The sequence below is a fragment of the Synchiropus splendidus genome, chromosome 10 (genome assembly GCF_027744825.2).
Source record: "Synchiropus splendidus isolate RoL2022-P1 chromosome 10, RoL_Sspl_1.0, whole genome shotgun sequence".
Classification (NCBI taxonomy): Eukaryota; Metazoa; Chordata; class Actinopteri; order Syngnathiformes; family Callionymidae; genus Synchiropus; species Synchiropus splendidus.
In genome coordinates, this window is record NC_071343.1 from 2,842,994 (window position 1) to 2,913,947 (window position 70,954).

Below are 70,954 nucleotides of genomic sequence, written 5' to 3' on the forward strand. Positions count from 1 at the left end.
AGTGAGGACTTATTTCTAACCAAGAACACTCATCTTGGTTAGCCTTTTCTGCTGAGGGTGGAATGGAGCACAGTCATGCTGCTATCCAAATAAACATTGAGTTATAAAGAACAAAATATGGTGAAAAAAATTGCTGTAGAAATATGACTTTGGTAAAAGCTCTCACAAAAACAAGCTAACATTCACTTCTGTGGCCTCGAACTTGATGAACAGCCAAGTGAATACTTCTGGCTCCTTTCTGAGGAGTCAGAGAGAGGAAAAGGAAAGTAGCAAGAAAAGCTGCACAGGGCTCAGTCTTTTCACAAGGCTTAAGAAAGGCACAGCACACAATCAAATCAATAAATCAAGGTCCACAATCCACGAATTATCTTGGCGGAGTTGCCACGACAACAGCAATGCAATCTAGCGTCCCTGAATACCACGTGGGATCAACACATTCCTTGTTGGACTTTGACATTCCCTAAAAATTAAATGACAAAACATGAGGACATTTGCTGACAGATGGAGAGACAGTAATGTAAACTTCTGGACAGCACCAGTTTAATTGAAATAAAATGAAAATTCAAAGTATTTACCCATTTTTCATGTTTTTCTGTGTGTTGAAACCCCCCAAATGTTGGTGCTTTGTTTCAGTATTTACTTAGATTTTTGGCTTGTGCATAATGAAACATGGACTTATAAGAATATGATCCACGTCTGGATGGTCATTTGACACAGATTTAAACAGTGCAGAAAGATCTGACAGCTCTGACAGTTTTTTTTTTTTTTTTTTTTCATAATCTTAGGTTGGGTCGCTAGGGCAGCTGCTGAAGTGAAGAGGCCCAGACAAGTTGCACATCTAAATGAACAGGACTAGTGATGATTCAGAATCAAATCACTGCTTATATTGTGAGGAACTCCTTCTCAATTCTCTTCTGTGTGAAGACATTTTTGTCTCATCCTTGAGTCACTGCAAAGATCCCCAGCGTGAGGGGAAATTCTTCATCGGGTTCCGATCAAACGTCACAGAGAGAGATTTTACATTCACATTTGGAAGAATCCTGCAGCTACGCGACAGCTCCAACTCCAGGATGCTACATTTCTCTCCCAGACACATGCAATGTGCATCCGAATGTGACGGGATCTGCTTCTGTGTTTGTCATTTAACGCACTTTCTCCTGACTGTGGCGAGTGGAAGTGGGGTGTGTTATGCAAATGAGCAGTCGGGGTGATTAATTCATAATGTGCTTGAGAGCAATTGAAGGCAGCAGGAACTGATCAAGGGCAAAGACATTATGGAATGGTACACGCTGCATAGGGGTGGCGCGGCTTGTTCTGCACTGTACCACAGCGTGACAGTATCTCATTACATCGGCACAAAAACACCTCCCCCATTGATAATGAGCGTTTCTGGAGGGAGGGCGGGCGAACGTTCGCTTTGCTTTTCCCGTTCTCAACTCTGCATCCGTGGAAATGGTTGATTGAACCACACACGTGTCAACACATCCAGGGTGCAGGCGATGGTTGGAAGGGGGACACCCTGGACAGCTCTCCAGTCCAACACTAGACTAGAATTTGAATCCTGCAGCAGAACTTGCTGATAGAAATCAATATGGCGGAGAGATATACATCTGAAGAATACAGAGGCTCACCTGTAGGTGGCGCCGCTCAGGTGTTAATAAACAGCCAAAATGTTTGGCTGTTTATTAACAGGATTAAATTAAGTTTGAAATGATAAAATAGATTCTTTATGTTGCAACAGTTAGCATGTTAGCGTCCCCTCTGAACTATACGTATTAACTAAGTATTTTACAAACATGTATTGACCTGAGATGATTTAGGTCCCAGGTTTCTCTTCATGACTGGTGCTCCTCCCTTTTGGGGGAAGGATTCTGGTGCTCAGGTTCAACCTCAGCATCTTGAAAAAGTACATTCTAAACAGTGTTTGTTGGTGTGTGGTGTCCAGCCCTTAGAAGTCCTCATTGAGTCGCCAGCTGGTGACTGTATCCACCACTCCTGGTGGTCTTCACTGCAGCACTAGACTATGTTCCAGGCTTGCTCCTCAGCTCAGAAGTCTTCACAGTGAAAAGGAATGGAGTGAGAACAGAACCCTGGAGTGTACCATTAGGACTCAGATTGATCCTCCTTCCTGTGAGCTAAGCACTGGTCAGTTCCTCCACTAATCTGCTTTTCAGCCAGCTGTGAAGGTCCTGAAGAAGCGGAGAACATGATTCTGTTAGAGCTCCTTCTGTGATGCAGCAGATAACAGTGTCTGTGGAAGAGCTACCCTCACTCTGCACTCAGTTTTGTGTTGGTCTTCTGGTGTGAGTGAAAAGACCTTGCAGCAATGCAATCAAGCTTCCATGAAAAGCATGTGGGATGAACACATTCCTTGTTTCACTTTGACATTTCCTAAAATTACAAAACACGAGGACATTTGCTGACAGATGGAGAGGCAATAATGTAAACATCTGGACAGCACACATTCAATTTAAATAAAATCAAAATCAAGTATTGACCTCATTTTTATGTTTTTCTGTGGGCTGAAATCCCCCAAATGTTGGTGCTTTTGTTTTAGTATTTATTTAGATTTTTGGGCTTGTGCATTTTGAAACATGGACTTAAAAAAATGAAATGAATAAATAAATGAAAATATGATCCACTTCTAGATGACCATTTGACACAGATCTAAACAGTCTCGTCAGAAAGATACAGCAAAGTGACATTTAAATGGTTAAAGAACAATTTAGAGTATACGGTGGTAGGAAAAGAGAACATCTGACATCTCTTACACTTACCGTTTTTTTTTTTAAATCTGAGCTTGGGTCAAGACATGTCACTCCGCTCTCAGTTTTGTGTTGGTCTTCAGGTTTGAGTGAAAAGACCTTGCAAAGTTGTGGACATCTAGGTGGAGATTCCTGGTGAAGATGTCTTCTGCACAGTAAGGATCCAAAGGTGGAGACACTAGAGAAGATGTCGGTAGGAGGTGCAGAGAGACCAGGGAGCATCTGCCAACATGACCTTGAGCTGTGAGTTCTCCGGCCTTTATAGCCCTGGATGACTCCCGTCTCCCTCCCTTGATTCTAAATGTGTGCCTCAGTGAAGCTTAGCAGAGACACAAAGCGGCCGTGGCAGCGCTCGCAGCTTCAGGTGACAGACTGCTGATGATTATAGCAAGGACAATGCCCTGCATGTGTCAAACAATCGGCAAATAATTTATGTCATCTTTTCCACTGTTATTTCCGCGGAGGGCGCTAACTGTGTTGCCAATATCAAACCTCCTGTAGAGGAGAGGCGGGAGAAAGAGGGACGTGCCGCACAAGACTGATGGAGGAAGCCAGAGGAGCGAGAGGAGCGGGCTGGGGGAGGGGGAGAAGTGCCAAGCTCAGCTCTTTCCTGCCTGAAGATGCACAGCCATCTGTGCGCAGACAAACACACGTATGGCCATCATTTGTCCAACATCTTACGTGATGTGAAGGCTTTTCTCTCGCCATGCCAACCTGCATGGCGGATGATGTATGTGTTTCTTCAGTCCCGTGATTACTAGCATGGAGCTGCAGAGCAATGCTCTTCACCTCATCAGTTCCACAGGCTGCGCTCCAAGGTGGGTGAGGGATTCGCTGCACGATGGCTTCTGACACGCAGCACAACCAAGGCGTACCAGCATGAATATTATACAGTGCATTTCACCACAGCCACCCGCTGTGAACAGATCAATCGAGGTGGATGAGGTGAATTAGAATTTTAATGGAGTGCCGGGCTGCAGTAATTAAAAAGAATGATTATATTTTTCCCTAAACGTATGAAAAAGTGAACGTCTACGGGGGCTGGGCCGCCTGTTCCCGGGGCGCCCGCTCTTGTTTCAAACTTTTCGCCGGCGTAATTCCACCCACTGATGCGATGACTTGAGAAGCACTGGTGTTAGAAAGAACACCTTGTGAAGGGGGGGGAGGTGTGAGTGGACACCCTGGACAGGCCCTCGGACACATCCAGACAGACACGCAAACAGACAATCTCATCGGTCATCGGTAAACTCCATGACTGTGGGAGGAGCTAAGCACTAAACCATAATGCTGCATCAACTTTCCACTTGCTTTGTCACCTTCAGTCGTCTTCCACCAAAAATATCCCCATTGTTTGTGTCAGGTGACCAGGGCAGCTCTTCCGCGGTGTCGGGCTACATGTGTGAGACAGCAGCTTGGCCCCAGGGCTGATCTCTGAGCGAAGCTGACTGTGTCCCAAACAACCTCGCAGCAGATAAGGTTGCTTGTCTTCTCCTTGACAAATATTTGTGGTTGAAAGCTCCACGAGGGGCGACTGGGACGTGCTGAGAGGACAGGAAGCGGGTCAGCCAGACGCTCCTCTGTCTGTCAGCTGGTCACGTGTGAGCTGGGGAACCTGTGTGGACGTGAGGGGGAGGGCAGGACGCTGCTGTGGTCATGGACTTCTGGAACCAAACTTCAGTCCCAAGGAATCTGCCCCTCTCCTCCAACGAGTCACAGAAATGTTAACCCTGTTAGCCAGCGAGGATCCTTGGGTGAAGAATTAGAATCAAACTCAAAGGTGATTCCAATCGTTGGCTTCATTTTATTTGTGTAGCTCCTGCACGTTCAACTTCGGGATGGAACATATTTTTGGACAGGATCCCCTCTGTAAACAACCAAGTGTGCAGACAGGACGGTGAGGCTTTGGCTGCGAGAGATTTTGACTTCCAAGTCTGGTGTTTATTCAGGGTGCAGTGAATTGCTGCTGTTTGACAGCAGCTGTCCGCTGAGGTTTCCTCCTGACCAATCACAGCAGAGTGGGCGTGGCTGGGAGAACAAGAGTTCGTTTTCTGGTAAACAAAGCGTATAGGTGCACATTTTTCTAATCATAGCGCGTTTTGTGCAAAGATAAACATACTTGTGTTGAATAGGAGGCCAATATCATTTTATAAGACACCAGATTAGTTCCTCTTGTCTGTTTGTAAGAGGAGAATATTACGCAAACAGTTTCTATTTTTGAGACGAGTCTGTCGCTGCAGGCCAGAAGAGGCTGAACCTCAGCTGCATAGTTGTGTCACTGAAGCTTCTTTGTTCCTTGACAAAGTGGCCGCTGCTCAAAGTCCTCACACAAACCCTTAATCTTTCAACTACAGAATATCATTCATTCCAGTGATATTGGATTGACATTGAGTTGTTTTCCATCCGGCACAACAATCAGGTAATTGTTCAACTTTATCTCAAAAGTCCCGCAAACCAATTATTGGGGTTATTTTTTTTTTGCCTTTCGGATACGAACCATCCAGTCGAGTGGTTCTCCAAATGGGACGCACAAAAACCCATTAGGTTTCTTCTCACCTCCCTCTGCTGTGGTTGAGCAGCAGCAGGTTAAGTGTCACGCAGAAATTAGCGTTCTGCTGGTAGAGCAGTGGTCGCCACATCGGCGGATGCCATTTTTGTAACTACATTAAACAAACCCTCTGAAGGCCCCAATGATGCGTGCGATCTTAATTTTTATTATGGCAATTTATTATGCACTCCCCGAGCTTATGACAGCTCCGACTGTCATTAACAGATTAATTATAATTTCCCCCTGTGCTCAGACTTGAAAGGAAACGTGAACCCACACTGGCGCTTCCAAAAAAACAGTTAGTCAGCTAGCGGTGTTTCATCGTTCCACTGGTTTTATCCTTCATCCTTCTTGAAAGTAAATGGAATTAAGGAACCGGGGGGGTCTGCTCCCGAGGTCCCGCCTGCAGCCGCTGTGCGCAACAGAGTGACACAATGATGCTGTTGAAGGACACTGCATCCTTCCGCCTCTCTGTAAACTTCATTTGTCTTGCAGTCAGGAGCTTCACAGGCAAACGCTTAATATAAAACATGTTGAGTTACTATGGCACTTCTCTTGTGGCTGTCCATGAAGCGGCCAGGCAGAGTTTTCTGCCTTGGTTCTACTGACTTTCATTCATTCCTCAGACTCCTCCTTACTCTGACTTCTTATCACAACATCATCTGCAAACAGGTTTCTCTTATATTTCAAAACACAAACCCAAGGTTCAGGGGCCAAATCCGGCACTTCAAGTCAGTTTATGTGGCTGCATGAGCCCTCACAAGCTTCACTTTAGCAGACTTTTGCCAGACAAACTCAGAGCATAAATCTCAACAATGGATATGGAAACCTGCAAAAAACAGACAGAAGGAAAGTCATCTATATGGGAGAGCAGATTTAAGGTGAAGAGAAGAACCCAGAGTCTGCCATAGTTAAAATGAAACGAATATTCTGTTTGTTTTGAAGTAGAGTTTGACACCCATGCACCAACACGTAAACACTATTGATTTGATCTTGTTTTCATCTAGAAGCCAAGAAAAATTGACATTTTTTTCTTTAAGAGCTGGTCTGGTGGTCATAATCGTCTTTCTCTCTGCATTCCAGAAAGAAGTGCATCATTCGGAGTTAATATCTGCTCATTTAGAGAAGGTGGAAGCGGTACATCCACTGAAGGTCCGGCACCTTCAGATTAAAGCCGGAGCAGAGACATTGAGGTCAGGGTTAGTTTAGCTAATTTCTGCTAAAGGCTGTGAGGCTAGAACATTATAAAGCTACTTGGGAGGAAAGTAATAGCCTGATATTAGACAAAGATGGCGATTAAACTCATTAGATCACCCTTAATCATGTGTAATGACCCTCACCTCTGATTTGTAAAAGTTCCTCCGTCGCAGAATTCATCTTCTGGGGTTGTGTCAATGAGGATGAGGTTATTTTAATGTCATGTGGAAGAGTCGTTTCGGTCATTTAAAATCAGTTAAGGTCCCGTTTACGCTCGGTCGGTGTTCTGAAGAGGGAAGAGAGGAGATATGCTCGGCATATTGTCGGAGTGAAGACCTGCCTCGATAATCCAGTCATGGTTGAAACACGTAGCTCTGTGTTTACATCTAACAGGTTCTGTTGAACTCAGCGATTCAGTTTTGGGAATCCATCTTTTGATATATAGATGTTTAAAACTGTTTATAGCGAAAAACACATTAGCAAAGTGACGACTGGGATGAGCAGGAACCGAAGACAGGAAGTTCCACTGAACATCAACCACAGGTGAAACGCTGCAACAAAAGGCCTGAGACTCAATATAAGATTATCTTCAGGGAGGCTGGTGAGGTGAAAGTTGAAGCTCCATGTGAGGCAAGAGAGGTCAGCAATGAGGCAGGATGGAGGAGCAGGTCAGATTTTAGGGGCTGAAGATGAAGAAAAGACTGACTCTGTGGTACTAACTGTAAGTGGTGGTGAGATGATGCAGGACATGAAGAATCTCCTGGGATGGATCATTAAAGTACTATCTTCAAGAATGAACAGTCGAGCAATGAAAACCAGGGTCACGAACATCAGGCCAAGGAAGGTTTTCAACTCAAATATTTCAAACACTTCCTTTCCCCAGAATCAGTTTGGTATCGAAACATTCAACTGTGATTTATAGTGTTTCTTCACTCTTATAAACATCAGTCAAATGGCGCAACATTTGTTTCCTCAAATATTTGAATCGACAATGGTAAATCATGGTCATGTCACTTTCCCTCACGCCGGTCATCTTTCTTCAAGCACAGAGAGCCAAAAGGTCTTACAGTTTGAAAGCACCGTCAAATTGAATTCTGACGTATTCATCGCCACACAACTTTGGCATAACTTCTCAGTTCACTCATTTGTCTTTCACCAGTTGGCAAGCAAGGGTCACGGTCACATGGTCCCAGGCAGAGAAGGACATTCATGCTCTTCAAGATCAGAAATAGTAGCTATGATGGGTGGAAGGGAGGTAGACCAAAGCAGGACAATGAAATCTTTAAAAATATATTCCTTCTTTTATTGGAAAAGCACTGAGAGAGTGTAAACATCCGCCAGGCAGCTTCAGTCCAACCCCAACACAATCTTCCAATGTTCAAGAATCCTTTAAAAAAAATTCCTGGGTCCAGACCCTGATCCGGTTCTCTCCCAAAATGGTGTCAGTGGCTCCTTGTCCCATGTCACACATTTCCTGAAAAGTTCGTCTATAACTTTTGAAGTTATTTTGAACACGGGCGAATCAATGGGGTCGAAAACATAATGGTGGAGGTGATAATGAAGCACAGCAAAAGGAAGCAGCTTGGAGCTCCACTGCGATCATTAGGAAAGTTGTGGCGCTGGTCATTTGTACTTGGAGGAAGTTGTTGTCTTCTGCATGCAAATAAAGTGTTTGTGTTGCGAAAGGTTGATGCAATGGTGGAGCTCGTTAATCTCGCCCAGGTACCTTCGTTATTTATGAGTGCAGATAAAGAAATAGGTCCATTAATTTCTTGAAATAAACAAGACGCTGTTGTTTGCATGTCCAGGTCTTATCAGGGCAAATAATGGAATGGAAATATGAAGATCCTGGTACGCTCCAGGCGACCACTAAAAATCAAATGAAGCCTTTCCATCTTTAGCAAGAAGACGCCGCCAGGCTGAGGGTCAGCGCCATGGTCGTGTCTCAGCAAGGGTTGAAGTATCTTGGATGGAGATGGACAGACCGGTGAAAGAGCTGAGCCAAAAGGCAGCGCAGAGCCTGTGTCCCTGAGCCCTATGTCCAAAAACCTCCTCCTCAAACATCGGAGTTGTCCCCAGGCATGGACACACAATCTCTCCCTCATGTCCTACATCTGCCCTGGAGCCTCCTCCCAGTAGCTCAGATCACCACATTAGGGAGGCGTCCAGGAGACACCAAGACAAGGATAACCTGAGGCACCTTATCTTGATGGAGAAGAGTTCCACTTTGAGACTTGTAACAGCAGTTGAAAGTGGATCGACCTTGGATCGAGCCTTGTCTCTTAGCACAGCTCATTCTTCACCTCGAAGGATTGAGTGCTCACGACTCAAGAGACGGCACAGATCCAGCCGTCGCCTCCACCTCACTTGTGAAGCTGAGAGAACATGTCATAGCTTAATCCCTGACTGCACAAAATAAACGTTAACAAACGTGTAATTACAATCCAGTGACACTATTTTCAAAGCCGCTTCGCTCTCCATGATCAAAGACAAAATCCCGGAGGCGGTCATCTGCCTCTCCTCAGGCTTCAACTCTTTTAACACTTTGTAATAACTCCAGCCGAAGCGTGTTATTTTAGCCAGGAAATCAACTGAGGAGTAAGCAGTTGTTATGATAAGGACCAAGTGATATCTGATATCATAAGGGGTCCCATTTGAAGAGACGGAACTGTGAGGCGGGGTTCAACATGGTTCTGATCTTGATTGACGCGGTTTAAAAAAAAAACATTCCTCCAGCACTTCAGAATCGTGTCAGCACGTCCTTAAAACAGAGAATCGCGTGCGTGTCGTTTACTGTCACTCAAACGTGACTCCACTGCCGTCACTCACCGAAAACAAAAGCGCCCTTAACACCACATACCATCAGGAAGAGCTTCTGCAGCCCAGGTTGTCAGCAACACATTAGTCATCGCCCACATTTGGACATAATCCAGCTTTCAGCGCGCTGCTTCAGGACAGGAGCCGGACGGCGAATACAGAGACGTTTTCTTTCAGTGGAGTTATGTACAGTGGAGCTGTTTAGTGGGATTGGAGCTATTAACGCTGTGTAATGAAGAGTGTGCGGACGCCGCTGTCGCACCGGTGCAAGCGTCCTGTATTGCTCCCCCCAGGGCCAGCCGGCGCTGCGGCCCAAGTTCACACCTAACTTCATTTTCTATGTGGATGAAATGCACCTCAAGGGCAGAGACAGCGGGAAGTAGACAGGAAGGGGTTGGGCCCAACTGTTTCCAGCTCACACTGGTGCCGCTGAGGAGGCAGACGCTGGAGCAGAAAAGAAATCCATTGTGGCTGCGGAGAGCTGACAGAAAATTGAATTGTGCCCACTGACTTTTCATATCGCAACCCAAGGTCTGTGTCAATAGCACTGGAGCCTGGTGCCATTACCGAGCTGGCAAAAAAAAAAGCCATTTTCTTCTCTCTCCCGGCTTTCCTGCTTCCTCTGTCTGTTCAGGGCAACACAACTCTGATTGAAACTACAAAAAACTGAACACAAGAGTAACAACAAACGGTGAATCTATATTCATTTCCAGAGTCAGAGGTTGAATTAGCTGGCTTTAAATAATGGAGGTTCATCCACCAAAGATCATTCTATTAGGATGCACGCTGGACTGTTAGTAGACCAGAAGGCGAGCACTGGAGACGGCAGGGACACTTTTGAACATCCAAATCATGGGGTGTCGGTGACTAGAACCCTGCCAATGTTACATGGCATCAATCTACACAATCGGCTTGTTGCAGCTGTCACTTTGTCGTCGAGCGCTGAGGTCCTTCACAGCGACCAGAGAGTTGTCTTTTACAGTAAAGAAAAGCAGCTTGATACTGTGTGAACGTCCACGCAGAGAAACTGAGAACATCGTTTGCGTATCATCGGCATAGCAGTGAAAAGAGAAGTCCAGGGAGTCAAAAACAGGACTAAAACCATGCTACCTGACACAGTTTGGGAGCGCTTTGGTTTCCAGTGATGTCCACCTCCTCTCAAAAGCAGGGGGCGGGGCTAAAGTTAGGGAAAGTCAACATGGCGTCTCAGAGAGGCAGAATTGTAGCCCTACATCTAGCGTAGAAGAAAAGATTTGGATGCCGATGCTGAGTCCATTAGATCCTCCAGAGGAGCAACAGCTTGGTGAGTCGTGAACATTAGCAACCGCGACAATCTGCTTTTCTTCCAATTCACTTCTTCTCGTTGATGGATTTTCTCTCTCCACATTCATCTCCGTAGAATAGGTGTTGTGATTGGCCAATGCATCACGACTTGTTCAGACTCAATTCAGATTCATGCTCACATATTGTAGCACAACAGTTTCAGTCAGAAATGTTCCACCAGCTCGACACAGTGGCGTCACTAGGAAAAGCTTGTTTAAATTCCCTCATATCTCTGCACTTGATGGACAGTTGGTGTGTTGCAGCAGACTGCCAGGTGATGATGGAGGAGTGTGCCAACATCCGGGCGCTAAGAAGGAGAAGAAACGAAGGTTCTCAAAGACAATTTATCAAATTCAACGCTTGCAGTGTGTTACGGGACATAGGTGTGGCGGGAGTGGTTTTGTTGTTCACTGTCCCTGCATGATGCATGAAGTTTGACTAAACATCTGCATCTTGAAGGCCGGGTCTAAATCCATGGAGGTGATCTGTAAATGTTGAGCGTTCCTGTGATGCACATTTGGTTAACATCCTTCCAGTTGACACAAGACTCCTGTTTGTTTCGCTACTGTTCTCTGATATCCAGGAGAATGAGAGGATTATTCACTGGCTTTGATTGACACTCCAAAGTCTGTTCTGCAGGTCAGCTGCTTCTCTGTCGATAATGAAAGGAATTAAATCCACGAGAACGTGGGCCTCTGTGAGCGTCACCAGTGGCTGTGATCATCAGCAAGCATTCACAGTCAGGCGCACTTCGAGGACAGTCCTCAGAAATCCTCCACCCAAAGTCAGTCAGAGACGTGATATTCCTGTCATCAGCACAGTTTGAGTTTCTCTCCAGTCGTGGATGATGATGATCATTTGGGATTTGATCTCAGTTGTTCGCTGACATATTTGTTCATATAAATCTTAAATGTCCATTATTTGTTTTCCTATTTGCATGTTTAGCCATTGATTTATTGGAAAATTGTGTTTTTATTTTCCATTTACTGACCTTATTTAACTCCTTTTTACATGTTTGTCTATTTCTGTCACATTAAACATTCCCCTAATTATTTTAGACTTAAAAAAACCCCTCTTATTTACATATTTAATTTTCCCCACACCTCTGTAATTTCCACTATTCCTTTTATTTATTATTCCTCGCATGTTGGGTCGACGATTCCCATCCATTTTATCTGTTTGGCTCAAGGTAGATCACAGGGGCAGCAACCCGAGTAAAGAGACCCAGACTTCTTTCTAGCAACCTCCTCCAGTTCTTCTGGAAGAGATTTCTCTGGTTCTCCCCTGGGACCTCCAGCTGGCAGAACATCTCACTAAACAGAGACGTTCTCATTCTATGTGAAGTGGCAGAGGTTCTTCTCTGAGTCTCCCAAACACGACTGAGCTTACTGGCACATGAAGTTGGTGACCAAGACTGAGAGTCAACAGTGAGCTTTGTCTTTTGGCTTTCTCCTCTCCGTCTTGCCCTCACTCGTGAACAAGACTCCAGCTTATCTTCTCTATCTTCTGTTTGACGTCAGAGATACAAGTCCTGTTTCCCTGAGGCAGCACATCGTTGTGGATTCTGAACTCCTCCTGAAAGCTGCTCCACATGTGAGCAGATGATGACAGCTCAGCAGTTTATCTGCGCTCCGGGACATCTCTCAGACAAGAGAGGTTTCCGAGCTCCAGCTCAGTTGGAATGAATCCTCCAAACAAATATCAGATTGACGGACTGATGCGCGAGAACGAGTGACGTGCTGATCCTATCATCTGTAGGAAACACAGGCCAGAGCAGCCAGAGGAATTACTGCTTTTTTGATGCATGGATCCCGCTCTGGAGCCTAGTTCATGGAGAGTTCAGCGCCGCAGCAGGCTCTGTCATGGTCCTTTTGAATGGATCCCCCTCTTGCTATCTCGCTGGCAGGCTGCGGTAATGGATGAGGTGCGAGCTTCCAACAAAAAGCACATCTGCATCCACACGATAAAACGGTTCACGTGGGCAACGCTTTGAACACGGATCCTCGTGGAGTTTTGCCACACATGGTCCTCATAAACAGAAGAAGCTCTTGCTAAAACCAACTTGCAACACAGAAGAGACTCAAAGCACAAAAATGTTGTGATATAGCATGTAAAAATACACCCAAAAATAATCCAAAACAGAAGAGAGTTTAAGCTTACAGTCACGCTCAAGCGCAGGTTCATTGGAAACAATCGGACCTCTAACAAAAGAAAAACGGTGATCGGAACACTGCGAGGTGTTTAGCCTGCTGCTAACCTTAAAAATATCAGGCCCACCTCTGCTCCTGCAAATGAGAGGAAATGGCGGGGGATTGTATTGTCTGGGAAGTCCGGAGAGAGAACAGATGGGGATGTGCTGCCGCTGACAAGCCAGCGAGACGAGCAGATTGCACATTTACGTTCCAGACTCACAACGAAACACACAACCTTTAGAAGAGCGTGTCCACTCTGTCCCAGCGACACAGGGTTAGAGGCGGAGACGGGTATCCACTCCAGACCGTCAGTCACACAGGCGGACCAGTTAGATGCATCAATTAACGTTCTGGGAGGAAACCAGAGTGCCCCGCACAAGTTCACAATGCAGTGGAATTCCAATTATTCAGTGTCGTTTCTGGGGACACAAATGTAGGAGGAGCCTGCCAGGTGGTCAGAGAGCATCCCCAAAAATCCATCCGCTAGTTTGATTCTCCCATCTATCATTATTCTGTTTGGCAAACACAATGCCATTTGTTCCCAGAAGAATTATAGAGCAGCGCAGCAGAAGACAAACAATTTACTGGCACTTTGCCTCACTGAACAGCTCTGTCAGCCTGCCAGGGACCATCCATCCTGCACAATGCATGGACGCAACAGAAACACTTTCTGGAGGTTTGATAACGCCTTTCCCAACATCGCGTTGTGTGACCAATAACTTTCACTCGCAGAGAGAGAGAGAGAGACGTTTCTGGTGGACGAATATCAGATATAGATTTCAAATACTGTTGCATTTGAGGCACCACAGTTACACTAATGTGTCCAAATGTCTGGTCTGGTCTCAGTTTTTGCCTTCAAATGTCTTTGTCTTGTCTTAGTTATTGGTCTCCAAATGTCTTGGTCTAGTCTTGCTTAACAAATGTATTGGTCTGGTCTCAGTCTCCAAATTCCTTGGTCAGGTCTCAGTTTTTGCCTTCAAATGTCTTGATCTGGTTTCAGTTTTTTTCTTCAAATGTCTTGGTTATGTCTTAGTTATTGATCTCCAAATGTCTTGGTCTTGTCTCTGTGTCAACCTCCAAATCTTTTGTTCTGGCAGAGTTTATGTCTCCAAATGTCTTGGACTTTTCTCAGTCTCGGTCTCCAACTGTCTTGGTCTTGTCTCAGTCTCGGTCTCCAAATGTCTTGGTCATGTCAGAGTTTTTGTCTCCAAATGTCTTGGTCTCGTCTCAGTCTCAGTCTCCAACTGTCTTGGTCTTGTCTCAGTCTCGGTCTCCAAATGTCTTGGTCTTGTCTCGGACTCCAACTGTCTTGGTCTTGTCTCTGTCTGTCTCCAAATGTCTTGGTCTTGCCTCAGTTTTTACCTTTTAATGTCTTTGTTTTGTTTGAGTTATTGATCTCCAAATGTATTGGTCTTGTCTCAGTCTCAGTCTCCAAATTTCTTGGTCTTGTCTCGGCCTCCAGCTGTCTTGGTCTTGTCTCAGTCTCTGTCTCCAAATGTCTTGGTGTTGTCTCGGCCTCCAACTGTCTTGGTCTTGTCTCAGTCTCGTTCTCCAAATGTCTTGGTCTTGTCTCTGTTTTTCTCTTCATGTCCCTTGGTCATGTCTCAGTTTTTGTCTCCAAATGTCTTGGTCATGTCTCAGTTTTTGTCTCCAAATGTCTTGATCCGGTCTCAGTCTCGATACTCTGCAGTGTTGATGATGTCTTGGTCTCCGTTCGCGTGGTCTTGAACACTACGGAACAGTATCCAGAATCCAGAAGCATTTGAGTCACATAGACACACACATTTATTTTGTACAGAGAGAAAATGCATTCATTGGAGCAACCTTGGCCTAGGCCTCTTCGATGGTCTTTGTCTCTGTATAGCTAGGGTACATCCTAGGCACTCGGGTCAACTGAGGCCAAAACAAAACAAGTCTTGGTGCCCGATTAAAGAGTCCAGTGACTACTTGAATCGATCCTGTGCTGATCCAGCAGTGACTCAAATCCACAACTGTTTATTTGATGGATTCTCTCAGGTTAGCTGAGAGCAGAAGGAGCAGCAGCAACACTCTCCCTGGCAGCCATTCTACATCAACTGAGTGAAAATGAAGTGGAGCCCGAGCGGCGCCGCGGGCCCCAGGCAGAGCTGAAGCTCCAGAGGATCCGCCGGCCACATTAGGCCGCAGCAGGTCCGGAGAGCTGGGAGTGTGACAGCCCCGCGCCCTCGGTGGAGGCGCCAGGACCGCTGCCACCATATTCTCAGGACATTTACATTATTCAAAGATAAATGCGTTGTCAATTTGGTGTCTCCCAACACTAGATACGTGCGGCGCTTCGCTCCTCCTGCAGCCAAAGGTGGGCTCACCTCCGCCCGCGCTGAGACACGCTACAAATGAAATCAAATGTCTTTCTCAGTGCTGCAGAATTACTTAACCCTCAGTGCTGCAAGGTTGCTGCTGCAGAGCAGAACAATGGAGAAGTGACTTCAGATCAAGGCTTGGCGTGGAATGGAAAATCAAGAACAGGTTCTATTGAACTGGACCGGAGTAGGGGACATGATTCTGGTCAAACATTTGGAGCCATCGTGCATCATAAATAATGTAGGAGGCAGACTGGAACACAGATACATCAACCAACTGTGTTGGTCAAATCAGCAGGTCCTCACCAAAAAAAAGGACGGGACGTGGGAGGAATTCAGGGCAGTTGAGGAGAAGGTGGGAGGTATGTGTGAAGGGGGAGCAGGAGGGAGAAGGAGCTACTTTCATCCACGGCAGGATGTGACCACTGGTGAGGCTGATTCAAGTCCGGATGGGAGGAAATCCTGGAGCAGAGTGAGACATCGCTGGTCACGGCCTCAGACTTGTTGGAAAGTTGCTGTACCTCAGTGTAGTTGGGATTCCTTTTAACATGTCGAAGAAAAAAAAAAGACTTTTATAAAGGGTGATTATCTGGGATAACTTATCAGAAACATGTTTTTTTTTTCAACTTATGAACATTAACTTTTTTTAAGTGAAAAGGTTTACATTCCGATAAATACTGTATCTGAGCATATTTAACATAAATAAATAAAGTTATGTACTCAAATAAAACAACATAAAACTATAATAAATCTAAAATATCTCAAATAAATAATATAAAAGGCACCTAAAGTAATTTATTATTACAATAAAATCAATCTACATATGAATAGAAAAAATGTAAATATATTTTTGAACTTCATAATATTTAATTCAATAAGAATATTTTCTGTCAGTAATATCTGACTGGCTCATTTTCAGGGAACATTAGCATTGAAATGAGTTTTGAGCCAACCATCCCGCCGGGCCGGAATTGGCCCCCGGACCTTGAGTTTGACTCGTGTGCTGGTCGACAGTTTGTGTTTCTCTAGTGATCTAACACCCAGTGAACCACCTCATCATCTCCAGCTCAGTTCCCAGCCTCCTCCTCGAGCCGCCAAATCGACGTTCCAACTTCTTTCCTGGGATGAATTGCTCAACTTTAACGCAGAGATGAAGAACATTGCGACTCACTCAACGATCCATCTCTCATATCTAAGAGTCACAGAGTATTTTATGTGTCCGGGATACAAATGGAAAGCACTGCGAATCATTCTTTATCCAGCGGACAGATGAAATTCCAAACCCTGTTACTGTAATAGGCACACTTGTAGCTGCCCATGAATTAGAGTTCTAATTACATTCAGTACTATTTTAAACAAAATAACAGGTTTCTTATGATCCATAGGTGTAATTTATAGCAAAGCCAGGTTCATTTTCCCGGGCAATCAATTTCTAGGTAGCAGAAGACTAATATAATTATGGGAAGCGCTGAGAGCCGAGTATCTCTGTGAACACAGAGGGGTTTTTAGAAGATAAATGAAGATGCAATTTATTCACTCATAACAGACAGAAAATAGCGTGAAAGAAATCCATATGAGCTGCAGACGGAGGTGGAAGTCCTCATGCTTCCTGATCTAGACGAGCGGAGCGGCGCGGTTAAAGCTGAGGTAATGTATGAGTTACTTCACACCACTGAGTTATCTCTCACACGAGGAAGGAGGAGAGGAGCCGTCCTGGCCGGGCCCTCTAAATCATACCTGCGGCGCTGACTCATTTATTACACTTACAATTATATCAATATCACTAACACATAAGAGCTGCCATAAATCCAGCGCCATCAGCTGCGCTGACAACCAGCATGATCAATGTCACTGCTGAGTTTGTTTACACGACTTATCTCACTCCAGAAACTCACAGCGCTTCTGATCCGGCTCCGCTCCTGCGTCCGCACTCCAGGAGGCCACTCACTCACTCACTCACTCACGCAGATTTGGTTGAAGCCCAGAGGCTTAACAGCTAATTTCCTCCATCCATTTTCTCTGTCTCAGCCAAGGTTGGGTTGCAGGGGCAGCACCTGAAGTAAAGAGACCCAGGCCTCCGTCGGCACAGGAGCCATCATTACAGTGGAGGAGCAGAGGCTCGACCTCTCTCTGATCGACAGTTGAATCGAGGGCTTTGTCTTCTGGCTCAGCTCACCTCAGTTGGAGACAGAGACCATGTGACTGAAGACACCGCACATCAGGCTCATCCACCTGGGGAAGGTCCTCATCTCCTCCTCAGAGAACTAGAGAACCTTCATGCTTAAATTAGCTGTCACTGAAACTCTCTGACAAAGATCACATTGTCCAGTCGGTGACTTGGACTGTGTTTGACATTTTGCCTGGGTAAGAAGCAGGGGAGAATCACTTGAAATAAAATATGTATTTGCTTCTTCAGTACATTCTTCAGCAGGTGATAATTGTTTTGAAATAGTGAGGCTGAGGCGCACACAGGTGGAGAGAGGTGGAGCAGAGGATCTATGCGTGTTGAGTTGTATAGTGTGTGTGTGACGTAGGGCAGACTGTTTTTGGGTAGTATTCGCAGGAGTAGTACCCGTACATGGACAAAGGAGGGGAATAGATGGTTGTCTTCAGAAAAACGCCTGTGCAGTGACAAGATTATTTTATCGCCTTACAGATACTGATGGTCTGTCTGGTCCTGCAGCTGATAACAGAGGCTTCCTGAATATGGCTTACCACAGGGTGCACACATGTAAACAAAGGAGAGGCGGGGAGGAAACTCTTTTATTGCATCAAGTTTCACCAAAGCTTGCCAGTGCAGCAGCACCAACACATCTGTGAATCTAGAAGCTCTTCCATCTCTGATCTGTTCACTCCAAATGTCCAGGTCCTCGGAGAATGAAATCCACTCGCTCGCCTTGTTTTGAAAGGGAAAGTCGCTCCGGCTCCGTCAAGTTACAAACACGCTTCAGATCTAGATGAAAGTGAAGAGAGCTGTGATGAATGAGACCGATTGGAAGGTGGAGTCCTCAGTCGTTCCCCCTCGCCGGCTGCTTCTCCTCTCTGGAGTCCCACCATCCCATCAAAATAAAGACGAGCCCACGCGGGAGCGAGCCGCGCCAGAGGCATCGCGAGATTTCCGCAGAGGCTGCGGCGCGCCTGCGCGCCGGCAGTGCGCGCGCGCCTCTCGCCAGCTCCGCAGCAGATGGATCATGGAGCACTTCATCTCAGCTCAAGTTCCAAACGAGCGTCTAATGTTTGCGTTCGTGTGTGTTGACGACCGTTATGAAACAATTTAACTACGCTTTTCATGACTTACTGCCGCATGCGTCAACGACCGCTGCTTGGAGTGGATTTTAATTACGCAACTAAATCTTAAATAACAAAAGATGTGGGATTTGATGATTTATGTGCAATAACAAGTATATTGTGTATTTTTAAATACCACCCGTATAGTTATTAATTGTATTTTTTTAATATCTGCAAATAAAAATAATTAAAACGAGATTAATTATAGCCATTTTTGTGAATTTTAAATTGAGTCATGTTTCCGTTTGAGAAATTCAGATCTAAATCTCAGACCAAAGGCAGTCAGGAGGAACTGAACTGCAAAACAAATGTTGCCTTTTCTTCTCCTGATTACAGTTACAGCTGAGCCATGAATCCTGGAGCCAAATGCTGAAACAAAACATTTGACTGTGCACCAGCAGCCAGCTGTCTTCTTTTGTGAGAACAGTTCGGCTCATGAGAGTGTTTGTGCGTTCCGTGTAAACTGAATTTCCAACGCTCGCAGTCACGAACGGAAGCGGAGCTACCTGAAGTATAGTCGTTTTTTCCCCTTCACAATACTGAAAGAGAAGTAATGTAGAAAAGTAATATCGATGTCTGTATGAGGAGATGGAATAAGAGCTAGGCATTAATCTGTAATTTGCTTTCATACATTTCACTGGAATACATTGTTTTTTTTAAGAGTCACTGTGATAATATTTAATCTGGCAACCAAGACTTTTTTTTACTGACAACATTGTGCTTTTGGAATTAAATATTGCCGATTAATGGCGTTTTTTAGAGTTAAAATGTTCCAACGCAGTATTTTTCTCCGCAATTTTATTTAGCAATTTTAAACAACGTATAAATAAATTGGAGGATAACATTAGCATATTACTGTGTAAACCGTCAGTGAGGCCATAAATTGAATAAAATGTGTAATTAAATGGACACTTCGGAAGGTTGGATAGCGCGTCAATTTAGAAATGACTTCAAGTTATTTATATTGATATTGAAAATGCAGGAATAATTGTGCGTCCACTGAAACGAGGACGAACCGCAGCTGTTCTCCTCTCAGTTCCAGCACAACCTGGATGTGAGGCAGCAGATATTTCGGAGCTGGCTGCTGCAGCTCGCCTCTCCAGTTAGATGTGGAATGCAAATGCTTTGTTCACTCGGAGGAGGAATCAGCGAGGAGTCTGAAAGCGACGAGTTTTTGATTAATGAGCTTTGAAATGGCTCTCCAGGAGCAATAAAGGATGGACACACACACACACACACGCACACACCACACATACACACGCGCATTCTTTTTCCACATCGCGCCCTTCTTCTATCGGAATAATTCCGCTCTTGATCGATAATTTAATGTTCATAATGATCAATCTTGGCTATATGAGGCTTATAAAGGAAGACAGGTGAGGTGGAGGCGCGGCAACAATAACCGACTCCAACAAAAGTTTGAGCACTTTATTTACAAAATGTTGAACACAATAAAATATAACATTTCAATATATTTATGAAGTGAAGAAAGAAACGGACAGAAATGACATGCTGGTGTGTAATATACTCGGATAGTCTACGATTTAAGGTTCGACATTAATCATGGACACACGTAGTGCTGTTGCTCACTATCAAATGCCCCAGTTGTCCCAGATTTACAATTACAAAATCATTTTTATTTTTTTTCTCCACTCAACATTGCATTTTTTCCAAAAACCCTGTTTGACCATTTGAACACTTTCAAGTGCATTGATCTGTCCAATCTTACAAACATTTATAAATACTGGCGTGTAAACGATAAATAATGTGCAATACATTTAAACAATAAATATATATATATGACGATACAAAAGATTAGAAATAAGGCGCCGAATAAATTAAGTCTCGCTACGGATGATCTAAATCTACTGACTTACCTTCAAGTGTCTCGTCCGGAACAGAAAAAGCAACGGTTCAAGTGAGATGGACGAAAGCTGTGTCGTTGACAAAGTAACCACATCGATATCGAGAATAATACTGTCGTAATAGTACACACGAGTGAGGTAATCAAAGCGCCACGCACGCACGCACACACACACGCACACACGCGCGCACAAAGACTTGTTACAAATGCGTGAGTTTGGGCGCTTCCTGAATCCTTCCCTGAGACGCTTGGTGAGAGGTGAGGTCTGTGTAGGTGGGGTGCGGGTCACAGGGTCCGTGGTGGTGGTTCCCTGGGATCTGGGCCGCGCAGCTGTAGTCCACGCTGGTGGATGAAGGATGAGGGAGATGGCCAAGGTTGAACATGGGCCCCGAGGCTGGCATGGAATCCACAAAATTCCCGCCCACGTAAACCGGGCTGCCTTGCAAGTTGGCGCTCGGGAAGCCGCCGTTGCTCTGCATGCCGTGGTGCTCGTACTCGGACCCCGGGTAGCGCTTCTGCTGCGGCAGGCAGCCGCCGAGCGGCGCGGTGTAGGCGGCCAGGCCGTACATGTTCTGCTGCGGCTTGGAGAAGGGAGGAGGCGACGGCGCGTCGTAGCCCAGGCTGTTCTGGAGCTGACCCGAGTAGCCCAGGTGGCCCGAGCCGCTCAGGGGTGGGCTTCTGTCCGGGGAGTGTCCCATGGGCGAGTGCGCGATCCCTTTGGACTTCTGGTCCTTCTTGTATTTCATCCGGCGGTTCTGGAACCAGATCTTGATCTGGCGCTCGGTGAGGTTCAGCAGGTTGGCCATCTCCACCCGCCGCGGGCGGCACAGGTAGCGGTTGAAGTGGAACTCCTTCTCCAGCTCCACCAGCTGGGCGCTGGTGTATGCGGTTCGGACCCGTTTGGACGCGGGTCCGGACGGGCTCTTCTCGTCGGCCACCTCACCTGCGACGACACAGACCGCGATTGTGATACGGTTCGGTTCGAAAACATTCTTCATTTCGTATTTTCTGTTAAACGTGTACATATTTTATATATATATATAAAAAATACCCTCATTAATATTGCTAAAAGAAAAACACTTAAAAATATAGTTAATAATTTTGGTGAATTTGGTGGAATAAAACTAGAGTAAATACAAGAACATGTTTCTAAAATGGCAGGTGCTTCAGTGCGGGGGCATTTGGGGTCATATCAGCTACTGGTGGCTTTATAAACATGTAACTACATGAATCAGTGAGATTCTAGAAGCAAATAAAATAGATTTTACTGATAAAGAATCCAACATTATATAATAAGTATAGAAAAGACAAACCCTGTTGCCATGGCAACTTTGCACATTCAATCCCACAACCAAAAATGTAATCGATTTTTATAAAGATGACAACTTCCCTACTCAATATTTCATATTTCACTTGTATACTGATTCTAAATAAGCTAGTGCTAATGGTGCTAGCCCTCACATGCTATTTCACCTCATGCAGGCCAACAATGACGTCATGGAGACGCACCTGCTGGGGCGCTACAGTTGTTGCTCTTCTGCTTGGAGTTCTGCCGGGTCTCCTTCATCCAGGGAAAGATCTGCTTGGTCAGGCCCGGCGTGGCAGCTCCAGACCCACTACCGGATGGAGACTTCTTTTTCTGGGACCCGGGGCTGTTGGCGCTGGGGGAGGATGCTGAGAGGGGAGGGGGCTGCTGCTCCACCGTCGCCTGGCTGTTGCCCTGCCCGCCGCTCTGTCTCATACAATCTCCATTCATCTCCCCATCTTTGAGGCTCGGGGGTCGGACCGTGGAGGTCTGGATGGGGCACACCGAGTTCTGGTACTCAGCGTCTATAGAGGGGGCGGGGTAGGTCTGATGGGCTGCGGGGCCGTAGTTGTAGGAGTCAGGTTTGGGGTAGGTGTAGCCTCCAAAGAGTCCGGTGTTGTCGTAATACGTTGCTTTCTGCATGGTGCTGATTCAAATATCCAAAAGCATGGGTGGCGTGTCCTCACGTGACTGGTCTCCCCCACCTTCCCTCCAGGCTGTCACCTGCACAGAAGCTGTCATGAGCCCACAGCATCCATTATGCTGCCCTGAGTCTACCTCTGCATTCAGTCCACCCAGGAGAGGCCTTCTGAGCATGAGCAGTGAAACAAGACGTCACCTCAAGTTGAGGTTGCAACTGTGTTAGTTTGTCATTTAAATCCAACTGTTCCCATAAACCCACGTTTCCAACAAGATGAGCTGCTTAAACAACGCTATACGGACTGAAGGGAAGGATTTTCCATCTTGAGGTTAGATGATATTTGCTTCATGACAATTCCAAGAAATTACAGGAACATATTGGGCAAAACCATAGCACCCATGTTTTGCACTCACTTTTGAATATTTAATATTTAAAAATCTGTCCATATATATATATATATATATATATATATATATATATATACGTTTAAAACACCTATATATTGTCACTTTAACTTAAAAAAAACTAACAAATATATAAATAATAATCACTAAATTAATATATTATTGTAGCAATATTTTTTTTAATAATAAAAATCAAAATTGTGGTCATTTCTTTCTCCACATATTTGATTTTTTTCACAGCATAAAGTAAAATGGTAGGGTACTTGCATAATCTATCTAAAAATATGTTTCATCCTACTGGATTAACTTATGTGATTTCTGTTATTTATTTTGAATATTGTTCCTGCTGAATTTATTATTGAATCGATATATTATTGAATAAATGGGATGAACCATGGACTGACTGTATATTAATTTAAAATGAAAATCCACCCCGGTTTTTTCATCATCACAAGCCCATAATACATAGTGTTCATCATGAATTCATCTTCCTGCTGAAGAGTTTGTCCGTTAAAGTGATGTATTTGGAGCGTCGATGCGCCACGTTGCCATCCCTCCCTCCCTTCCTTCCTCCCATCACGGCCGGTGAAAACATGACAAACCTTCTCGAGACCACTTCTCCTCATGTGAAAGCAGAGTTGCCCTTCTGCGCTTGGAATCCTCATCAAAGCACGAGCTCCGATCTTGTGAGCCACAAAACAGTTAAAGTTTAACCGGCGCTAAAAAGACCCTCTGGGAGTCTCAGAAATGAGCTGAATCAGAAGCTGACACACCGACACACAATGGGCTTTTCACTCGTCACAAAGAGCCTCACTCATTGTTCCCTGCTGCAGCCCACCGAGGCCGCGCTGCGGACTCAGATATGAGCAGAGATTCAAACGAGCGCGACTCTGCTCGGTCCGGATGATGTGTTGTGTGTGTTTTGGAGTCACAAACAGACTCGTCAAATGGCCAGTGCACTGTATGTTGGTGGCGTTTTAAGGAGTCGCAGTGTGCGCCGCGCATGACAATTGCACCTGTCAGTGTGGACCGCGGCAGAATTTATGACCGCAAATGTTATGCTTGTAAACGGCCCGAGAGAGGAATGAGAAGCCAAAACAGTGGCCGAGGCTCTCAGAGGTGTAAAGCGTAGGAGGAAGCCAAGCGAAAGAATGTCGCGCTGCCGTATATAAATCCAGTCTGGACGCTGCGCCGCGGCACAAGGCGAAGCCTCCGGACTGGACTCGGACGGTGGACGGTTAAATCTTATTTCTCTGTGGAAGGTTGGTGTTGTCATGCGTTTGTCTGCGGCTGGTGACAACAAAGGGGCGCCATTTTGAGCGTTTCCTCATGTTACTCACCGAAATCTGTGCAAAGATCTTGTGTGTCTCTCACGCATTCATCACTGCTGCGACCTCGACCTGGAAAAAAGAGACGCATTTAAATTCCAGCTTCAACGTCTCAATAGCAGCTTTGACATTTTAGCACCGTAAATGGAACATTTCGAAACAAAATTGCGTCATTTTCTGCTGCGTAAAATCAAATCAGAAACGCAGAACCTTTAATATGTAACAACCACCAGCGCCTTTCACGCAAGTTTCCCATTATTTAAAAGCATAGAGGCCTGGTTTTTGCCTTCTGTTTTGAAACGACACACATTCAGGTCGAAGTGAACAGAAGAACCTGTGCGCTCTGGCTGCGGGTGAGCAGCAGAAGAAAAAGCCCTGAATGTGCACTTTTGCACAAAAGAGTCCCAATATTTAGCAGTCATAAGCTTTTTTGGTGACCCCTGGGTCATCCTGCATCAAGTCAAAGTTTAACAAACTACGAGCTTTAAAAGTCAGAACGCACTCTCGCAGACGCAGATGCGACGAGCGCAGAGACAAGGAGTCTAAAACCAGTCCAAATGGCGGGTCAAATTCGGATTTTTAATTTTATTTCTTGTTTTTCGTTTGTGTTTTTCCGCACACAACATGGAGGATTTTTATTTCTTTCAGATTTAACGTGTTCACACTCGTCTCCTGGAGTGTTTGCGCACACACAACTAGTCGCAGACATGATCCTCTTTTCATTGCGCAGTGTTTTTCGCCTACGCGCTGTTACGGTAAGTTTGGTGCACACAATGGCCCGCAGTCAATTTGGAGACTTGTTATCCCACGTATTCTTGTACTATTGAAGAGACGAGACGAAATAAATATTCCACAAAACGACAGCAGCTCATTATTCGCAGGTCGTTTCGACTGAGAGCTGCATTTGTTATTAATGTTCAGTCTAACGTCTTTCACAAAGAATCGCACAGTTAATTTATTTTTAAATGCTATTAAACGTTTTGCTAATGTCTCAATATAATAAAAACTGAAAACTATTGTGCTATTGTTTTTTAAATGTCGAGATCTCTCATTTATTGGAATTACAACTCGAATGGTTATTACTTTTTTTAAGTACATTAAGCGTTCCAATGAATTTAAATATAAATATAACTGCACTCCACAAATTCCCTTTATGTCTACATTTTAGAATGAAAACAGAGCAAAAACCGTATTTCTAAAATCTAAAAATATGATAATAAGTGGGGGTATAATAAAAAAATAACTAGGTTTGATTCAGAAATCTGGCTCAATAATGGAATGGCGATGTAATATTCAGCTGTGGATACAGTTATAGTCATAATATTTGAACTAGATCGTTTATTTTATAGCGACCATCACCTGTTTTAAACGTTAATTATTTAGTTATGCAAAAGCTAAGCGAATAAAAATCAATTATTCAAGGTAAAGTAACAATAGAAAGCGCTTTTTAAAGTCAAGAAATACATGGATCTGCATGAAAAGGTGGAAGAAAAGCAGATATAATAGCGTGATATTTATGTAAAGTGTCGTTGAATCATGAGAGAAAATCCACATAAATGGCAACAAAAGGCTCCTGAAGCGATCCAGAAAACAAAAGGAATCAGCTGCAAACGTGAGAACTGGGTCCAGCTCCTCCAGAAGCTCCAGCTAACAAAGCCGTTCTCCTCCAACACATAAATCACCGCGAACGCCACCGCGACGATAAGACAACAAATTAATGTGATTTACGATCCAACAGTCAAAAAAAGAGAAAACTTCCATCTACTTTTCCCCTCAGAATCAGCTGGACGGTGTCGATTCTCTAGCACCTCTCACCTTCTTGAAAAAAATACCCGGTCCGGTCCAGAATAAATCCTCCACCTTTGTCTGCACCGTCCTACACCTGAACTCGCTCTTTTCCAGACATTTCCATTCACCACAATTCCAGACAGAATGGACGGACTCACATTCAGCTTCCAATAAAAAGCGTGAGGTGGAAAAAAAAGGGACGGCAATCAATCATGGATGTGAAATGTACAGGAAGTGTGTATATATAGGCCTGGAGGTAGCATCGGGATTATTTTGGGGGGAAGGATGACAAATACAAGGAGAGAGAGGAACTCACTTTGACGTTTCCAACACTGCAGGCTTTTATTTTGGTAAATTCAGCGGCGAAAAATGAATCAGGAGGTTTTATCAATCATTGTATCTGCATGTCTTTCCACCTCCACAAAAACGTTGCAGTGATTCAAGAAGCTTTTATTTTGGTGATTCCATTCAGCCAACAAGCTTTTAGGATGATGAATCGAGCTGCGATGTTATTTCCTCATTTATGTTCCTGCTGTTTTTGCTCTGCAGCTGCTGAATCTGAGCCAGAAATGTATCTAGAAGTCAAGTCACCGGGTTAAACTGAACCACAATCCAACTCAAACCTGCAAATTAAAAGCATTTTTCAAGACATTCTTCCTGAAGGCAGGATTTTTGAATGAGGATTTTGCCTCAAACAGAGGTGGTAATTATATATAATAACTAAGAAATATATAGGGATACTTTTTTCGACTATAGACATGATACATTTTCAATTGTCTTGAAGATTTTAAATAAACTGAAATGATGACATCTCAGTCGTGACACTGTAAATATTAAGAGCCAGGATTTCCAAATACACGCCAGCTATTGAGGAATAAATTCAGGGTTTAAGGTCGATAAATGACGTAATGTCTCATATAAAAAGTGGACAATGTATGGTGCGAATTTGAAACGATATCACGCTTAAAATTCGTCCCGATTTTTGGGCATTATTCTCATTTTTTCCAGCAAATTTAATCCCAACGTCGCAATGATTTAAAAAAATATATTTCCATGCATTAGCGCCAGGTCTTTTGTGAACATTCTGATGAATAATGCGCTTCCTGTGTGCAATAAAATGATCTCTGTTGTGTCGCCTCTTAATCTACCGAGTTATGAGTCTGGGGATGACGGTGAAGAAGATTTGGGGTTGTGCCGCAGCATATGTTCGGAGGGCAATAAAAGTGAAAGATTTACGTCCGCACCCCCACACTCGCCGCCTTCCAGGGATGATTTACAAGCCCCCCTCCCCAAAAAAACTTCCAAAATAAAGACAACAAATTCGACATTTAAAGACGAGTGAGGCATCCGCGCAGAGATCATTGATGCCTCCGCTGTTTTGAGGAAGCGGCTCTATCCGTCACGCGCATGCACCCCGAAACACAGTGAAATATTGACCTACCCAAACATCCATCGGTTCGGTTCTGGTGCTGCAGAGTGCGCGGCTCGCTCGCTCGGATATTATTTTCTTGGAGGATCTCTTCAAGTCTGATAGAGTCCTTGCGATTAATGACGACGCCGTGTTTCTGGGGGGACGTGCTGCATTAATTATTGAGACAATCACGTGGTCCGGCCGACTGGCGCACTTTCATATGTCTGAATCCGAGAGAGGAAGAGGAGAATCAAATATGGCCGGATGGAGAGAGACGAGGTGGTGGAGCTGCGGTGTCTGCAGTGTCATTGAGAATGGAGCTGCTCCTGGAGCCCCACTTATTGCCGCTCACACATGTAGGTCAGTGCGCGCAGGAGGCTGGAGCTGCCGTCACATACATGACCGTGGAGGCAAGCAGCGAGCAGGATGATAAAGGAAGAGCCCGAAAGCCCCGTTACTACCAGGCTCGGCTCACTATTTGGCAAACGACAGGCGTCTGAAAATCACCACGAGAGTAGTTTTACAGCGGGCAGCAGCTTCTTAAATCATGATTGTAGCCCACTAGTGACGACTAGAAACGCCTATGGAAAAAGGAGGCATCACTCCGCCAGAATATACAGTATATTTGTGCGTAGATGACGGATCACTATTTGGCAGGCGGTGCTGCTGTACGTTTAACCGAGAACGTGTCATTTCCATCTTTTACAACGAACGATGTGGGCTTTGGCGAGCGATGGCAGCAGAGTGACAAACAATAGGAGACGAGTTGCTTTCTGGGGGGATCCAGCGCGATGATGAAGCTTCAGAATCATGACAATAAGCTATTACTCGTTTGAATATGGAAGGGACTTTACATGAATATATTTCAGGAGCAGAATATTTTCGACCCTAGCTGATCTGGGGTCACTATTAGGCAGCAAATAATGGATAGTTCAAACCTTTAATGTGCTGAAACATTCATATTAATGTGAAACATTAAAAGAATAAGACAATTTAAATTGTATTTGCATTCATACAACTGTGATATGAGGTCATAACAGAGAGTTCTGTATTGGTTTTAAGTAGACGTGAGTCACTATCTGGGCAAAAGTGATGCATACTTAGCGACTGTAATAAACAGGTAGCGCAAGAAATGAAGTGTAATATGAATAATAATAGTGAATTATTACATGTATTTATGACTACAGCGCTATCACTACATTTGACTATTGTGTCGATGTGTTTCACAATCCAGCACAAAGTGATGTATAATTACAAGCTGTGATAGAGAATATGAACAACACCATTGATAATAAGCAGATATAGAGCAAGACAGGACTCACAATACACGCTATGATCTCTCCATGTGTGATTCTTTAACACTGCAGATGAAGAAAGAACAGTGTTGTGGAGATGTAGCTCCCTTTTTGGCAAAGTGAGGACACAAGTGGGGCGAGTTACGATACATAATAGCACTGGTGATGAGGACGCAGTAGAGAGGCGATGATTTAAAGCATATTCATGACACAAAGGAACATAAAAAAAATAACACTATTAAATAGCCTGTGGAGACTGGCTCACTATTTGGCAGATGACAGCAGTGATGCAGGATGTCATGAACAAAGGAGGTTTGTACAGGAAGTGGAGGGTCAAATATCATCTGATGAATTGGTTCATATTCCACTGGTAAATGTCATTAGTATTATGACAAATGCAACATATAAGAAGACAAGTTCAGCTCCAGCAGGATGATATTTTCACTCTATTCATGAGGTTTTGAAGATTATGGTGAAGTGGGCTCACTATTTGGCAGATAAGTACACTTGTATATTCTGGAACTATAAGTGACAAAAAAGTCTGATAATAAACATGTGGTGGTGGAGTGAGGCGTCTTGTGTGATGATTTGAATCATAAGGCAACAACAATGAATGGGTAGAGAGTGAGTAGGTTCACCATTAGACAAACACTGATGTGTAATTACAACCCGTAATAGACAATAAGTGACGACTGACATCGATAATAATGTAGTAGTTATTGTAGTAAAGGATTTACAGTCTGATATTGTTTAATTAAATCATATAATCTTGATGGAATCATGAAAATAAGGCATTCCATGTATGAAAACTGATGCTTCACTCAGCCAAGTGTAGATGTGGGCTCACTTTATGGCACCAATGAAAGTGATAGAAACCTGTTCAGACTAAAATGAAAATATCACTGAAAATAGTAAAAATAAGGCTTGTTTTTAGACGTTAGGCTCATTATTAAGCAGACAATAACAAAAATCAAAGTGTATTTAAAAACTAACCTGAAAGTCATGACAAAAGTGAGATATTTTAAGACTCTATACAGGACTAATGTGCAGGAGGAAGGTTGTGTGTTTGTGGGTTCACTATTCTGCAGGGACCAATGACTGAGTACACGTTTGATTCCAATCTTTAGAGTGCAATAACAACAAGAATTGCAGTCCTGGCGTTAAGAAAAACACCTGATATTTGTATAATTTGAAAAATATCGCGTTTCATGTGTGGTGGGTCACTATTTGGCAAGTGATCCGTCACGTCTGCAGTGATGTGGGGCTGATTTATAACCACTTAACATCCACGCTCATGTGTGTAAGAGCAATAATGAAGATGGTTGACGTGACGGTTTCACTTTGAAAACACGGTGATGGAGAGGTTTTGATCAGAAAATGTTCAATTACAATTGAATGTGTTCAAAAGTTGTCTCGTGAGAGATGCCACACAACAAGGTTCATATGAAATCTGGGTTCACTGTATGGCTTGTGGCTTTAAACCCAGCTCACCTTAATTATGACCAACGGTTGTAGTTAAACGATATATATCCAACCAGCACAAACGGGTTTGTTGAATTGTTTGGCAACACATTTAACCAACTGGAGGTTGTAATCACAAATTTCCTCTTATATTATCACGTAAATGTATTTGCTAAATAATTTGATGATTTATTAGGAAGACAATTATCTAAATACACAAATATATGGATTCATTTCGCCCTAAGCAGTAAATAGCATGGCTATGTGTCGAAATTGTGTTCATAAATCGTGTTTAATGGCGTTTGAATTCTGCTCTTAACCTCAAATCGCGAACAGAAAAAATATTTTGTGCGTAAGTAACGAACAAATGGGACTGTTGCCTCATAATTCATGAAGAAAACTCATTATTAATTGTAATTATTATTGTTATTATTCAAGCGCTCTCATTTCATTCGTATAATATATAATAGAATAATATTTCCTCAAAAACTCACCGGGACGAATGACTTTTGCCTCACAGAAATGATGAACACTTGAGTCTTGGAAGTGTGCGTCTAACATGTCTAATGGAGGCCCCTCTCCCACCCTGCCCCCCACGATCTCACACACCGATCACTTATGACGGGACGGTGTATTGTGACATCACATGACACACGCTCCGAGGATGATATTTCTTCTCGTCTGCTGCGTGTTTGGATGGGAGCTGAAGTCGACGGTCATCCTCAATCAAATCATCGCAGCAGCTTCAATATCAAAGAAGACCACCACACAGCTGACCCGGGGGGAGGGAGGGTGGGAGAGGCGGAGAGGTCTGGGAGCTAATAAATAACGTCGGTCCGCAAAACTTTATTTGAATCAGCCCACGCGTGTCTTTTTTTCGCAACAAAATGTGACATCTGAGTTTGACGCGCTGGACGATTCGTCTTCAGTATTTATGTCGCTCAAAGCATCGTTCCTTTGGTTTCACGCTTCCCCATTAGTATATTTCTCCCAATCCACACGCGATAAATTCTCTCAATATGAAAATAAGTGGCTTTTAACGCCGAAACACCCATTTGCTGCACTAATAACAGACGAGATTTACAAGCTGGGGTTGTAAACATGGCAGGAGCAGAGCGCGCAAACGGCGCACATTTGATACAATTTGGGGATGATCGGTCGCTCCATGTGGCTCCACATGCTCAAAACCACTTAACTTGGTCTTCTGCCGTCTCCGTGACCCGAAAATCGACGTCAGATTTTGTTGTTTATATCAGATTTTTTTTATATAATGCGCGTGGAGACATTTTCGCGTCTCAGCCAAAAAAGAGTCACAGTCTGAAACGAATAAAAACGACCATAAAAATATTAAAAACAAGACTAGAACTGAAACGGAAAATTTACTTATTTATTTTCAATTGTGCTTGACAAATCAAACACACGCAATTGTTGCCTTAAAATGTCACACGAGCGCCACATTAGATCCAATGTACCAATATAAATCCAGAAATAAATGTGCACATGAGATTAACCATTAAATATGTTTTTAGAGAGCGACTTCGCGTTCATTTATAAAGAAAAAAACGAGTGCGCTCGAAACCACGCGCAACGCAGTGACGCAATGTGGGATTATGAAATATATGTTTGTTAAAATACATGATTTTCCTGTATTTATGGGAGATAATACGGAATTATTTTTAGGAATTACGGAGGCATTTTTTTGGAAACGACGTCAACAAAATCGGCAAAATTCAGACAAACGTGACTAGTTTTATAAAAACGAATGGCGACAAATAAAGACAGTATTTTTGAGCAAACATTCAAATGCATCATCAGTAGAAATCTTTATTTTCTGCCAATATACTTCTCACATCTCAAATGCACAATACAATGTAAAAAGCATACAAAAATAAAAACACAAACTGTTTCGTTGCATATTGAGGTGAAGATCGGAGCCGCTCTGGATATATAATATTTCATATATTTAGGTATAAATACTGTTGTCAAAACTACATTCAGAGCTTAAAAACTCCAGCCCGGGAGAGGGAATGCTGCTTGTCCGGCGGGTCAGGGGTGTCGGGGTCAGTCCTTGCGGCTGAAATGTGTCCCCTGGATGAACCTGGGGCTGCTTTTGTCGAAGTTCGGCTCAAATAGCTTGAAAACCTCCAGCAACTGTGAGCGCTTCTTTTTTTTGTTTTCCGAACACAAAGACGATTTAAAACAAAAAGTAAAATAAATCTGTCTTCAACCTGCCACCTCCTCCTCGGAAATATTTAATCTCACATTAACTAATACTAAACATCGCATTCGATCATGCTAACAATAATAATAACGCACACCATCTCCAACGTAAAAACGTGTTTGAAATAAATAATACAAAAATGAAGGGATGCCATGCAGAAGCAGGGGTGAATTATAAAGGGCACTCGGTCGCGCAGGAATGTTTTTGGGAGTAAGAAACTCGAAAGCTTTTGTTTTCATCGTACAAAAATAAGTTAAAGAAGGAGCGAGTGAAAATACTGTTCAAGTAAACAGAGGCCTATGAGAAATCAGAACAAAGAGTTCCACTGTTGCAGAGGGAGCAAACTGAAATCCTCAAAATGGAGCTGTTGGGAGTGAAATAAAAACGGCTTAAACATGCAGAAGTCAAACTGGAGGTTGTTTTTTTTTTTTTTTTTTTATAAGGCGGTGATGTCAGTCTGGTTGTCCTTCTGCATGTGGCCGGGCGCTGATCTGCCCTTGGTGTTGGGCAGCTTGTGATCCTTCTTCCATTTCATCCGCCTGTTCTGGAACCAAATCTTAATCTGCCTCTCCGAGAGACAAAGCGTGTGCGCGATTTCAATCCGCCGCCGCCTCGTCAGATACCTGTTAAAATGGAACTCCTTCTCCAGCTCCAGGACCTGCTGGCGGGTGTACGCCGTCCTGGACCGCTTGGGTTCGGATCCCGTGTAGTCCGGGTTCACTTGGAGGAGAAACAAGCAGAAACACGCGGGGTTCAGTTGGAACTTGGAGGCGCGAGTCGAGATGTAAATATGAGCGTCACAAGCTCTACCTAGCGGCCTATTTCCTCTGCTATAAAAATTTATGGCTTGTGTAATTGGCGAGGCCTTTCAAAGACTCCCATAAATATCACACTGAGTGATTACCAGAAGAGCGAGAACAAATCTTACCAGTAGTTACATGCACTTTCTTCATCCACGGGTAAACGACTGCGGGCTGTTTGCTCTGTATCCCGTTTTGGCTCTTCGTGTGCTGCTGCTGCTGCTGCTGCTGGTTGCGAGCTCCGGGCACTTGCACGGGACTCTCCGGCTCGGGGTGTCCGCTGAACGTGGTCCGGTGACCGCCTCTGTCTTGGACGTGACCCCGGGGCTCGTGCACCGCCGGCTCAGGGGTGCAGCCGAACGCCTGCTCCGCGTAAGTTGAGCGTGGAAAGATCCCTGGATGGTGAAAGTCTGAAGTGTCCTGCGATGGACTGTAGTACTCCGAGTTCTGCTCAGGTATGTAGTTATTCTGAGAGTATTCCTCGCACGGAGGAAATTTGGGATCCACATATTTGGAGTTCACAATATACGAACTCATGGCCATTAATTTCTGAAGGGAGAAAATACTAATTTTTCTCGAGTTGTCTTTTTTCCTCCCTCCATAAAGCCCTCCTACTTGGTGTCAACTGAATAAAGTTGGCGAACCATGTGACCAGATCGGCCAATGGAGGTGACGCTGCTGCACACACCAGTAAACACAAGCAAGTCAAGCTCCGTCAGCGAGCGTCTCCCCAAATGTGGTGGGAAAATTAACCTGATTCAACACGAGGCGTGATGGCGAGTTGATGTGCGCAGAAACAAACTAAATATAGCGGAGGATTAATCTCTGGGCGAAACAGACGCGCCAAAGAGCGGCACAAAGCGCCCCAGGCATAAAGGCAGGGCATAATGACTGAGGACAATTGAGTGCCACTGTCTTTGTCACCGAGGGGTCACGGAAAAGTTACAAGAATCTCATCCCTTCATCGGCTCCTCATTGAGCAGCAGCAGCAGCTCCGCGATCAATGAGACACACATGGCGCTGCAACACTTCTGGATTCCAGATGTGTATTTGTGTACAGGAGCCACTGGATCAATCGACTGAAGTGTTTTCATCGACCATATACTCCCCTAGAATCGAATCTGTGACTGCGGTTCCATCACACAAATTCGGTTCTACAGGGTATATATAGACGACGGAAGCCTCACCAGCACACGGAGCGCTGTTATTGTTTCCCAACGTCACAAATAACCACCACACAGTCCGACATTCTGATGCCAATAACACCAAAGATGCTTTTGTTTTCAGGATTTTTGGAGCTGCACTGAATCACAGGGCTCTTGACCCAAGCCAATCTGGGGGGGTGGGGGGAATGGTCACGTGGTTCCCTTTCTATTTCAGTCACATTTTCATTTTGGTCGTTATTTGCGCTTCCTGCCATTTTCCAATCACTAAAACAGATGCTGAACAGGGCGACTCTCTCCAGAACAAACCTCACTTTCACCCGGTCCTGCGGCCACAGAGGTCAAACTCAATCATTTAGCAAACTTATCAGAAAGTTTCATTATTCAGTCACACGACAGCTCAAAGGGGCCACAAGTTTACCAAATCCTCATTTGCTATCACCACCGAAGCAGCTGCTACCACCCCAAAACTCGCCCCCAACCCCCAAGGATGACTTCATCCCTTCAAATTTAGTTTTATTATTTTCTTCTTCAAAATGGCTATGTATTTCAGATATTTCACAAGGAAAGGAAAAAAGCAATTTCTATTGATTAAAAAATGTTAAAACGTTGAGAATTAAATTTCTATACAATTTCTCTATATTTTAAAATTATGGCCATGGACATTATATAGCGTCCAAAAACAGACAATTCAACCAAAAAGAAAAAGGATAACTACTAATGTAATACCACTATAAGCAAAGAGGACTACAACGTTTTTATGAAATTATGAAAAAAATATATATTTTTATAAAATATTTTATAATTCTTAACAATGGTCATGGTGCTTATATGATAATTCAATGCATATACACTGTTAAATAACTGTAAAAGTAATTACTTATTATTTTAATTCAATGTGTATTTTTTTTAATTACTCAAAACATACATATTTATATTTATTATATATTTTTCATATTAACTAAATACAATTCTACTTTTTTTATTTATTTATACTGATCCATTTGGACATACTGTCTTTTGATCGAAACACATTATTATTATTGTTATTATTGTAAATAAACTATGAAGAAAACACATTTCATTATCAAACAGTGTGTTTCTGTTTAATTAAAATGTGTCATTTGAATTGGAGAACGAGGAACCTAGAACAAGAGAATCTTTTAATCCGTAATAACAACTAAATATTCGTCTTAAAAGAGACGTAAACATGATCAGCGTCCTGAAAACAATTTTTAATATCTATCACTCGGAATAGTTGTGAGACAGCCTGACCTGTCTTTCACCTCGACCCGGCGAGTCCTTGAGACAGGTCAACGCCGGAAAGGTCAACAAAAGAACGATAACGTCAGCGTTTAATCCAGAGAGCCTGTTTTTGACTCGAGAGCAGCGAGAGCAGCAGGAATTTCGGCTTTTTTCGATCAATTATTTGAACTAAAAATACGCGTTGGATTAAAAAGGCCTCTGTGTGTCGCTCGTGCGTCAGAGTTAATTTTAACCACATTTAAAAGGAAACAAAGATATACAAAAAAAAAATAAAATAAACAACGATAGAGAGACTATAATTCAACCAAATAAATACGATTCTTTTGAGAACTTTTCATCTTTAATTCGTATGGACGTTCCCTTCCGGCCTGTAGGCCACAACAACGTGTAAAGAATTGTGGGCCACCAACGACACATCGCAGCTGGTTCATTGTAAATGAAGGACAGAATATTAAAATGGGAAACGTCTAACATCCAATCAGGCCTCGCGGTACCAACATCAACGCGACATTCTACAACCATAAATCACGACGGGATTTTCAGAGCGGCCAGAGGTGTTTCTCTCCCAAACATGTGACATCACGCAACTCGAGCAAACTCACCCCAGAGCCGAGCCCACGGGACCACAAACACATCCATGCGGGCGGAAGGGAAGTTCTGCCGAGCTCCCAGCTCCGTCCAAAACCATCTGGACCGCTTTACTAATACACAATGAGAATTTTATTTTGGCTTGTCAAGTCCCGGGTCATAAAACAAAGTTTAATGGCGTCACGTGCTTCCTGGCAGCCACTCACAGGAGCGCTCAGGTCCATAAATAACCCTCCAAGTTGCACTTACTCAATAACAGCGATTACTCTGCTGGGCTTTTAGGAAACCGACACACATGTGCCCGCCTGAATCCTGAAACACTGCAACACTTCAGCCACAATAGCGTCTTTATAGAACGCGTTATTAGTTCGCACCTTGAGATAAACACAAAGATGAATGTGAGGTTTGAATTTTAGAGCCCGCTCCAGGTTCGCGCCTCCTCTTCCTCTCTGATGCCGGGAGTGGACGTATAAATAGAAACGAGGGGAGGAACTAAGACTCCAGATTTGAACAGAAGCCTTTTTGTAATCAGAGAATAATCTTTATTGAATACCAGTTCACATTTCAGCTGCAACACACAGCCACAAGAAAAGCGACAGATGCTTCAAACAGAAACTATTCACACCGCAACCTCGCACAAATAAATGACCTTCATAATGATCCCGAGCCTAGATGATCACCCTTGACTCACATCCAAGGAAATATTGGTGTTTAGGTGAGCCACGTGAGCTAGTGGGAAGGGAGAAGAGTATGACATGAACACACACAGTTTGTCTCAATCCAACTCTACACTTCTGATAATGAGTTCAGCTTTGGTCATATACGCCCAGTGAGCTCAACAATACCAGATCTGAACCCTTTACAAACATTTCAATAGAGATACATTGATGTTTCATAACTAGACATCGGTGCTGGAGCAAGAATGCAGTAATTTCAAAAACATTCTACCCCAAACTAGACCGCACTAGACCTCAAGATTATTAATGTTCAAAAACAGATAGACAGAATAGACATGAACCAGTTGATATGGTCACTGTGCAAAACATTAAAATGTTTTTAAGCCTTTTTTGAAAGTTGAACTAAAGCATGATGCTAAAGCAAGTTTACATAATATACCGTCCTATATGCTGTATAACGATCCATAAATGAGGTAAAATGAACGACAAGTAGCAGAACATAAAGGAGAATGAGGAACGTTGAATACATAAAAATAATCATAGGATGGTCAACGGAAAGAGGAGGCTAAAGCTAACAGCTAGCATCAACAAAACGTATGTGAGGATTTCTAACAGCAGAGTAAAGCTTTCAAACGAGGTGGTCTGACAATTATAAATAATAATTACCACAACGTCACGATGTCTGCCATATTTTTGGGACGAGAGGTTAGATTTAAGCTTCATCTTCACTTGAAACGTCAGCGGAAATCATGTTTAGACATCACAACTGCGCTGGCAGGGCGATCAGGTGACGCCGTCACGCGGTCAAGCCTCGGCCAATCAGGGTGATCGAAAATCTGCCGGGTATTGTCAGCGGCTGGGTTGAGCGTTGGCCAACAGTGACCCCTGCTGGAGTAAACAGGTCATGACTCGAGCTCCTTGAAATTATTGTCTTTAATAATATCAGAAAATACATACAAGTATCGGATGGATGATTCAACAGTTTGTGGTTATTCACCATCGCTCCTTGATGATTTTATTTTTCTGGATTAACTAACGAGGGTCAGTGAGATCAGTGCTGAGTCAGCAAGAGGAACTGGACAGGTCAGTGGCCCTGTACAAGTTCCAGGAAACCACGGAGGTTAAAAAAAGAGGAACTCGGCTACATCCCGCAGCTGGAGTACCCAAAGGAAACAACATGGAGAGCTTATAAGGCTGAACCATTTCCAACACGAAATGCCTGAATATGATTCATGGGTTTATAACACCATGAGTACACAGAGCAAGATCCAGAGTCTCATCTCATGGTACTCAAACGAAGCGTTTATTTTATGGCAAATATTTTTATTAATACTGCAATTTTAACATACATAAAGGGCATACAAATTGTCATTTGCAAGAAACAAATCTATCAGTATCAGAGAATTACTAGTAACATTGCAGATTATTTTAGTTTTTATGTCGTCTTTTCAAATGTAGTTTAAGGTAGAAAATGGATGGTTTTAAAATAAATAAATATTAGGCTGGAAAAAAGACGAATCCATGGTTTAATGTACGATCAAAATGTAATTTCTTATTATTAAAACTGTAACTGGGTACATTGCGTTACGTCACATCCTTAAACTGTAAACTAACCCTGAGAAATACGATTCATTTGTGAGCATCATGACGAATATCGTGGTTTGCGTTGTCATTTGTAGCCGCACAATTCAATCCCCCCAGCAAAACACCATGAGTAAACCAAAGTTTGCTTCCTCCCGAAGTTCATCCTCATATTTTCAAACCAGCCATACTCTAAAATTGTCATTCCCACACCGTGAAGTGACACACCAACACGAATGTGCACCCTCGTCTGTCCTCTGGCTGAATAATGGACCCCACGTCTTTACATTCACGCAGGCCCTCTCGCTGCGCGCGCTCAAGTGCACCTCTCCCCTCTGTCTCAGGGTCCATTTTGTCGCATTGCAGTGAGGCTGTAAATAGTTTCGCAGCTGCCTGTCAGGCTACAGTGAAATACTGTCTTTGTTCACTCTCAAAACAGCCTCCAACACACAACATCAGCGCAAAGCGAGCGTCCACGAGCACATCCACGAGAAGAAGACCTTCTGATCACACGGATATCTGATGGAGTGTTTAATTTGAATTGATATCATGGTTTGACTCTGAATAACCAGTTGCTATAAAAGGACCGGTAATCTCATTTGACGCAGAGGTGAGCGCCACAAGCGCACATTCTACGAACACATCTGCAAACAAGAGACGAGCTGCTCATTTGCATGGCTAATGAAACAGGAAGCTGTCAAAGTTCAAAACTCCCAGCATCGCGCTCTTACCTGCATTAAGATAATCCATGTTTGCCCCGCGGCTGGTGACGAGCGTCGAGTCTGCCGCAGTCCTCCTCCACCTCAGGCACCCGAGTGCGGCGAACATCGGATGCGAGTGAAACGGATTTGGGGAGGAAACGCGGAGCGCGGCGCACTGGGTTGAAGACCAAAAAATGCAGTGGAGAAAAAAGCCGCCAGGGAAATCAGGAAAAGAGCCATGAAGACGTTTGCGCTCACACATGACCAGGGCCGTCCAATAGCAGGCCGCAGCGGCGCATAAAAAAGGTCGATTGCCAGGTTGTAAATTTTCCCTCTCACAAAAAGGAATTCAGACTGCAGCAATTCTCCGCCACTCTTTTGGCGCATTGTCGCAGAAGCAACCAGAAAACACTCTTTTATCCCATTGACCCCTCAGTCTTTATGCATTTTAAATATTCCAAATAAATGTGAAGCACTGTCCAGGGGAACTTCTTCAAACCGTTTTGCTTTACAAATTTAACAGGTAATTTTGAGTTTTTACTTTATTTTTCACTCAACCTATTTTGTGGACTTCATTTTTACGAAGCTTTTTTAATCAATTGGTAAACTAAAATTCGACCAGGATGCATTTTCCATCCTATTTGTGTTTTCCTCTCTGAGAATGAGGACTGCAGCCTCTTGTTTCACGTATTCACTGAAGAAAACAATGTGAATGTATTCAGATTTACCCAAATAACCATCAAGTTCTTTAAAATTTCATACTAGAGATGAACGCTTTGAAACAAGAAGTTCAATACAACAGATAAATGAACAAATAAAAATCTGCTCTTTTTGCAGAAACAATTCTAAAAAATATTAGTAAATGTTTAAAAAAAAAAAACGTTTATGCACTTCATTGAGAAAGGAGATCCACTTATGTTTGAGACAGAGACCCGCATTTCCATGAGTGGGTTTAGTGCTGACGACTCTGGTCACGAGAATACACAAAAACAAACAATATTTATTTTACAATTGCCGGCACTCACGGATTCTTCCGTTCGTTATCATGTATTATAGCCTTCGAATAAAACAAACAATAATCTAAAATAACGACGAACACAAGGGTATTCAAAACTTCCCGTCTCTATAGTTCCACAGGATTATTTACAGTTTTTGACCATCTCAACAAACAGCTAGAAAAATTAAAAATGAAAAAAAGTAAACAAAACTGTTAAAAAGAAAATGTGAACGATTTTTCTTAATTGTTTCGTTTATTAAGCAATATGATACGCTTGTTTTAATGTACGTCACACCCAAACTATTTTATATTTTCAGTCTTTAAACGGTGCGAAGCAGGTCAACCTCTAATGACTGCGCATGTGCTGCAACTCCTACAAGAATCCAAGAGTCAGATGAAGAAAAGAGCTTAAAAATCCCAAAATTTAGGATGCCAGTTCATGCTATTGTTTTCTTTGGATAAGGCATTCAAGAACGTGACAAGACAACTGTGACATGATCACTTGTTTTCAGTAGTTATAGAGTGAATCTGCATGCTAATTTGAAGTGGTTTACACTTTTCCATATGGAGTCAAAGGTACCTGCTGACTAGCAATTACAACAAATCAGTTGTGTCGCATAGCAGTGAAACCTTCAGAGGCTTCAGTGACTCAAAATGAGTAAAGGCAAATCAATATTGGAATGGTATGCTGGAAGATTTTGCCATCTAAAGGGGAGGGCTGAAGCATTTGCTTGCTTGGACCTGGACGTTACAAAAATTGGCTTTTGAAACTTTTGTTTCTGGTTTATTGTTTTGTTTTGCCAGAAGTAAAATCTACACATCTGGAATATTGCGTTTTCTAACCTGATTGCACTGATCACATGAGCTATGTCATCGGCGACTCAGAGTAGAGCCAGAGCTTTCTCTGTCAGTTAGGTGAAAATACGAATGTCCAAATGGTGAGGCCCATGATCGGATATGACATCGCTCTGGTTATGGAAGCACTTGCAGAATACAAATATCTTTTGCTGCTACTGCTTTTGAACAATTAATATTGTAGAAGAGAATTTCTAATTGCGTGAGCATTATGACCACCCAACAGTTACCATTGTGATTGAGTTGTTGCAGTCCTTTTTAGCCAAAAGTGAATTGCTCTTATCTCATGAAACGGTTGCAACATTTAAAGTAACTCATCTTCTCCTTCAACACATGTGGGTGTAGTGGAGAGGTAGCTTCTCATTTGCCTCTAATGTTGACCAGGAAAACCTTGACTCTAAGAGCGTTTTACTGCCTGGCTCAGAGGCATCTGCCGGCCAAGGAATTCAGTCCTCTGCAGGCGATGGAAAGGTCACTCCTCTGGTGATGCGGCCGTCCTTGAGCAGAAGTCCAGAACTGCTAATTCCTCTGCCGCGGTCATGTGGCAGCCTTGATTGAATTCCCTCATTAGTGGATTAATTAAAGGTCACCAGACCTTTCCACATAAAAGTGTGGCCGTAAAGAAAAAGACACGATGCAGAAGGATGAGGCGGCCCTTCTCCCCCTCCCCCCAGCGTGGAGGAACATTCCGCCTTACGTGTCGAGGATCCTGAAACAAACAGAGTCGCTGAAGATGGAGGAGCCATTTGATGAAAATGGAGAGATGAGCTTTAAGAGTCAGGCGTCTTCTGTTTTTATTTGACTTGAACTTAACTGTACATACATGAACAGACCACCAATGACCTCCATTCTAACGGCTGCTTCTTCTTTATTAGTCTCAAGTGGCGTCCAGTTGAATGATCAGACCAGGATGTAGATGGTCAAAAATGCTCACAGTGGAAGGTTCAATTCCAGTTGTCCACCCCACATTTGTTCTCCCACTGTGGACCAGCAAGGCAGCATGAACTCTGGAGCCGCCATCTTCACATCACATTAGACTCCTGCAGCGCTGACTTCTGCCTGCAGGTCAGATTTACTGGAGAATGGAAACCAGCTGTCTGAAGTTGTGATTTTGCTTCTACTGTGCATTATAAAAATGAGCTGTTTGTTTTGCCATGATGAAGCAAAGCGCCTCAAACCCTTGAGTAAATATGTCTGCGCAGTTCAAACATAGGACTTGTATAATGGACTCCGCTTGTCTCAGCAAGAATCATCTGGCATTGAGGCCAATAACACCTGTACGATCTTTAAAATCTGATATCCACGCTACAGTCAACTAAATGTCTACAGTAATAATTCAAGTTGTGGTAGGACATAGTAGTGTGAAACATCAGTGGTAGTTGAATAGGATGTTTATGGGAAACAGTAATGTAGTCCTGGTGGAATGGAGTTGCAGTTAAAAGGCAGTAGTACAACTAGTGGCAGGAGTACTAGTAGATGTTCTGTTGGTAGCATCACTAGGTAGACTTTAAATAAAAGGTAAATATATCCTGATAAAATTGATATGGTAGTATAGTAGTAGAACTACTTGTTCTAGAAGTAGTACAATGTATTAGTAGTAGGAGGTAGGACGCAGTTGTAAGTAGTAGTACAGTGTTAGTCGTAATTGTTGTATAATTTAATGTTATATTTAGTATAGTAATAGCAGTAGTAGAAATTGGTAGTAGTAATGACATGTAGTAATTAAAGGTAATATGGAATCAAAGTAAAGGTGACGTTGTACTTGTAGAATTAGTAATAATAGTAGACATAGAAAAGAACTACATGCCTTTGGAGTGGTATCAACTAGTGTTAGAAGTAGTTTTGTAGTGGGAGCAGTCGGAGCACAATTGGAAGTTGTAGTCATTTCCTTGTGAAGTAGAATTGGTGGTACCGGTGGAGCACAAATTTCAAATCAGTGGTTTTAAAATATTGCCGTTCCCACAGTTGTGTTTGACTGTTATAGTAGCAATAACAAGTATAATAGCGGTGGCAGCAGTCGTTATTTACAAAGTTGTTAAATCATTGTAGCTTCAGAGCCCAGATTTAGAATTCCGATAAAATTCCATAAAAATAATAGCTGATGGGCGTCAAATTAGCTGGAATGAGGAATAAAAGTAAAAAGAAATAAAAGATAAAGCTAAAAAGCGCTCGTCGTCTAACGCAGTGTGAACCAGTCGCACGGGACAACAGCGCCCTCCAGCGCCGCTCCTGACCCCTTTGTGTCAGTCGAGTCAACGTGTCTAAAACACTTAAAATTCAAGTCAGGTGACGAATAATTCAACATTTCTATCACGTATTAGTCGATGGCGTTATTTTGAAAGATAAAACGGATCCTTTCGACGGAATCGGGGTTGAAGGCACATCAGACCAGTCAATGTTAAGTTTCTTTGTCCTGGTCGGTGGGAAGTGGAGTTGAGGAATAAACGTGACCATAAAGGTGGTGGGGTGGGGGTTATTTCCTCCAAGACAATCGGTGGAGCAGACACCCTGTGGAAGACATTCTCTCGCAGCAGAGAAAAGGGTTTCAAAGAAGAGTGTAATTACTGGTCAGTGTCATAAACTCATTTAGGCCAGACGTCTGGTCACTTCTATGGTTTTATGGCGCTCTTCCTGCTCTAAATTCTTCGTACAATAAATTTGGAAATGCGTGCAACACCTCTCGGGACCGTTAAGACTTGAGGAGGAATGCTATCGCACGTAAACGTTTAAATATTTTATTTTTACACTGAAAATTGTGACGTGAGCACATGATAAAAGCGTGTTACGATCTGTAAATGAAATGATTACAGCAAAAAGGTGCAAGTTCAAAACCTCTAATGAAACGATATAATTTTACAAATTGAATATAATGGAATAAGGAAAACAAAGCGATATTTAATTTAAATATACTCTTTAAGATGTCAGACTTAGTACTCGCAAAAATGTAATTTTAGATGTGTGTGTGTGTCTGTGTGTGTGTGTGTGTCTGTGACTGTGTGTGTGTGTGTGTGTGTGTGTGTGTGTGTGTGTGTGTCTGTGTGTGTGTGTGTGTCTGTGACTGTGTGTGTGTGTGAGCAATATAACACCGATGAAACTAAAATTTAAATAAGTTGTAAAGAAAAAACGTAAAATTAAAGCATACGATTTTTATTTGTACTATATCTAAAATAAATATTTCGTTTATGTAAATTCCGGAAATTGTGTGTTTTGTTTTTTTTTACTTATATCGTCATCTGATAAATACTTGTTATTGTTGACGTCATAGAAAATACGAACACAACAGCTGAAAGTTCTCCTCTTTATATTCTAACTGCAGCATAAGAAATAAACAAATATTCAGTCAAATTAGTTCACAAAATCCTGGCCTCGTTCTTTTGCGACGTCTAAAAAGAATCACTCAAAATGTCCGTCCAAAACTACATCATCTCCTTCCCTCCTCTCTCTCTGTTCATCTTCTTCATCTTCATCCTCCGGTTCTGGAACCAGATCTTCACTTGTCGTTCGGTCAGGCTGAGTATCCGAGCGACCTCGTAGCGCCGGTCCCGGGTCAGATACATGTTGTAGAGAAACTCTTTCTCCAGCTCCAGAGTCTGATACTTGGTGTACGGACATCTCTTCTTCCTGGTGGAGCGAGCGTGGATCCAGTTGGCCGCCGGGTTGTCTGAAGCAAAGAAAAGAACCTGAAAATGTGTTTGAGGAGAGTGAGTGTGTGTGTGAGTGTGTGAGCCAGTGCTGCATCATTACAACCACACAATAATTACTGCGTCATTATCAGACGACAATAAAATTATTTTTGGTGTTGGCTGTTATGTTTGTGTTGGAGCTTCCTGACAGTAAATGTGGAGTCCAGGAAGTCGTCGCAACCACTTGCAACATTCGCTTTGAAACGACTGTCCCTCCACGCCTGAGCGCAAAATGTGTGTGTGTAAACATATAGTGAGCAATAACGGCGCTCCAGTGTGTCTCACAGCACAGTAGCTGTGGATGTTGTGCGGTTGTTGCTCATCACAAATCATCGTTCTCCGGGTCTTGTTTCAACGTGTGCGCATCTATTTCCAGCCTCATAAGTGGTGGAGTAGCGGTGCTCGCATGTGGCGATTAAAAGGGAAATACGAGAGTCGAATTAAGTTTGGAGTCAAGTGTGTGTCCTCGTAGAGTAGTAACAAAGGTAATGACGCGATATAAATACCCCCAAACTGGTGTGAATGTGGCTCACTTGCAGTAGCGTTGATGGGAAACGAATGGCGTGGTTGCGTCATTTCATGTCTTTGTCTAGTGTGAGTGCGTGTTCTAATCTTAGAATAAGATAGAATTAATGAAATTCAAAGTAGATGCAGCAGTGTTTATGTCAACACGTGTGTATTGTTGGTGTGTGTATTTGTTACATATATTACATTGTTTTTTGGAGGGCAAAACTCCCCAGCAGCAGAATTGTGTAGATTAAATGTAAAAAAAAAACAGCGTTAAGATAAACGAGAAACAAAAACGTTTAATTTCATGGCAGAAATAACGGTAATAATGACGTCAGATTAAGGTGAAATGATAGCGAGAATGACATGAAGGTAGAATCTAGGAAGAAAGTGCGTTGGTGGATTCACATGGAAACTGAGTCCTTGTGAGAAATCCGGTGTAATAGGGCAGGCAGGGCGGGTTCTCGCTCCTTCCCCAGCCTCGGTATCGCACCAGACACTTTTATAGGTTAGTAAAAGCTCCAGTTTGTTGTTGGGGGTTGTAAATCAGTCTTTTACTTACTTGGGTCAAGTTGTTGTTTCTCGTCCTTTGCCTCGCTGTGGTCACTTCCACTCTGCTCTTTGTGCGCCTTTTCTGGACACTCCGAGTGGGAGAAGTCGGCGAGGCTCGGCCGCGACTCTGCCTCGTCCACGGGGTCGCACTCCGGTGACTTTGCGGGAAGAACCTCCGGCTTTGTCCCGTACGACGGTCGAGCGCTGGAGTGGAATCCGGAGAAGGAGACGTGGTTCGGCATGGGATCCACCCAGGAGCGGACGTATCTGGCGTCCGAGGCGGGGTGGTGGTTCTGGTGGTGGTGGTGCATGTACGGATGATAGATCCCCTGCGGATGGACCGGCGACCACGACGCGGAGAAGACGCCAGATTTGGGTGCAAAATTACACGAGGAGAAGTCCGCGTTCTCCGCGGCACCTGGCGGCCTGGAGGTCACCGAGTGCGGCGGCTGCAGGAACCGAGTCCCGAACACGTCCTCCGGTTCCTGACCCATGATCGAGTCCACATAGCAGTTGGTGAGCGTGCCACTGGAAGACATTTTTGATCTCTCCCCTTATAATAAAGGCTGGCACTGTTTCGGGAAGCTGCCCTCTATGAACAATCATAGTATTTTTGCTGCTGGCCTGCATCTGCCGGGATTGGTTTACATGGATCACGTGGTCATATTTACCAATATACGTCAAGTAAATCAATCCTGCCCTTGCTCTCTCTCGTCAGCATCAATTTAGCCCTTACATTTTCTTGATCATAAACAGAATCAGATGTATATGATAAGCTCCAAGTTGCCCTTATAAGCTTTCTTAATGTTTGGTTAAAAAAAAAAAAAAAAAAAACTAATAAGCTCAACCGGTTACACCCCCACTGCTAGTAAAACTCTTTATAGACTTACAGAATCCTCGTAAAAAGAGATGTAATAACATGCTGTAAAAAAATAAAATACATGTCCAGAAAACTCAACTATTGTTAATATTCCAGCATAAATAATCATCATTTCATTCTGTGGAAGGAAGTGGAAACCGCAGCTGTGAAATGATGGTTGAAAAAGAGAGAGTAATAATGACTATATATGTATCAATAAAAGCTTTTATGAGGTGCGTGTGATTATACCTGCCACCAATAAAATAAAAGCTAAATCCATCTGTAGATTACGCTCTGAACGTTGCAATTGATGGAAATGGAGGTGATTTATTTCGCAGTTGTGACCTTATTTTGGGTTTAAAATAAACGTGTGTTTTTGATTGAAACCTTCTGGATTTAATAGCTCGAATATCCATACATGCTGATGATCATCTTTAAATCACATTACTGCATTTAAATGGGATTTTGTCTCAAAGCATTGTGACATCGGAGGACGTATTTGGAAAACTCTCTTTAGCTTTGTCACTTCAATTATCATTAATATGTCTCCTGACCGCAAACATAGATAAAGTTGGTCCAAGTTTAGTGAAACCTGTTTTATTTTGAGGAGCGTTAGTGTAAAACGAAAGGACTTTGAGCAAGTTTTCTCACACAAACACGGATCAAGCGATGAATCGACGCAGGCACAGGAAGGGAAATGTGTTTCCTCGCATTTCGGTTCGGAACCTCATCAAAACAACGCGTACTTAGCACGCAACGTGCTTTAATATCAGTAGTGCGGAACGTTTTAGGACAACAATGCCAACGCCCTTGCAACGTCTTATGTTTACAAGCCACTTGTCTTATTTCATTCCTTACGCATCAAAAATAAGATTCACTTTGTTTAAATGTGAACTTTGCTAACTATATGCACATACATAGCGCAACTCGACGGAGCGCTTCTTAATTTCCGTTCAGTTTAGCGCCAAAGCTCTTCGTTAAAAAAACGTTTTCCAATCGTATGCAACAAATAAGTGTTAGTATTACTCAGATTTTGTGATATGATTGATTATTGATTCCATAGCCTGCCTATTTTTATGCGTAAAGACGGCGCAACTTTCAACCGCCACAAGTCATTTTAATATCCAATGGCATGAAACACAAACCAAAAAATGAATGGATGGATCGTCTATTTATTGCAGATTATATACATGCACACACATGCATTAAATTCACAGTTTAAACATGTTTTCAGCCACTTTTGAGGCTTTGAAACATCTTACATGGAGTGACGTCAACCAGCACCGTGACAAAAACACCGACACACAATGGACGGTTTCATGACTGAAGTAGATCCACCGTTTCCCACAAGATCTGCTGTCAAAGGTGAGAATCTACTGAGCCCAGCGCCAAGACTCGATCACGCTCAGCTGCGTGTGTTCACCGGCTCCACAGGTTTAACTGTCAACTCGGACAAAACTAGTGTTTAAACCCAGTTTTAATGTGGAATCTAAAGCATCCAGGTGAAGTCATAATTATAGATATTGTCGTGTTCGTCTGATGGAGCCTTGCTGTTTCTCTAACGACATGTAGTTAGCGAAAAGTACAACCTTTTCTTTATTAGCATCATTAGCACATTAGCTAGTGCACGGCTCTGATTGTTTATTTAGCAAATTAGCATGTTAGCTGCTAGCTGACAACACTAGATTTAAGAGAGTTTAAAGCTTATAGGAGCCTCGTACAAGAAGATAGTGGTTTTTAATGTATTTAAACATATTATTTTGATGTAGTGGGCTGTTTGTTTAGCTGAACAGCAGTCGTGTTGTATCTTCTTGTGTCATCTGCTTCAGTCAGTGAAAACCAACAAGTGTCACCCTGCGATGAAATAAACACGACCACAACACGCCACATGAAGAACGAAAAACGGCACATGAAGTCACAGTTTCTTTGAAATCCAAGATGGACGTCCACCGAAGCTGGGAATGAACTCGAGGGAGGAAACAGGAGCTTCAAGAGAAGGTGAGGTTTGAGGTGAGTTCTCGGATGCGGTTTTCTCGGTTCATTTTCTTCAGTTTCATCCTGCGGTTCTGGAACCAGATCTTGACCTGCCGGTCGGTGAGGTTGACGCTCCTGCTGATCTCTAGGCGGCGCTCTCGGGTCAGATACATGTTGAAGAGGAACTCCTTCTCCAGCTCCAGGGTCTGGTGCTTGGTGTAGGGGCATCTCTTCTTCCGGCCGCTTTTGGCTGTTAACCAGTTACTGGTGGGAGTTTCACTCTTGCAATCTGCAATGAAAGTTCATAATTATCACACTGGATCGTTGAACACGTTGAAATTGGATCGTTACAACTTTATCTAGCGTTGATTCACGACTTCCTGCACAATTATAACACGTTGTTTACATAATATATTATAAACTTGCTGTGTGGTCTGTTTTTATAGATTTAATATTGCTTTATTTTCTTTAATTTTGCGACAAAACAAGAACACAAAAATGTTATTTTCATTATTTCGACTGATTATTAGTTTTTATTTTATTTTACAGCTGTAATTTGTTAACAAAGACCCCCCTAATCACGGATCTTAATTTCTTTAACGGTGTGCCATGACGCGTGTATAACTTTAAAACTAGCATATATGTATTTGCTTATAAATCTCTGTTTTATTTGCAGGCAAAGATGTGTTTTAATATGCTTCTGTTTTCATTTAAAGACACTTTTCTGAGTGTCATTCTGTATAATTAGTATCTGACATGGGAGTATTGGGGCGCTTGGACTGACCCCAGTTCTCGCGTCAGCGTCTTGTGTTGCGATTCAAAAAGCTAAATTCAAAGTTTCTAATAAACAAGTGTTCAATTAAGTTTTCCGAAATGAGGTGAATGTGTATGCTTAATTATGAATTCGTTTAGTTTTGTCGATTTGTTTGAGGCCGACAACGCAAATGGCGATGACGATTTGGATAATAAGAAATATTTATTGGTTAATAATATTTCAATTAAGTTGTATTTAAATGTAAAAAATATTGAGGTAATTATTAATATCTTGTAGCAACTTGCGATGAATTTCGCATAGTTTTCAAGTTTTATTTGAAAATCTATTTTCTCGCGCTTTGAGCCTTCATATCTGAGAAGCTTCTTCCGCATGTGACTCTTTAGGTTTGTAATTAAATGAAAACATTCACATAATTTCGACGCGAAACGAGACTCCTCCGCGCACTGAAGCGTCTCTGAGGTAGCAGAGAGAAGGGGTGACTCAGGTGAGCCGCGGGACCGTCGGTGTCGTGTGCAGCAGTAACCTGAGCAGCTTCTCATTAAACATTACGACTTTAGTTGTTTGTCTCGGTGCTGGACTCGAAAGCAGACCCACCTCCGCCCTCCTCCTTCAGCTCCGGGCTGGACACGGGGGCGTCCAGCAGGCAGTTCTTGTCCTCCGATCCGGACCCCGCATCTGGACTCCCCGCTGACACCGGCGTCCTCGTGATCTCCGGAACGTCCTCGCTGGGCTTTTCTTGATAATTCGTCGCGCCTGGTGGTTTCGGGGTGACCCGGTTCAGCTGCAGGAGGTTCGGGCTCGCCTGCTCGTGCCGGTACTCCTGATGCCTTCCGTTCGCGTAAGTTTGGCTCAGTCTGAAATAGCCCGGCACCGGAATCTCGGGTCCATCGATCGGACCGGGATCCGGGATGAGGTTCGAATATGTGGGCGCGTCTGGACTGACTTTCTTCTCCGAGTACATGCAGCAGTTGCTCTCTTCCTTGATGCCCTGGGAGAAGTTTGACATTGGCGGCTCCAGTCTGCAGGTTCGGTTCGGGTCCGTCCAGTTGTCAATCTGGGGGATGTAGGAGTGGACGTTCATGGGCAGATTTGGGGGGTTGACCTCTCCTCGTTTGAAGGACGGCATGAGTCCACAGGTTCCGTAAGTTCCCATGTCAGAACCGGGCTGCATGTACATGCCGTTGGAGTAGAAAGTGTCCGACCTGCAGCTTCCGATCAGGGAGTCCACCAGGAAGGTGCTGGTCGCCGGCGAGCTGCCGTGGAAGGACATTTTTGGGGGTAAAGATGGTCAGATGTCCTGAGGACGCTGACATGTCTGGGAAAACATCATCCCTGTGGAAGTCTGGATCCGTCCCGACCACATGACGAGTCCACCAATGAGATTTGAAAATGGCCTTGAGACGCAGCCTCCTCCACGGGAACCCACGCACCGCGAATCCAAACGCGGTCAACGGCGCCCCCTAGGAAGCGGACTTGAAATTGATTTTCCTCAAGAACAAAAAAGTGGAACAATGCGACTAAAATATTGATCGTGACCGGAAATCATCTGGAAAAAGATTATCTTGCGACTGGGACGATGTTTTATTATCATCCAGTTCTCAGAGCGCACAAACCAGACAATTAAAAACACCTTTTTTAGACGAACGGTAGTTAAAAATAAAAGTTTCCTGCAGCACTTGATTGTGGTAGACAAAGAAATGCTGTTGTTGTAACACCAGAACACGTGTACTCACTGGTGATGAGAACCACAACACAAACATTTTTACTGAGTTTGATTGGCCATAAAACAATGGCAAAGATGCTAAAATGAAACCAACATATGCGTCTTTTAATTTGATTTGTGAGATTAAAAAGTGCTTTGGTGCCTAGAGAGCATCGTCACCTGCTTTTAATAAAAGAATCACGAAGGTATTAGATGTAATAAGCGCTTTATTTGTTTAGCAGTGATGTTTGGATTAATTTGAGATTAATTCTAATTTTAGTAGTAAAACAGACGTTCCAAATTATATATTTGTAAAGTAAGACACGTACTAGTGAAGTGAATCCAACGCGTATAAAAGTTTTTATAATTGTGTTAGATTGCAGTCTTAATATCGTGGTCGTCACGTTTAAAATCCTACAGGAATCATATTTACACTATCAACGTTGTATATTTTTACAGTACATGAAGGTGTTTTTTTTTTTTACCCAAAACATCTCGGGCATATTTCTTTATCTCACTATTTTGTATGTGTTTTAGTTTACGCAAAGTCCTTGAGAAACGACCAAACGCGTGTTTTCGTGCCTGAAGCGGTGTTTCGGAACACATTTCTAGTTGTTTTCGTAATTGTTGTGCCCTTGAGTAAGCATCCAGTGGCTGAAACAAACTCGTCAACAGATGTTAGATCAATGCCCTCATTCAGCGACGAGAATATTAAAGAGAATAAACTATATTCTGAAAAACATTGGTCTTTAAAAAAATAATAACAAATAAACCTGGAGATTGGACCGACGTTAATTCGAACTCTGTAAACACCTCAGTTTTTGTCATTTAAAAAATGTAATTTAAATAAACATTCTACACTGACTTTCTTAAATTATTTTTTAGATCATAATTTGGTTTGACCACTGACTAATACTGTGTTAACAACTTTAGACCAAACAAAAAAGTTAATAGTTGTTTGTGTGCTGCCTAAAACACCATTGTGAATAATTATTTTTTATCTCTCAGTTGCGTCATTTTTACCAAATTAGCTGGAGAAAACACCCTGAAAAATCTGTATGCGTTTGGCATGCAACTACATATTTTTTGTAATTAAATTATCATCACTTGAGCTCAGTGAAGGCCGCAATGAATTAAAACACCAGTGTGTATGTGTGTGAATAAATGTGATTTGAGTGTCGAAAAATAGCCACACAATTCATAATCTGTGACAAGAAGACCTGGGTATTTACACGTCTTGTTTTTGAAAAACACTATCAAGTTTGCGTTAGATTGTTTTTTTTTTTTTTATATGCGTGTAAAACGACCAACCAGAATGGTAGTCATATTTCAATAAAGTCGTTTGAATTCAAATAAAGGGGAAAAGTGATACAATTAACTTAACTTTTCACGAATTGCAATGAATCGACTTTATTCTTGAAAACAACACACACATATGCTGTATATATATGTACACACACACACACGCACGATCTTTACACAAACTCGACGTAGGATTATTCTAAATGATATTTACAAATGAGCAACGAAGGGTGTATTTTACACAGCTGGTGTTAAACGTGACAGTCAAAGGAGTTTCTCTAACAAACGAGGGTAGTGTTTTTCGTTTCTCAACAGCCAATTTCCCATTTCTGCTCTAAATCTCCGATTCATCTCGCATTTGTCACAGTTGAAATAAAAACTTGCCGGAAATGTGAGCTAAATCGTCTTTGTCTTCCTTATGAGCAATATAACCTTCATTGGAATTATAATCATTTTTTTTACTTTCGATTCAACATGACATAAATAACTCAACAAATCGTCACGAGAATACCTTTGATTATTGGTTGAGATTTCGCAATCACACACAAACGCAGCGTGTGTTTCGCCAATAAAAGCAGCAGTGTCGGAGTTTATTTTCGGCTCCGCTGCAGCTGCAAGCGCGCCCCCGTGTGGTCAGAGGCAGCGCTGCAGCGCGCACAGTTGGTCGCCCTGATGACAACAAGCTAATTAAACGCCCAATGAAACTTCACCATTTCCTGCAATTTGGGGTAAATAACAGTTCTAATCGAGATTAAAGCACAAGCGCAACATTCATCAGCTCATAACGAGTCCAGCGGATGATGCGGGTTTTTCTACAGCACTAGAATATTCGGGAAAACACGTAAAGAGACGTAGCATTTGCGTTTCAATACATTTCAAAAACATCACTGAAGAGAGTTCGAAAGATCCTGTGTCGTCAAACTCACGGTGGCGGTGTCCGGCCTGCGCGTCCATCGTAGGTCCAAAAAAGAGCCCAGAATGCCGAGTCCTCTCTTTCCTCCTCGCGCCCTGGTGTGGCCCGCCTGGACTTCACAGTGGGTCCTGTTGTGGTCTGGGGGCTGGGACAGCAAAGTCCAATAGCCCCCTCATTTAGACGGTTTACAGCTACTTTTATTGTTGTGTCTAGACGGTTCAAGGTTTAGTAAACAATCCTGCTTGAAAGAGGAGGAAGTAACAGAACCATCCGGGCCTGGGAGCGACACATTGCTTTACTCCACTGATCAATAAACCCCCCAGAACATCCCCCCAGGATTCCTGTCTCATTTCTGTCTTTGAGTTCATGTGGCAAGTTTCGTGAGTGTTTGGACTCGCGTACACGTCTTTATTCAGGCTAAATAAATTAGTGTGTGTGTTTGTATGTGTGTGTGTGTGTGTGTGTGTGCGTGTGTGTTCGCGCGCGCGCGCGCGTGTGTGTGTGTGTGAAAGAGAGGGAGATCAGAACAATGGGTTCCCAGTGAAGTACTGTAGGCGGTCTCGGTTGAGCTTCTTCTCTTTCATCCTGCGGTTCTGGAACCAGATCTTCACCTGTCGGTCCGTCAGGTTCAGCATCCTGGAGAGCTGCAGACGCTTCTCCTTGTTGATGTAGACGTTGAAGAAAAACTCGCGTTCAAGTTCTCGGATCTGATATTTGGAGTACGGACACCTCTTCTTCCTGGACTTGGTGGACGGAGCTGAGGACGGAGAGCCGATAAGGCGGATTAAAAGTTGAATAAACGCCACGTGTCACCGATAAAGTGAAAACTATTGTGCGATGACAATTGCGATTTAGAATCCCGTTGGCTAATTAACCAGCCAAATAACATTTTATTTGCTAGTATTTGCGCAGATAAAATGTATAGGTTTTAATTTAAAGGTGCTATTAAAACAATTAAAGAAAGAAAGGTTTGATTCTTTTGAAGAGAGAAATTAGTTTAGCACATTGAAATACGCGTCCAGTCATTTAACCTTGTTTAAAAACATTTTCAAGTTTGATTGTTATTTATTATTATTATTATTATTTGTTTTTCATTTAAAGAAAATCAACCATGCTGATTGAAGGTCAATCTAAAGCGACCAACAACAGTCGTGGATAATGTGTTATGACCATCAGTAATTACAGTCATTGTCAGGTTCATAACTGTGGTTTAAGATAAAAAGATTTAATTAAAAATGTACTTGATAAATGACAAATGTGTTTGGACCAGATTCGGTCCCCACATCAGGCAGACTAAGCTATGACGTATCCTAAGTGAATGCTGTGTCCAAATCCTCAGATGCTCTTGAGTCAGTGTGAATGAGTTCACGTTTCCAAGTTCATTTTTTAAAGCATGCTCCTAGACTCTTCTTTCCCAGGGCCTCTGTATGTCTATGAGCTGCCCTGAATGCAGCATCATCACAACTCACTGGTTAAAATTCAATTGTATCATGCGTTGCCAGGTCTGATAAATCACCTGAAAATAAGTCCCTGAATTGGTCCTCAGTAAATTAAAATGTATACAAAGCTACTTTGAATTGAATTAAGATACAAAAAGATAATTCTTAACTCAGTGGGTTGGTTACAGTATCTCAGAGTTGCTGCTCAACAAACCAAGTGTCTAATAATTCACTGTCATAGTGTCGTACGAAGTGAATCATTATGTTAAAAATGAGTAGTCAAACTCGTATTTGAAGACAGATGTGCCTGTGGAGCCTCTGGAATCTGTTAGCATGTTTTCACCTTATTATTCACATCTTTGGCTCATTTCTTCACCCGTTCAATACTTTCACACTTAAATAAAAGTGAATTAAAGAATACATTTAGAAAATAACTTTTCATTTTAGAGACAAAAACAGCTGCTTCATTATCCATCTTGAATATCATCGTGGTCACCATTAGATATCTGGATAAACTTGGGAATATTTCAAGCAGTGTTAGTTGTTGAAGACCTTGACGAAACAAGTTTTGATGCATTACTGTGCTGTTTCTTGACAGTATAGCGACACAAAAACACAGCAAACACACACACACACACACACACACACACACACACACACACACACACACACACACACACACACACACACACACACACACACACACTCTTACACATATGCTAATATGGGCCCAGCTCTTCAGGCAACAGCAGAGTTATACAGTTTGAAATTGACATGTTTGTCTTGAAGACAGAACAAGTCAGTTGTAATTGAGCGGATAAGCACTGCGGTTAGCGGCCATGCTAAACAAAGGGTTGCCTTGAGTTGGCACCAAGCAGAAAACTCCTAATCGTACTCTCATTTTATACTTTTAAGTTCACTATTACAGATTGGAAGATGTTTTTAAAGGCAGCAGTTGGAGGCAGCCAAGTTGGCACTTTCATTGATACCTGTTTTAATAGAATAACAAGAAATCTCAAAAGCGCAGTTTCATTTGACTCTGACATAATAAAAAAAAACAAAACACCGATAATCTCATGAACAGATGCGTCTTTGTGTCGCTTGATTCTGGTTTCTTTTAGCTTGACCGGATTCAGTTTTCAATTCACTTAGTGTCGAGCTGTTGCTCCTCTGGTGTCTTATCTTATCTGACCTTCATGTCCTGAGGATCATCACAAACATAGCTAATACAGCCCAGAGCATGTGCTGGCTCTCTGTTATTTGGACAGTATTTGGATTTAAAAAATAAAAAGTGATTGGCGGTGAATTAGAATAAAAGATGGAACATATTTGTTTAGAAATAATACAGCAGCGATAACTTGTGATTGTTTGTGCAACACTGCACGTTTAATAGTCCTGGATTGTGTGAACTTCACCTACATAAATTCATTCTATTAGCATGCAATTTTGCATTTAGTAGTATTATTGAAATATTATTGTGAAGTGTTTTACTGAGTTCTATGACTATTTTCCCCATAGTTCTTTATTCATGATACAAACGTAACCAAAATATCAGCTCCTTATTCATCATGAACGAGGTCATATCTTTGAATTTGAGTCTCTCTTCTGTGATTTTCCCCGCTTTTTATTGCTACCTGAAGGTGCAGTGGTAGTTGAGCAAGAATATATTGTCTCTCTTTATTCCCCTTTCAAGGTTAGTCTTGTGGTTTAATATGAAACAAGCGTTAATTCAATGATTTCAGTGAAGTGTTTTGGGGGCTACTGGGATATTCGAGCGCGTTTTAATTGAAGATGAACGAAGATTAATGAGGAAAGGTGGCGCATAAAGGTGAGCTCCTTTAAACTCTTCTGCGCCCAACTTCTCACAAAGCCACGTCACTTCTATAATAATCACATGTAAGTGCAATGAAATGAGCGTGTGGACTTCTTTCTTGTGAAACCCCCTCGTTTTTGAATGAAAATGACATTATGAATAAATCATTTTGGTGCGCGTTATCTGGGCTGAGAGCGGGATTTGTCGTCTCTGCAGCCACTGGACGCTGAACAATCGTGAATTTAACAGTTTCCCATAGTAAATATCTTTACAACCGTAAAGCCAATCTTACAGGGATATAAAAAGCTTTTGCATGCTTATAAAGCGTCGTGGAGCGAGCAGCGGCTGCGCACACGCTGGATCTCTTTTGTCCGTGGAAATGACCACTCACTCGTGTTTTTGTCGCCGCAGTTGGAGGACGAGTCTTCCTCGGCTTCTTTCTCCTCCAGCTTGGTGGTCAAAGTCACACTGGGGCCACCGACGCCCGGGTCCTGCTTCTCTCTGGGTGGTTCCACCGCCTTCTCCGCGTTCGGGGGGGTGTCCAGGAACTGGTCGAAAGCCTGCGGAAGAACCCCGTTCCGACCGACGCCGCCGAAGCTCGCCCCTGCGTGGGGTCCGTATAAGGGGTCGCTTTTGAGCCGCACATCTGCCCTGGTGCCGCTGGTGCTGCCGGACTGGATCAGGTCCCGGTGCATCCGCTCCTCCGCAGAGTAGTAGGTCGCGTAATTGCCCCTGTAGTGCCATTTGCTGGGGTGATCCAGCCCATAGTCCCTGAAAGCCACTTCCCGCACAGGCTGGCTGGCAGAATAAGGGAAATTAACCTGGCACGAAGTGGTTTGCGGCAGGAATGAGGAGGTGAAGTCGGGCGCGGGGACGTAGTAGGTGCAGCTCGGTAGATACATGCTTGACGCGCTGCGGTGATCATCGTACTCCGTCATTTCTGTCCGCTTTTCCTCCACAATGCTCCTCAACTTTGTCCATGGGAGCGCACACAGACCCCGCCAGGGTGGGGAGAAGCACGCAACATGCAACAGATCTTGATCGATTCTTGAGGTAATTGTGTCATGTGATCCGCGCTGGAGAAATTACCATACATCAATATCAGTCATTAAAAGCTGGAACTCATGTGAGCGCAGACCAGAGACTGGATTGGCTCCCTGGCTGAGGAGGAAACTCCTCTCCAGACTTCCTGCGCCATTGCCGAGGGAGCAAGGGAGAAAAAAATGTATAATTTATAGTTGACCAGCGCCGGAATATTCAGCTCACACCGCAACACCGTCCACGAGCTGTTATGGTGCGTAATTGCGCAGCGTCTGAGGCAACACTGACCGGAAGTGTGTGTTTAATAGGGTCAAACATTCTTTGATATCGTCGTGTGTGTCTCGCAGGTGAGATACTTCACTTGGACAAGTGTTGTAAGAGGCAACTAGGAAATACGAAGCGTGACCAGAGTAAATCCTAAACAAGGTTAATGACGATCAATACTTCAGGTATTTGATTAATATAGCGACAAAATGGTGACTTTATAGTGCGTGTTACATATTTTTGAAGCGATGATAAGTGAAGGTATGAAATATTGTGTTTAACAAAAATCCCAAATAAATGATAAATTCACCTCCAGTAAAGTTACATTCGACGCGTCTGTTCACCTGATTCAAATGGAAAGCATTAAATAAGTGCCACGTTAAAGGCGACAGTGAAACGAGATTCTCTCACTAAAATAAATAATAGCTATTCATCTTGAAAAAGCATCTGTTTTCATTTCATATTTTCATACTGTTTGGGAGGGAGTCCACGCGAAATAAGGGCAGATCATGCGTTATTAGATCGGAAATCACTATGGAGGATAAATGTAGGATAAAATATAAATGCAGCTCAAGCACACAAATCAAATGATCTTAATGTTTATTTCATATGTTTTTTTTAATCGTAAAGGATACACGTGTGTCTGGGATCTTTTTCTTTTGCGTGTTTATCTGCCAATAAACACGCATTTTAAAACACATTTTGCATCAGAAAACCATTGCCCCACGACTGATTTATTTTGAATTCTATAACATTTGTGGCAAATTTGAGGCAGTACACGAAGACAGAGGGACAAAGAGAGAGACTGCGCATGGCCAAGTCCACGCGTCTGCCTTTGACCGTCCTCGTCGGCCATGTTGGCTTCTTAAAACCCACTAGACCTGAATATCTCAGGCTCCGTCTTCTCTCGGGCCAGGACTGAATGCGTCTCTGTCCGTTCTGGAGGCAGAATAGCAGACGCTTCTTCAGCATTGTGACTTTGCTGCTCTCACAATGTGCCAGGAGCTTCAAAGCGAGAGTTTATTGTTATTGGGGGTCAAATCAGCGTCCCCCCAGTCCCGCACTTCACTTTGTGTCAGACAAAACACTGCACAAAACCAAGTTTATGGTTAATTAAAAGCACAATCAAAGCAGACGTAAAGCAATTTACAGAGTTCAAAATTAAGAGTAAGGAATTTTATTTGCTGCACTCATTTAAAATATTCAGCTTAACTTGCGCACGAAATAGTAGCTTGTGTAATTTTGTATAAGCAGAAGCGATCTTCACGTAAAATGTATAAATATATAGCTACTTTACTAGCCTTTTTCCTTTGGTTCCCATCTATAACTATACTTGTTATTGGATGCAGAGTTCGCGGGAGTAGTATTAAATAAGTAGCAAGTACTAAATTATAGTACGTCTATTTTCAAGAACAAAGTAAATAAATACATCATTTAAAATGCATATAAACAATACAGACATTTGTGTTTTAGTACTCCGTGTAGAAAGCTACTTTGATTTTTAAAATGCGTCTTCACTGGCCGTTTCCTCGTCATTTTTGTTCTATTATAGTGTTTTATACTGAGCTCCAACGATTAATACTTGTTAAATAAATGCTGGCTTATAGTAAAACGGTTTACTTACGGTAAACTGCTATTCAGTTTGTCGACGCGAGGTTAAGAATCCAAGTACATCTTTGGGTATTGGCGTTGTATAGGCGAGTGTTTGAAACTAAAGCTGTGTCACGGTACATGTTAGACCAGCGTGATGGCGCAGACATCTGAGACAACAGTGACTGGAAGTCTATTTAATAACGTCCAATACCATTTGGATATCATCGTTTGCGCGTATCATGTTTGGGATATTTAACATTTTACAGGCGTTTGAGTGGTAAATAGCATTTTTTAGAACAACGACTTTTCACTAATACAAAGCCAAAGCGTCAACAGGAGCAAAACAAAAGCCAATTTAGCCGTACAACAGTACAATGAATATTATGACTGTAAATATGAAAAGTGTGTTTATTTAAGCAATAACGTAAATAGAAAAACGTCAACTGATCAATACAATTAAAACGGATTAAATAATGTTGTTGTAGTGCTATTGTGTTTCCATATGTTTAGATGATGTGTCCCATTTGAACCGCGTGGCGCGCATGTTTTTACGCGTAGCTATACGTCTACAAAACCACTCTATTCATGTAATTTCATGTCTGAACAGCTCTCCTAAATAATGATTTAATTTTCAGATTATGGTTCACCGTTTTGGCTTATTTTAAATGTACGTAATGCACCTCATTCACTTGCAGTATTTAATTTATGAAAGGTGGTGGGGATACCGTCAAATACACGGCGGCAACAAGACAAAACGTGTTTGGCTGTCAGTATTTGAGTAGATTTGTACTTCGCGAATTGAGATGACTGTTGCATTAATACTGAAATATTTGTTTGTCGGGTGTTCTGGTGTGCCAGTACTACTAATCTATTTTTTAAAGCGCCTGTGTTCTCATCAGTATCATATCAGTTGTGTCGTTATTAGTATGCTACTTTAGTAATCTGCTGGGCGATACTGCGCGTGAGATCTCCTGAAAATATAACTCTACTGTCTTCTACTTTTCATTTCCTCATATTAGCCTGATTTATACCAAGATCACGAAACTATTGATTCAGTCTTACTGGCATCATTAGGATTAAAATACTGTCCATTGTCAAAGTTTGCGTTCTGGCTTCATCATCTCTAGATGTTTTAGGACTCATCAGACTTCATGGATGTATATTCCCACTCTATTCTACTTTAAAAAACATACCATTATTCTCATGGATGTCATGATTTCAGCAGTAAAACGGTTTCAGTGGCGTTATCAGCCAACTTGCTGCCGCATCACTGCGACACCTGTGACTGTGAACAGTGTCTTCATTCCTCGTCACTAACCAGTCAGTTATCAGCTGTAGTAGTTTAAAAATATATACACGTTCACCGCGTATACTAGTTCATTTCTGCTCTACTTCACTTTGAAGGTGTAAAGTTCATGATTAGCATTATCGTTCTGCTTCTTCCCATCCCAGTAAATACCATGTTACCGCCATTTAATATTCATGTCAGTGTTTTATTTAATCGCCAGCAGAATCTAATGAACGTAAATGCAGTTTTTATTTTTACTCTACAAGTATATTGCTGTGGTTATACTGCATAGTCTGGCTAGCATTGGCTTCAGAAGCGCTTTTAAACGTCGTAATGTCAGCATTTTTATATTTACACATTAATGTCAGCGGGCTGATGCAGTGTGACGTCACTATTTTAGTGCGCACTGGTATCATTGCGCAGTGTTTGTTAAATGAGAGAAAGTTCTTCTGCGGCAGTGCCAGACCAGCGATGAACTTTTCTAATCCTAATTTTGCTTTAACGTTGGCGTCGAGGGCATTGGAGAAGTAGTCTGTGCAGTAGAGCCACCTGAGGGAGATCATATCTGGTGAAGGTGCAGGGAGATTATTTCACATTCCGACAGCAGATTCTACTGTGGCGCGTCCAAAGACGAATCTTCTCTGACATCAGATTTGATCTGGCGGTATTTGGTGACTAAAATCCCAGTCTACTAACTTGACCTTAACTTTGTTTTGGCGCCCCCACCGTCCTGACGAGCCCGAGCTGTCTGGACCATAAAGCAATAAAGCAACACCAAGTGGATCGAACTGCTCAGAGAAACTCTTTGTTAGCGTACCGGAGGGTGGGTCGGACTCCTGGGAGGGGAAATCAGAACAAAAGTCCCGCGGTGAGTTTATGATATTCGAAAATAAGCGCAGGACACATGGAGCTCAGGTCCAGATGCGGAGCTGGCGGCGCTGATGGAACAAACGTCTGACGTTATAGAAGGCTGTCGGTGGGGGGCAGGGTGACGTCACGGCAGACCTGTATTTTTGCATGTGATTTGGAATAAATTCATCGATTTAATAGCGCAGCGACGCTTGTTAATGATTCATTGGCTCGCAGCAGAATCCTACCATTAACATTCCTGCGGGTGTGTGTGTGTGCGCGCGCGCGCGCCAGGAACTCTCGTCTGCCAACATAAACACAACATCAGCAGCAGAGTGAGGAAGCTGGTGTTCAGTAAGAACCCCGGAATAACCTGGAAAATCGTGGAAAACGCCGTTTTAATTGGAAGTATTAACGAGGATTATCCTTCAGAATATTCCATAGCAACCGTGAACGTCCAAGCGCGTGTTTGGGGGTTTGTGGTTTTTGGATTTATCGGTGCGCAATTTCATTTAACAGGAATTTATTGGGAAAGTTTCGCTTCGGGATTATTGCGGATTATGACTCACAACATTTAATTAAAACTGTCAGATCGCGTATTTAATATTCACCTCAGACGATAAATTGTTTTTATTTTGTGGCTCACTGACGTTATCGATGCGCATTCTTAATTTGATTTATTCTTGGACTATCCTGTAAATAAATATGGACACTATGTGGCTGTTGCTTAATTGAAGTAAAGAAAACACTTGAAGGTTAACGTTAGGTCATCTTGATGTGCATGATCTTAAATATGAGTATTTTCATTTCCTAACTCGTTAATTGAAAGCTTGTGTTTACTAATCATAAAATATCCATCACCTTTCTCTACTCACCTGCTGCGCTTTTGAATATTTCTTAGCAAATTCTAAAATATACATGTGCAAAAATAAGAATTAAAGAAGCAAGTCCGTCAGTAAAATGACTTCCAATGGTTAAATCCTTCCTAATGGTTTTAAATATCACAATATAGACTTTCAGACGCATAAAGAAAGCAGTTAAATGCCAAAAACTCGCCTTTTGTGCGCTTATCGGAGATGGTATCAGCGTTAACCTGATATCAAACGTGTGTGACCGTTCGTGTCGGGAGAAAAGACGCCAGAAATATCGTTATTCGTCTTGTGCGAGTTTGTTTGAATAGAAACTGACGTTATTTTGTCTCAATTAAACAAATAAAAGACAGCTGTGACGGCAATGCGATTGTTTGTTGGACTGCGCTCAAAAAATTGCAATTTTGAAACCGCGACGTTTGTATTTAAGTTAAATCTCCGTGCGTCATTTTAGTTCAGTAAAGTGTTCTGGTGTCGCTCCTGTTTGTTCTTAGTTAATGTTACTGAAACACTTGCAAATAAATATTACCACGAGTTAAAAAGTCAATTCATGGGCTCAAAATTTCCAAAGCAAAACAACACACACCCTCAAAATGATTTCAACACGCCTTGAAAAACACAAAAGGTTGGTTGTAAATTGTTGTTTTTGATCACTCACCAGGACACACACAAACTGTGTTTTTCGTCTTAATTTATTGCGTCATTTGTATCACGTCATCAAACGTATCCAAAGACATGAATAGAAAGTTTTACAATACGGCTCTTGTTTATTTACAAATGTTTTATTTACACCTGGATCCATCCCTGTTTGTCTTAACCACACAGACACATGACGTCACGACCACGAGCATCACACACCACGTTCATGCAGACCACGCGAGTCTAAAGAAAGTTCTGGACATTAACATTCAAGATGTGAAGATTAAGCATGCAGTTATATTTCGCAGTCCTGTTTGTAAACTCGCTCCAGCAGACTGCGCATCACGTGGTTCCGATACGCGTCAGCAGCACCGAACTGGAGCTCACAGAATTCTTTAAATAACAGTCATCGGTGTGATGCGTCCAGAGTCTGTCAGTAAACCGCAAAGGCTTGTTCTCGCATCATCAGCCGCTTCTTCTTCATCCTGCGGTTCTGGAACCAGATCTTCACCTGCTGGTCGCTCAGGTCCAGTCGGTCCGACAGCTCCTTCCGCTTCTGGCGGGTGATGAACTCGTTCATCATGAACTCGTGTTCCAGGGCGGCCAGCTGCGGTTTGGTGTAAGGTTTCCTCTTCTTCCTGCTCTTCACCTGAGCCGAGCACCACGGAGCACCTGCGACACAACACAGAAACAAGTCACAAACTAGTTCACACATTAACAAACTAACCCACTCATTAAACACCCGCCCACGCGCGCACAAAGCCCGACACTCGCATTAACGCAGTCACACAACAGATAGTTAGACTTATGACACACACACACACACACATTAACAGAAGCTGCACACACACAGACACATAATCAAGCAACACACACTCAAACTAGTGTGACGCAATCCACAGGATCATATACACATCTACACACAGGTTACACACATTTAGACACTCACTGCGACACCAACATGGCGACACAAAACACACCGTTCATCCACATACAATGACAAATCTACACACAGTGTCATTATCACACACATGCAACCGCCTCTCACACACAAAACCCATGCACAGGCACACACGCAGCTACACTGTCACTATCTTACATGCAGATGAACACAAACTGTCACACAACCATAACACACTCATGTGACCAACGTACAGACACACATCCATACACAACTGACTGTCACATGATCAGAGAAACAATACTGAAGACACACACACACACTTGGACCGCCATCTTTGTGGGGACATTTCTTTGCCATAACCCTTTCCCCAGCCTTCCTCTCTGAACCGAACCATCCAAGTCAAATGACTTTAACAAGGACTCTGAACCAAACTTAAGCCCAGTCATATTGACCCCTATATTTTGATGATTTTTAATCCTCAAACTTGTAGGTCCCCACCAAGCAAACTGTCCTCGCAAGTAGGTGTGTTCCCCGCAAGTATAGATATACAAGATATACACACACACACACACACAAATGGCCAGCATAATCACACACGGTCACATCACACTCTCGTACACACACACACACACACAAGCGACTCACACTATGAGTTAAACATTATGAGCAATGAAGGTGTGTGTGTGTGTGTGTGTGTGTGTGTCCGCTTGATAAAAGTGACATTTACCACACAACATTCAGGAGGTCAAGGACAGTGTGAATTAGTGGAAAAATAACGAGTTATAAACGATAATCCCGCCACAGGAAGCTACTCAAAATTTGCAAATAAATATGAACTAAAACGAGCTGAACCGCACCTTCTATTTTGGGCTGCATTTATATTTACATGTTATGTATTTTGCCTCTCCAGTTCAGCAACACGGATCCAGTTGTCTAATGCGAGATGTAGTTGAGGCTCGTGCTAATACGATGGTAATGATAAATAAGTGTCAGGCTAGGATTTTAAAATGAGCTCCGGTCCGAACCTCATCACCTGACCACAAATCTACTGACCAAGTGTGTGACGAGCAGACGGACCTTGACCTTCAGAGAACGCCGTCCGTGGACCCGGGTGACCTGCAGCGTGGTGGCTGAGACTCTGCAGTTTGCTGTCGTCTGGGACGCGACTGTGGTCGGGACCCAGCTGCAGCACCGAACCCTCCGAGTAGCCCCGGGATACGTGCTGTTCGCCGTACACGTCATCCTGCCCTCCGCTCAGCTCCGTCTTGTGCGGCTCCTCCAGGAGCGTCTTGACCGGAGCTGCGTTCACGGAGCTGGACAGGAACGGCGGGCAGTAGCCGCTGAAGGCGCGGCTCTGAGGCGGCGCGGCCGGCGCGGACGTGCACGAACCCGAGGAGGTCCACGGGAGCGTGCACACCTCCCTCCTGTTGTAGGGGATGTGGTGGAGTCCGTGGACGTGGGCTCCATTGCCCCGCAGGTTGGAGAAGTAGAGCGAGTCAGGGCCCAGATTGAGCAGCGAACCAACGTAGCCGGGAGTCAGAGGAGTCCGCTCGCACATGTCCATGGAGCTTTTTCCTCGCACGATTCCCGCACAGCTCGTAGCAAGTCCAGAAGAATCAGCAGCACACGATTGTTGATTTGCCAAGCGCGGGTCACGTGACGCGCTCGACGCCCCACCCTGCCCCCCAACACACTGCGGAGACCAAAATACTCAGAAGAAAATATTAATATCATCTGAGTTTAAAATATGAAAGATTTAATTTGAGCCCGCGTTTACCTCTCCATTCGGACCTGCACTTGAACGCACCACGAGAAGTCCATTCTCAAGCGCGAGAACACATCGAATTCCGTGTCATCACCATTTCTTTTTTTAACTTAAACACACCAGATCTTTTATGTTTTCCCTGAAGACAACGACGGCTTTCTCCTCCGCACACTGAAATGTTGCATTCAAGGACCAAGACGGATCAGATGTGTCTCACGAGGTCGACTCCCGAACTCGAATAACTCAAATATGACGTTCAATTTTGAGCATCAATCACGTCGACGCATCATTGAAGCTACAGTCGGTGCACATGCTTTTTTGTCCAAGGCTGAGCTCCCAGTTCTGACTGGTGTCCTTCACGTGTTCGGAAAATATACCGAGACCCTTCCGCCAGATCTAAGCGGCTTGAATCAGTTAAAATGAATTGTCATGTTCTGTGATCAATATTTCGCCGCAAACAAGTCCATTTCATTTGAGTCTATAGCTGGATTCAACATTATTTTTCACTTTTCCATCAGACTACACAACATTGCCTCCTCGGCTTTGAACCGTCAAAACAAACTGTTACACTCAGATCCATTCGCTTATAAGGTCCTGATTATTCACCGTTATGATGATCACTTCCAATTTGTTTGACTCTATGCACTGCTTGACCTTATCTTGATGCTGATGTCACCCTGTTGCTTTCTTTTTAGGACGTCCCGCATTATATTATTTGAGATTATATTGTAGAAATATTAAATATTAGATTATAGATATGTTTTCTGTACATTTCAAACCATATTCGATACTTATAAAAACCAAGAGAGGAGGCTCAGAAGAAATTAAATCATTAATTCGCCTGAACAAACCAATAGTATTTTTTTTCTATTACTTTATAGTATATTATCATTTTACGGATTTTCTTCAGGTCCTGAGAACTGACGTTACTGCAGTGTTATATTCTTATAAATTTACTTACTTTCGTTGGGAGCAATTATATTATATTATATTATATTATATTATATTATATTATATTATATTATATTATATTATATTCTTGATGGTCCTTGGGAATCTCTGAGGGGCATTAAGGAAATATACGGACATGAAGGTTAAATTTGACCTCGAAACACGCTTCAATATTCACATTTCCTTCCTTTATTCTTGTAAGAATAGGCCGCTGCAGCGTTAGAGGAAATATAGTTTGATCTATGCAGCGCTCTTTCCCATAACATCCCAGAGTTTCGAGTATTGTCCCGCGTTTTTAGGTTCATGAAAGGAGATGTATCATTTCGTTCTTTAGTGGCTGTTAAACCGGGTGTTGTTGAACTCAAATTTACTTTTTTATAAAAGTAGCATTGTGTTTAAAAACCAGACAGTCAGTCGGCTTTACGTGACGAGTTTTTCTTGAATAGTAGGCTTTTTTTTCGACTAGAGGTTAAAATCCTCGATAGATACATTCACACTAAGGAATACACTGATGCGTCTTAACTGCTGACTGAACAGGGTTAAAGTACCACAATAAAATCTATATAAAACGAAAGGAAACTGTGAAGACGCGTGTTTCACCTTTTACAAGCTCCAAATAGGAATTTTAGGAAACGGCTTCCTCTAATAAATATTGACTTGTATCATTCGTGTTGGGGAATCTTATGCTTCATCGCAATATATAGATCAAATAGATGAATTTCTGACAGCATTTTTCTCTAAATAACAGGATCTTACGTTTCATCGCAATATGTAGATCAAATAGAATAATTTATCACAGCATTTTATCTAAATAACAGTCGAAATTCACGCATGACGCTTAAATCCCGTGAGACGAAGCAGGATGAAACGCTTTATATTATATTCTGATTCAATAAAACGCGCACCGCTTGAACGTGGCCGTCGGTCTGCTTTCATGAAAACCTCAGAGAACATGGTCTTCTGGATTTTTCCATGAATTTGCTCATAAAAACCGAAGGACAGAGGAAACCTTGACATTTACACAGGAAGCTCCATCGTCGTCGCGGCAGACTTGCGTGAGCAGAATCGAAAACAAACGCAGTTAAACGCAACACACACCAAACTAAGTTGAGTGTTGCGTCTCGGGTCTCGACGCGTTTCCCAAAAGGCCGCAGAGTCATTAATTCACAGTCATGCGCGTCTAGATGGAAGGAGGCATTTAGGAAGATGAAAATTCAGAGCTTCATCTCCAGCGCAGGTTTAGCGCTTCTTTTACAGCTTCTCGCGCCGACACAGAGAATAAAGAGTTTCCTGCTCATTCAGGGCGTCGTTTATGTGCCAGCAACTGTCTCAAGGTTTCCTCTGGACAAAAGTCTTGTCCTTGGTCATAAACTTGCTGCTTCCCTGGTTCAAGTTCTTCTGCTGTCGCCTCCACCAGCTGATGGCATCTCCACATGCACGTCTGGACCGTGGCCTGGACTTCAATGAGACGCACAGGAATGTCACGCGTCAAGACCTTTGAGGCGCAAATTGTAAGTGTCTTGCACGGAGTTGAAAACTGTCGGCTCGGGAGTGGATGCGTCTTAGAAGCAGATTGAGCTGATCAAAATAAATAAATACAAATACAAAAAACGTCTACTTTGGGGCATCTTGTGAAGGACAGCGCGTATGACGTCAAGGCAGGCAGTTTAAGGGAAACATAGCTTGTTTTAGAATCGAAAAATGTATTATTAGAAAACGCAGCTGTGTGTATTAAAAATATACTGTAACAATTGTGTAGCTTCAACACAGCGATGATATCACATAGTGTCTGGTGAAATTGCTGTGTTGTGCGCTAATCTAATCTAATAAAACACAGGAATGAAGAGAATATGAAGAGTAAAATGTCATCCCGATTTATTCATTCATAATATTCTGTAGGAAATAAAAACAAAAATAAAACAGTTTGGTATTTTTAGTAATGTATTTTTAATATTGTATGTGTTAAGTGGAATGTTTTGAAATAAAATATTGTATACAAACAGATCTGTGTTATATAGTATGATGTAGTTGTGTAGTTTATTATGAAATAAATTTGGCAAATGTTTATGTTCGATAGTGAAGTATAATACCACCTTACGTTGTACAGTATTGTAAAATGTATACTACTATAGTTAAAAGTATGCACTTCCGTCGTGTAGTGTAGAGATGGATGGACAGACAGACAGACAGGTGGAGAAGGACAGCGTTCACACAATGGTCCACAATGGACTAAAAAGACTTGTTTAAAAAGCCGGTGCCGCAGGAAGTCTATTGCAGCTTGTTTTCAAACCTTGGTCCTGAACTCAAGCTCTTTGTGACGGGGCCATCACAGTGCTCATGCTCACGTGGCCCCTGCATGTGGCCCCACCAGACAGTGAGAGGCACATGAATGGTTTTCTGCTGAAAGACTCGGACCAAAAGCTGTGGTTTAGTCAAGTAACGCAGAGCTGTGAAATAAAGTGCAGTATGATGTAGTGGTGCATTACTCAGCAGAATATCCTTTTGCTTTTAGACATATGTTCCTTTGTTACCTACTGACTCAGAACCAGTGACAGATGAGTCGGCACACAGACCCCAAAACTGAAGGCACCAGGTCATCACTGAAGATGTTGATGAAGGAAGCTCTTTCACAGGTTTTCAGGTTTTTTTTAAGAGAGGTTTCTGTCTGGTGTTTTCCTGAGGAGACTTCGAGTGCCACAACACACACCTGAAGTCCATTCCACCTTCACTGGAGACGCTCCACGTTTCATCCGCTCTGACCGGACATCAGCCCCTGGTTCTGGAAGCTCACGCCCGTGTTCTGTTTTCCCTCTCAGAAACTTGCTCCAAAGTCAGGGCTCCGTCCGTCAACAGTAGCAGCTGAGCGTCTGTGATGTTCAGACTTCTGAAGAGACCGTCATGTTTACACTACTGCGGCTTCACAGCGAGAAGGTTGGAGGTTGGATTCGAGCAAGGCTTTGCTTGGTGAGCGTTCTCATGAGTTCTTTTGTTGTCTTAGCTCGTCGTATGACGGGCAGGTGAGCTGTCCAGGGTGTCCCCTCCCTCTCACCCCGAGTAGCTGGGACAGACTCCACCTCCTGAGGATGGATCAAGCAGAGGCAAATGGTGTCTGCCTCCTAAACCTCCGTCACTGACATGAGACACAGACGTGCAGAACCTATGTGACATCTGTGAACTTCCTCACCAGGAGCTCTGCACACACCAAGCCACCTCCAGTTCACATGAAGACCGTCTCACCTCTGACAGATTCTACAGAGGCACCGAGCGGCGCCCTGGAGCTCAAGCTTATTATCAGCAATGGCCATATTTCCCCACCAGATGGCGCCCTCCCGACATCGACCTCTGTTTATTGCTGAATAATTCACATTGAAACGAGTGGACCGAAGAACTGCGGAATGAAAGTGAGTATTTGACCACCAAAACAACAAACTGATTTGGTTCATCATTTGTACAACAGCTCAGTTATTCCCACTTGGCTTCTGTCCTGTAGCTCAACACCTTTTACATGTCGTTTGACATGTTAGTTCACCTTGACCCCGGGTCAGGAGAGAGCTCAGTAGAAACACATGTTGACAGAGCTGTTGTTTACGCTCGCTGAGGCTAATAAATATTGGCTAATATAATGGTATCTGCGCTGCTGTAGGAGTTCAACAATAAACCAGGGATTAGTCCTGGAGGGTCTTCACGCCTGCATGCGACTGCCATGTTTAGCAGGTAGCAGAAGCCCAATGGCTCCCTGCTGGCTGGGAAATGATGAGCTGAGGAGCGGGGACGTGCTAAAGCTAATAATAGACGGATGAGGAATCGCGCTCTCAGAGTCCCACTGCACCACTTTCTGTATGGAATAAATATCATTCTACTATTGTTAAACATCATAGGCTCCAGAGGCAACGCTAACAGGAAGCACAGTTGTGACGATCAGGTGGAAGACACTCAGAGAGAGCAGACCTCCGCCAAGCAGCTTGTTTCCACCCTGATGTTGTTGCCTCGGGGTCCCGTTAAATCCCAGGGTTTCTGTCTGCACCAAGAGACTTGTCGAGTTTCTTGTTTCTGGTGGCTCCCGTTCCTGTACTGGGACCAACATGGGAAAGCTGTTCCTGGTGCCCCAACGTACCGTGACCTTTGTTGTTGTGTATGACTGACAAAACAATAGCAGTGCCGTAACCTGATGCACGACTTCACCGGCCAATCAGCTGGCAGCGATGCCACAGCCCGCTTCATCCCAGCAGGAGCAGGTACTGGTCTCAGTGAGTCCAGGCTCTGGATGGGCAAAGACTCAGGGTGGTGCCACGACTGACCTACATTTGAATCTCATGCCTGATCGGCTGCAGCAAAAGACGGAACAACAGAAGCAGATCCTCATCTACATGGACACACAACTTCAGGTGATTCCACGGCAGGACTGAATTGGCCTCGTCCCCCTCCCGGGGTGGGTGCAAATAATACTCTCTGTGAGTATG

General features: G+C 43.1%; 6 protein-coding genes across 6 annotated transcripts; all 6 read right to left on the reverse strand.

Moving 5' to 3' along the window:
- Positions 1 to 20,397: 20,397 nt before the first annotated feature.
- On the reverse strand, positions 20,398 to 27,449 carry hoxd3a (homeobox D3a). Its single transcript, XM_053877405.1, has 4 exons — positions 27,238 to 27,449; positions 24,021 to 24,080; positions 21,840 to 22,359; positions 20,398 to 21,273 (listed from the first exon to the last, which is right to left on the reverse strand). The coding sequence occupies exons 3-4, from the start codon at positions 22,276 to 22,278 to the stop codon at positions 20,531 to 20,533; spliced, it is 1,182 nt and encodes a 393-aa protein (XP_053733380.1). The 5' UTR covers positions 22,279 to 22,359; positions 24,021 to 24,080; positions 27,238 to 27,449; the 3' UTR covers positions 20,398 to 20,530.
- A 4,353-nt stretch (positions 27,450 to 31,802) lies between these two features.
- Positions 31,803 to 34,070, reverse strand: hoxd4a (homeobox D4a). The gene is made up of 2 exons (XM_053877406.1): positions 33,113 to 34,070; positions 31,803 to 32,904 (listed from the first exon to the last, which is right to left on the reverse strand). Exons 1-2 carry the CDS (start codon positions 33,525 to 33,527, stop codon positions 32,621 to 32,623), a joined length of 699 nt encoding a protein of 232 aa, XP_053733381.1. The 5' UTR covers positions 33,528 to 34,070; the 3' UTR covers positions 31,803 to 32,620.
- A 10,026-nt stretch (positions 34,071 to 44,096) lies between these two features.
- Positions 44,097 to 46,164, reverse strand: hoxd9a (homeobox D9a). The gene is made up of 2 exons (XM_053877283.1): positions 45,565 to 46,164; positions 44,097 to 44,473 (listed from the first exon to the last, which is right to left on the reverse strand). The coding sequence occupies exons 1-2, from the start codon at positions 46,091 to 46,093 to the stop codon at positions 44,229 to 44,231; spliced, it is 774 nt and encodes a 257-aa protein (XP_053733258.1). The 5' UTR covers positions 46,094 to 46,164; the 3' UTR covers positions 44,097 to 44,228.
- Positions 46,165 to 47,889: 1,725 nt separating this feature from the next.
- hoxd10a (homeobox D10a) lies at positions 47,890 to 50,432 on the reverse strand. Its single transcript, XM_053877842.1, has 2 exons — positions 49,757 to 50,432; positions 47,890 to 48,676 (listed from the first exon to the last, which is right to left on the reverse strand). The coding sequence occupies exons 1-2, from the start codon at positions 50,430 to 50,432 to the stop codon at positions 48,402 to 48,404; spliced, it is 951 nt and encodes a 316-aa protein (XP_053733817.1). The 3' UTR covers positions 47,890 to 48,401.
- Positions 50,433 to 53,600: 3,168 nt separating this feature from the next.
- Positions 53,601 to 57,269, reverse strand: hoxd11a (homeobox D11a). Its single transcript, XM_053877843.1, has 2 exons — positions 56,723 to 57,269; positions 53,601 to 53,836 (listed from the first exon to the last, which is right to left on the reverse strand). Exons 1-2 carry the CDS (start codon positions 57,267 to 57,269, stop codon positions 53,601 to 53,603), a joined length of 783 nt encoding a protein of 260 aa, XP_053733818.1.
- Positions 57,270 to 63,307: 6,038 nt separating this feature from the next.
- hoxd12a (homeobox D12a) lies at positions 63,308 to 65,342 on the reverse strand. Its single transcript, XM_053877844.1, has 2 exons — positions 64,862 to 65,342; positions 63,308 to 63,546 (listed from the first exon to the last, which is right to left on the reverse strand). The coding sequence occupies exons 1-2, from the start codon at positions 65,340 to 65,342 to the stop codon at positions 63,308 to 63,310; spliced, it is 720 nt and encodes a 239-aa protein (XP_053733819.1).
- Between the last annotated feature and the right edge of the window lie 5,612 nt (positions 65,343 to 70,954).

What these genes read in the sequence shown, in the direction of transcription:
- hoxd12a (XM_053877844.1), bottom strand. Translation starts at nt 65,342, where the DNA reads ATGGACATGTGCGAGCGGACTCCTCTGACTCCCGGCTACGTTGGTTCG. An exon ending in ACGGACGGCGTTCTCTGAAG is followed by an intron (nt 63,547 to 64,861) that starts GTCAAGGTCCGT and finishes GTTGTGTCGCAG; the next exon opens with GTGCTCCGTGGTGCTCGGCT.
- hoxd3a (XM_053877405.1), bottom strand. Translation starts at nt 22,278, where the DNA reads ATGCAGAAAGCAACGTATTACGACAACACCGGACTCTTTGGAGGCTAC. An exon ending in CAACTGTAGCGCCCCAGCAG is followed by an intron (nt 21,274 to 21,839) that starts GTGCGTCTCCAT and finishes GTGTCGTCGCAG; the next exon opens with GTGAGGTGGCCGACGAGAAG.
- hoxd11a (XM_053877843.1), bottom strand. Translation starts at nt 57,269, where the DNA reads ATGACGGAGTACGATGATCACCGCAGCGCGTCAAGCATGTATCTACCG. An exon ending in CTGCGGCGACAAAAACACGA is followed by an intron (nt 53,837 to 56,722) that starts GTGAGTGGTCAT and finishes CTCCGTCCTCAG; the next exon opens with CTCCGTCCACCAAGTCCAGG.
- hoxd9a (XM_053877283.1), bottom strand. Translation starts at nt 46,093, where the DNA reads ATGTCTTCCAGTGGCACGCTCACCAACTGCTATGTGGACTCGATCATG. An exon ending in GAAACAACAACTTGACCCAA is followed by an intron (nt 44,474 to 45,564) that starts GTAAGTAAAAGA and finishes TCTTTGCTTCAG; the next exon opens with ACAACCCGGCGGCCAACTGG.
- hoxd10a (XM_053877842.1), bottom strand. Translation starts at nt 50,432, where the DNA reads ATGTCCTTCCACGGCAGCTCGCCGGCGACCAGCACCTTCCTGGTGGAC. An exon ending in GCTGAAGGAGGAGGGCGGAG is followed by an intron (nt 48,677 to 49,756) that starts GTGGGTCTGCTT and finishes CTTTCATTGCAG; the next exon opens with ATTGCAAGAGTGAAACTCCC.
- hoxd4a (XM_053877406.1), bottom strand. Translation starts at nt 33,527, where the DNA reads ATGGCCATGAGTTCGTATATTGTGAACTCCAAATATGTGGATCCCAAA. An exon ending in GAAAGTGCATGTAACTACTG is followed by an intron (nt 32,905 to 33,112) that starts GTAAGATTTGTT and finishes TTCTCCTCCAAG; the next exon opens with TGAACCCGGACTACACGGGA.